Source organism: Festucalex cinctus, chromosome 9, assembly GCF_051991245.1.
Source record: "Festucalex cinctus isolate MCC-2025b chromosome 9, RoL_Fcin_1.0, whole genome shotgun sequence".
NCBI classification, from domain to species: domain Eukaryota; kingdom Metazoa; phylum Chordata; class Actinopteri; order Syngnathiformes; family Syngnathidae; genus Festucalex; species Festucalex cinctus.
This window is the reverse complement of record NC_135419.1, coordinates 14,953,986-15,026,074: the sequence shown is the minus strand read 5'-3', so window position 1 is coordinate 15,026,074 and position 72,089 is coordinate 14,953,986. Positions and strand designations below refer to the sequence as shown.

The following is a 72,089-nucleotide window of genomic DNA, read 5'->3' as shown; positions in this document are numbered from 1 at the left end:
AAAATATTGTAGGGGGCACTACGGGCCCATTTTTTTGTACTCGTGTATGACGAGTTTAAATTATCAAGTTGTTTCACCAGGCCCAATGTGTGATGTGAGTTTTCGTTCATGTTTAGACCCTCAAAAAAGTGATTCATTACGGAGAAGCTGAATAACTAGAGCTGCGAGCAGCTGCAAAGGGCCAGTTTGGGGTACTTGCACATTGTCGTACTGGCAAATAGGACAAGAATCCTCTAATATATAAATGTTTTTGCCTGGCCTAACGTGTTTCCAAAGTATGCATATTTTTTTTTTTGTAAACAGCGCATCGCCACGGCAAGAGCATGCGATGAAACAAAGAGCTTTCAATAGCTTTCCTCTTAAATGACTTTAGATAAAACACCCTAACGAATACGTGAACACTGAATTAAACACACTATTTCAACAACTGACATACGGATTTCTAGTATGGTTTTCTAGCTGTACTAAAGCCGGGCAGCAGTCCCTCCAGAAGTTGGTGAAAACAGCAGGGAGAATCATCGGGACTAGCCTCCCGGAGATTAACACCATCTACACCACCCGCTGTCTGAGGCGAGTACATAACACCCTGCATGATCGGCACCACCCTGCACATCACCTCTTCTGCCTCTGCTGGGTTTCTGGAAGGAGATATAGGGACATCCGTGTCAGGACTACCAGACTGGCCCATCGTCTCTACCCTCAGGCAGTGAGGCTGCTAAATGAACAAACCCCTCCCTCTCTGTTACCCATACATCTTTATAGTACACCACTGTAATAACTATGGTTAGGTCTTGCATTGCTGCAGCTCCAACACAACTTTCCACTCTCTTTTGTATATTTCCCCATTTTCCTTTTCATACACTGGCCTATTGCACTCCAGTTCTCTTGCACAGGCAATGATGAATGACTGTCAATATCTACTTGTTTTCTTGTGTGTGTGCTTTGCTATGCTTGTGTGATCCCTGATTTTTGCATATTACTCTGCTGGGTTTCTATAGACATTCTATATGCACATCTGCACTTTATTGACATATTATGCCAGTATTTGTTGCTCATAACGATATCTCGTTGTTGTTTATAACCATGTTATTTGCACAATGACAAATGAATAGATATATTGAATATTTGATGATGATATGCACCAGTACTGTCCTGGTTCCCACATGATCGGCAGTGGCATGGAATATTATAATGTGGAAAAAGCATACTTTAAACTTAATGGGATGGTGACTGAGGAAATATAAAGTTATCTTGGCAACTACCAGTTATTATGTACAGATGGACCATCCACCATGCCATGCGCTGTGCTCTGCACATACTTCCTCTACATTTAGAATGCAGTCAAATCAATTTAGAATGCAGTCAAATCAATACGTCTGGTTCATTATTGTCTTAGTCTGGTTAATGTAAGAGAGGTTAAGCAAAGGATGACTGCAAAGTAAAAACACAGGATGCTCTCCAACTTCATTTTTGGCCTCATGTTGGGTCAATTTTCTTTGAAGCAGGACAAATATTATTTCGTATGAATTATTGAACATTCTCTTCAGTTCACTGCAGATAATGTTTGCACGTCGAATGGTTCGTGCTCTCATTCCTTGTGGTAATATCTTCCTCACCCCGCACTCCATATCAGCTGCCAAACAATAATATAGGATCTTATAAGAAGTCAGATAATGAGCTGAACAGACAGAGGTCACACCTTTGATAGTCAGATTGGATACTTCTGTGAGTTTCTCGCCAGGTTCCAGAAGTGAAAAGTAGACAGTTGAGTTTCACAGTGAGAGTAATGACAGTGCATTGCCTCCCCAAGAGAGTCACCACTAATAGTCTGGGTTTACTTATATTTGGGTTAAGGTCAAAATTCCGGTTTGTGAAACATTCAGGAAAACCCCTTTACATGCTTGAGCAAAAAAATGGTAGTCCCATATAATTTGCATGTGGTCATTGTGCTCAAACCGAATACCCCTTTCGAAAGCTTGATGGAGGGACATCACGACACAAATAAGACATTTATGTTAACTCACCACACTAACTAAAGAGGTCCGTTTCCTCCTCGCTCCAAAAGTGTGCATGTTTCTTTACCTCTGCTTGATTATTTTCGGTGGGTTGCATGCCAGAAGCAACAACCTTTATAATTATATACAATAATAATGTGAAAACACCACAGAGAATATCAATGTATTAGCGAGAGGGGAGCACAGCGCCATTCATAAATCATTCTTGAAGTGAAAAGACCAAGATTCCTTGTTAATAGAAACAAGTGAAGAAGAAGAAGAAGAAGAAGAAAAGAATAGAGCATGTGATCAGGGCAAACCTATGCCCCATTCAATTGAGGAGTCCAAATATGTTTATACGAACAAGAATTCCGGTTAAGAAAGGGGTAACCCAGTGGTCATATTTGAGTTTTTGAAAACCCAATTAAGAACATATTTGTCACGAAAGTGGGGTGTTGGTGGCAGGACCCAAATGCAGGAGGCAACCAAAAAACAGGGCAAGGCAGGGATGCAGGTAAAAAAAAGGGGATTTAATTAACAAAAACTATAAACAAGGTACTATGAAAAATTAACAAGATCAAAAAACAAACACAAGGCATGACATGGCATGGAACACAGGGACAACAACAACAGGCACAACAGATACTATGACTCCACAAGAACCGAACGGAAAACAGGGGACTAAATACACACAGGCTAATGACAATGACTAGACACAGCTGGGCAAGACACAAGTGGCAGGGGAAGCTGATTGGTGGATACACTGGGAAGGGAAGAAACACTCAGGTGGACGTGGTTTGACATAACGGGACAAGGGAAGAAACAAGGAACACATGACAAACGACCAAAAAACAAAAACCCACCCCCACCAAACCAAAACATGACATAACCCCCCCCTCAAGGGACGGCTCCCAGACGTCCAACATAAAAAGTCCAAAAACAAGGGCGGGCGGAAGGGGGCACGGAGGAGGGCACACGGCCCACCCATCCGTCCCAGACAAAAAGCACTTCAGGAGGGCGTCCTCGACGCCCGACAAGAGAGTCCCAGCGGGGCCAGTCAGGAGGGCGTCCTCGACGCCCGACAAGGAGCAGAGGTGGCGGCGGGGTCTTCGCCGCCAGATGAGGAGCAGGAGACGGCCGCTGGCCGGGCGCCGCCGGAACTGGTGCAGGCGATGGCGGCCGCTGGCCGAGCGCCGCCGGAACTGGTGCAGGCGGTGGCGGCCGCATTCCATGCGCCGCCTGACGAGGAACAGGAGGTGGCAGCCCAGGCGAAGCGGCCAGGGGCTGCGGCGGCGGCGGCCCAGGCGAAGCGGGCAGGGACTGCGGCGGCGGCGGCCCAGGCGAAGCGGCCAGGGGCTGCGGCGGCGGCGGCCCAGGCGAAGCGGCCAGGGGCTGCGGCGGCAGCGGCCCAGGCGAAGCGGCCAGGGGCTGCGGCGGCAGCGGCCCAGGCGAAGCGGCCAGGGGCTGCGGCGGCAGCGGCCCAGGCGAAGCGGCCAGGGGCTGCGGCGGCAGCGGCCCAGGCGAAGCGGCCAGGGGCTGCGGCGGCAGCGGCCCAGGCGAAGCGGCCAGGGGCTGCGGCGGCAGCGGCCCAGGCGAAGCGGCCAGGGACTGCGGCGGCAGCGGCCCAGGCGAAGCGGCCAGGGACTGCGGCGGCAGCGGCCCAGGCGAAGCGGCCAGGGGCTGCGGCGGCAGCGGCCCAGGCGACGCGGCCAGGGGCTGCGGCGGCAGCAGACAAGGTTCCGGAGCGAGAGGTTGCAGCAGACAAGGTTCAGGAGCGAGAGGCTCCAGCAGACAAGGTTCAGGAGCGAGAGGCTCCAGCAGACAAGGTTCAGGAGCGAGAGGCTCCAGCAGACAAGGTTCAGGAGCGAGAGGCTCCAGCAGACAAGGTTCAGGAGCGAGAGGCTCCAGCAGACAAGGTTCAGGAGCGAGAGGCTCCAGCAGACGAGGTTCAGGAGCGAGAGGCTGCAGCAGACGAGGTTCAGGAGCGAGAGGCTCCAGCAGACGAGGTTCAGGGACTTGAGGCCTGTCTGACCCGTCACTCCCGACGCCACGGAGCAAAGCCAGTACCTCCTTTAGCCCGGCAATGGCTCGGTCGCAGGCTTCAAGCCCCTCCTTCTGCCCGGCAATGGCTCGGTCGCAGGCCTCAAGCCCCTTCTTCGCCCAGGGCTCCCATTCCGCCATTGCCCCCGCTGGGTCCAGTTCTGGTGGAGTCATTCTGTCACGAAAGTGGGGTGTTGGTGGCAGGACCCAAATGCAGGAGGCAACCAAAAAACAGGGCAAGGCAGGGATGCAGGTAAAAAAAAGGGGATTTAATTAACAAAAACTATAAACAAGGTACTATGAAAAATTAACAAGATCAAAAAACAAACACAAGGCATGACATGGCATGGCATGGAACACAGGGACAACAACAACAGGCACAACAGATACTATGACTCCACAAGAACCGAACGGAAAACAGGGGACTAAATACACACAGGCTAATGACAATGACTAGACACAGCTGGGCAAGACACAAGTGGCAGGGGAAGCTGATTGGTGGATACACTGGGAAGGGAAGAAACACTCAGGTGGACGTGGTTTGACATAACGGGACAAGGGAAGAAACAAGGAACACATGACAAACGACCAAAAAACAAAAACCCACCCCCACCAAACCAAAACATGACAATATTCAAGTATTTGCGTGTGTTCACATGGCCTTTCAAAACCCAAACATTGCCAATATTCGGGTTTTAAAGTGGTTGACTGCATGTAAACAAACAATTATGTTTCTGTTAAGTTCGAGAACATGTACATAGCCTACCAAGAACACACAGTCAAAACAGACGAAAAGACTTTTCTTTTTTTTGTATTAAAACACTGAATTTACCGACATGGGCAAAATTACGTCGGTTATTGTAGTAAATTTCGGTAGCGGTAAATTTTCGGTTAATCGCCCAGCCCTAGTATGTGCTCAATATTAGCACATAAGAAGGCCAAAATGGTAGAAGAGACAGAGCTGATCCCAAATCTGAATATACCCCCCACCAAAGAGTATCACACAGGATACGGGGTTATGGTAATGGAATGGCTGATTGAAATTTCAGTACATTAATTGGGCCCCGGGAGAGGGCCGAGCTAAGTAGATGCTGAGACAGTGAGCTCAGCAAGAGACAGGCGTGTGGGTTGGAAGCTGAGGGTGATGAGTGGGTCGGTGCACGAAACAAAAAAAACAAAAAAAGAGGCTAAAATGAGCAAGAATGTGCTGGGTACGGATGAGGGAGGTGGCAGGGGGTTGGCGGGCTTGGTGAAAGTGAATATGTGAGGGCAGGAGGCAGCGACAGTGAGGATTTGATGCTGGAGTTCATCCAAGTGGAAAGAAATCTAGCACTAGAAAAAGAGGGGCATGCTAGGTTGAAGCAAGTTTTATCCTACCGTAAGATGAGACATCCATAAAGTATTAAAAGAATTTTAAATTGTCTTAATTATATTAAAATACATTACTTTAAAACCAAGCCCCAATGTGCCTTTTTTTCTAAAAAATCCATGGTCGAAAGCACATCACTTTCTAAAATGCGTCAGTCGCTGCACGGAGAGGAGATGCAGACAGAAAGATAAGTGTGGGTGAAGTTCAAACCGAGGGAAGATAGAATCTGCTCAGGTCTCTAAGGAAATGTCATACTCTCACTTCCCCATAATGACCTGTGAATCACCAACAACTCAGTCCAGAGTATGATAAACAGCCTGCTGACTAAATCATCTGCAGGCAGGTTGGCCTGTGGCTATGGCACCAGAAAGCTTTGAGATCAAAAAGTGAGTATGTCTGAGGGAAGAAACTGTGATGGAGTTGTCCTAGAGAAAGAAGGACATGCTTCATTTTCTTCGAGGTGGCATTGACGTCACTATTACCAGAGACGGGCATTCCGTCAGTACTGACGGACTAAGCACTTAACGGGGGTAGGTTTTCGTTCGTCAGTGTAATCGTCACTAACTGGGTCAATTACAGACGGACATTAGTCTGTCACTGACGGATGCCTGTTTTGTTGACGATTGATGTACTTACATTCCCTAAGTGCACACCTCTGTCTGTCGGTCCTAAAATAGTGGTGACGAAGTGATGATGGAAGTGTGGTTAAATTAAAGTAAAATGAGGGACTGGCGATTACAGTTTGATTTGGCTTGGAAAAAATGACGATGATGGAAGAGTGCCCAGTGTGCATGGTTGGGGAATCCAGGTCAACAAAGTCAAAATCGCAAAGCAGATTGGCTTTAGCCACATGTGCTTCTACTTAACAGGTGGAGACGAGTTTGTTTACCTGCAAGTTGAGTAGAAACACCCGTGGCTAATGTGGCTTAAGCCAATCTTTGGCAGGGTTTGGACCTGGATTCCCCAACCTTGCCAGACCTTCTGAAGAATGACGGAACAGCAAAATTGTGTAAATTGCATATTAGTAGTATCATGATAAAAATGAAATAAAGCAGGGGGAAAAAAAAGTCAGATACAAAAAAAAACAAAAAAAAACACCTTTGTATACAATCTTGAAATTCTACTATAGACAGTAGAATGAATTGGTGTTGACTCCAATTGAGTTGCGAATTGACCATTAAAAATGAACAATGAATCTGAATTTTTCGGATTCAAGGTCATAGCATATTGTTGTCAAAAGGAATGTTGGGAAGGCACTCGTCTTTGTACATGTAACATATTCTATCTATATTGGAGAGTACAGACGCAGTTGCGTGTATGCCTCTCACGGCATGCTAGCAACAAACGAAACGGAGTTTGGATGCCGGATCTGAGTGACAAACTAGTTTAGCGCTAGCTAAGACGATGCTAGTACAACACAACGGTGATGGATTTAAAATAGCACCAAAGAGAATCAAATATTCTGGGTTCTGCCATTGGTCAAGGTATAGAGTGGGATCAAAGTAAGTTATTTTAAACTAAAAAGGAAAACCTTTCCATTGGTTGCTACTAGGGGTGTTAAAAAAAATCGATTCGGCAATATATCGCAATACTACAGCATGCAATTCTCGAATCGATTCAATAGGCAGCCAAATCGAATTTTTTACATTCATTTTTGATGGAAACATATTTAAAAAAATGTCTAACTTTCACACCTTAAGCATGGAAGAATGTTATATTAATGGAACATTAAACCTTAATATTTTATTTCAATGCTGTTCTAACATGAAAAAAGGTTACAACCTATTTGTTAAATACAGTGTCTCACAGTTATAAAACTGAAGTTTCAGATCAATAAATAATACATTTTCATACAAATATTACAGTGTACGTTAGTTGTGTACATAAATGGAAATATATATATACGGTATATGTTTTGTGTTTTTTTTTAAAACTAAGACCCCCCCCCCCACACACACACACACACACACACACACACACACACACACACACACAAGTGTCTGCTTTTATAAGTCAGTGCTCTTTAACCAGCAACTTCAATGTTGACACATTGATTGTACATTGGTTGGCTGACTCTGATTTAGCTCTTGGAGAACTCATCAGCCGAAGGCAGGGGTTACCAACCTTTTAGAAAGCTGAGAGCTACTTCTTGGCTACTGATTATTGCGAAGCACTAGCAGATTGGTATACGCTTGTGAAATAATTTTATTCAAGCTACCTTCAATTATATAACATATATAACACATTCACTGCCAGTCCAGCAAAAAAAATTGACATTGCCGTCTTTTTCCGTCAATGGCAGTGAATGAGTTAATAATCAATGATATTCATCTATATGAAGATCATTTTAATGATTTCTCCCAATAATTCTTAACATGGATTTAACAAACCTCGTGTTTTTAAATGATCCCTTCGAACAACATTTCTAGGAAACCATGTCGTATCACTGATGAGCCATTTTTAGAATAGGTCTGCGGGCTATTCATGTGGTCCTTGGGGGCTACCTGATGTCTGCCTGCCAGCCTGGCCTCGGGTTTCACATACTTTTCCCAATTCAGCAATTAGAATATTTACAAAAACTCCAGGTTCATGTGCTAAAATATCAATAGTTCCTCTGCCATGCATTATAAAACTATAATTTATTAAGAATAAATTACATGAAACACTTCTTATCACCTGTGTTTACGATTAATCTGTCATTTATACAAAGCATTGTTTTTCCGTAAAACCATGATTTGTTTTTTTTCTTACAAGTACTATTTGTACTTTTGGAAAATGGTCAAATGATGCTATAAATCAAATGTTCTCAACCTTCACTACAGAGAAGTGCAGCAGCAGACTGTACTATATTTCTCCCGTAACTGCACTTAACCCTTTCTTGATTCAGGGCAGCAGCTCAGCAACATTTTCCAACTGAGGTTGCAGAGGATTTGGTTTGTTTTTAGTGAAAATAAAATTTCTTTTTGACGTAAGTCGAAAGCACAGACATATATAAACCCCCCCACCCCCCCCACCCCCACCCAACCCCCCCCCCGACACACACACACATACACACAGTATAGCCATCGATACCAATGAAATGCTGAAAATGTTCACACGGCAAACATTTTCGTTTTCTGTATTGGAAATCCACCTTGTGAAGTACAAGGGGGTGGTCATGTAACTCCATTATGAAAAAGAATGTTACGTAACAACAGCTGGATAGGTCAAGTACACTTTCAAAAACTCACATGCATCCACTCTCAAAGAATAGAATAGTTAGAGGAGGAAAGCTGAGGAACATTTACAAAGGTTGAAGCATGAGCGGTGCAATGGTTACCGACAAACACAATGTCAGGGCATGAGTATAAGCCACCAATGTAACTTAAGTGGCCACAATATAATTTAGGGGTGTAACAAGAAACCGATTAGTTATGAAAAACAATTTTTAAAAGATGCAAGTATATCGAATTTGTTCCACTTTGAAATATATCGAGATACGTATCGAACGATCTTTTATTGGAAATATGCTTTTATTGCTATATCTTACAAGGAAATGGCACATTTGTAGTAGTGACAAGTTCATTCAAATACGTAAAATGACAACAAAAGAGTCATTGCATTATAACCTCTCGAAATGAGCCGTACCATATGGAATCGAATCGTAATCGTAATCGAGTCATCCCGAATCGAATTGTTCCACTTCCAAATCAAACCGTCCTCCAATCGTTTCACACCCTATGTATCGATTCGTCTTTTGTGGAGAGATGCAAGCCCCTATTTAAAAAATGCTTACTTTGCTTGGGAAACAACTAAAAACATTTTTTTTCTTCATTGAATGCTTTTTTTTTTTAATTCACTTGACTTTATATACACATAGAATAACCTCTTTTGTCATATAAATGAGCAGGCAGCCATGTTGTTGCTTCATTGCTAATCTAATTTTTAAATTGAATCGCAAATGTCCTTGAGCTTGCCAAATAATTTAAGGTTTTCCGTATACATTTGAATTTGTTTCTCTACAGCCAGTTACCTTGACCATTTGCAACCCATTGCTTATCTGGGATAAATAAAAGAACATATTTCGATTTACATTTGACATGTAAAGCAATAAATAAAGTACCTTTATGAGAAAACAAAGTAGAGTGAATGATGTTGAACAAAACTAAAATCCTTTACAATTCAGACTGAAGGCTATATTTACGGCAGCCACGGCAATCACATTTTAGGTGAAAGGTGCTACACTTTGAAATATTGATTTAACCTTCAAGTCAATAAAATGTGCACATTTTCAGTGTAAATGTAAAGCTGGTATAAACAATCCATGTGATCGTCATATCAGTAAATTATGACGCTTTGCACATTCCTATCATTTGTGCATGTCTGTTTACTTCTTTTGTTCTGCTGCTGATAAACTGTTTGCGATCTTCATAGTGTCTCGGGGCATGATTGTGATTCAATATTTTACACAAAAATTTATTACATTCTTTCCTTCCAGTAAGCACAAGCTCTATTATGTATGAGCCATTGATCAGCAAACCTTCTACACAGCGGGGACTCACCAAGTGTAATTCAGGGGATGAGTCAGAGAGAAACTCCCGAGTTGACTATGATATGATCAATTGTGGAGGAAGCAGATGGAACATTATGGTGATTACATCTCTTTTCGTGGCACAGTATGGCCGCAATGCAATTAAAATAGGCTCATTCTATGAGGGATTAGACTCCTCAAAGTTCTTATTTTTGGTTTAGAGATGCTCATGCATATTACGTGACTAAGACCAGAGAAATTACATGTGTGGATTGTGTTTTAAGGCAATCTTTTTAATATGGAGTCCTCAAATCTTTGGCATGCGTCTAAATATTCCATATGGATAGAGGGTTATAACCATATGTTCTGTATATGATTGTGAGTCATATGAAGACGTCAATGAAGGATGCGTTGTACATCATTTCCGTTGACGACGAGCCAACTCGGAATAAATAAATGGGTCTTCATTCATTATTGTAAGCAGTTGAATGAAAACAGAATTACTGGCTTATTTCAATCACATAAATGATCAATACTCACCAAGTATTCATAAGCAGTTTTATAGTTTAATGAGGTGATATATATATATATTTTTTTAGATATCATGGGCATCATATAGATAAAGTATAATTAAAAGCCTCCATTTATTTACCCCATTGTGTCATACCTTCTCAAACGCCTCAACCAATGGATTTGAGTGCTTTCGCACGAACGAAACAGCTGCAGAAAGACGACACTGCTGACTCGGATCTGATCACTGCTTCAGTTTCTTGAACTTGAGTGGGAGCCATTAGGCCATCTGCCCACTTGCTGATCTTGAGTCCTCTGAATGTTAATTTGTCTCAAATGTCAAGTATTTTAGTGTTTGTCAAACCATACTAACTGGTACTAACGGGCCTAAATGTACAAATATTTAGATACCGAGGCTGTTTGAAACCCCATTCTTTTTTTGCCAGATTGCATAGCAGAGATGATAAATAGTCTCTACACATTGAGATACAGTTGTAGTTCCTTCTGGCACCTTTACAGTGGCAGCCATTAATCGTCCATTGTCTGCTGACTAAGAGGCTCAGCAGAGTAGTATCACTATATTAATTAGGATGTACAATGCCTGCTTAGAATGCAAATTGAGTCAATTAGTTTCCATATTCACCACAGCCTAGTGCCTTAAATCCAAATGCCCTTTTGAATTAAAGGAGTGGACATATTTGATTTCACACAACTCTCCGTTATCTCCTTTCCCACACTCATTTTGTCCCCTCTGGTGTTTGATGAGAACGATTTAGATTTCTGGTTTAAGGGCGTTAACTAAACCGTCACCTCTTGCAGACACGAAACGACTGGTCATGAATATGTTTTTTACAATCGATTATTCGATTGAATAAGCGGATAAAATCAGATTCAGACTTACAGCTGAGAGGCTAATTGATTTGGCATTGGCACCTACCCGGAAAAACAAGGCAATTTGGTACCACTACATTCTTTTTCCAACCCTGTAAAAAGCCTTTTTACCTTTTTTTTTGCCTCAGATTCCACCTCTTTTCTCCTTTAATTTTCCAACTTCAAACCTCTTTTGATTACAGTTTCTCTTTTGAACGGTATCACCTCAGCTCAAGGATGCCCTGGATTTGCAGCATTGCCATGGGGACTGCTACCAAGGAGAGAGTAAGCGAGAGTGATGGCAAGACAGACGGGTGAGACGGTAGTGGAGGCGGACTCGTCTGGGCTTTCAGCTGGCCATCTTTGGCTCGATAAGGACAACAGTGTGGGAAAGTTACGTGGACAAATAAGGTTGATGGATTGACCCGTCGGTAAAGAGCCGTCGACAGATGAAAGGGAATGATCGAACATGGAATGAAAGTGAGGAAACAGGCGAGAGGGAAAGGAAGGGGAATGTTTTGACAAAAGAAAGAGTTAATGGAGAACGAGTGGGGTAGGCAGGTAATGAAGCCAGAGCGTTGTTTCAAAGCCTTGATGATATAAGAGAACTGAAAGACGTGATTACAGGCTGATGAGAGAAACATATGAGAGGGGATAAAAGGAAGTTGAGGACGACTAAGATACTATGATAAGGGGAGCAGAAATGGCAAAAGATGAAAAGGAAATGAAAGACAAGCATAATTAGAAGAGAAAAGAAGGAGCGGAGAGGTTCACCGAATCACATCTAAGGTGTTAATAACGACTCCTACAAAGACTCAAACAATTTATAAGGCCAGATTCTGATGGGACTCTGATATGAAGCGAAATAACCAACATGCATGGTGTTAAAAAACCAAAAACAAAAAGGCAATGTACACTAGAGAATTCTGGGAATAATTGAACAAACAAGGTAAATATTGCTTTGAGGAACATGAGTACCAGTGGTAACTGAGCTTCCATAAAGGTAGTGGAATCTTCCACAAAGGGGGCTATTATTGTAATAAAAATGAGGTGGAAAAATGGACTAAATTCACTAGTGAAAGACGTGATTGGCTGCACTTTATGATCGAACTGAGAAGCTGAGCTCCCCAGTGTCTGGACTTCTCTATTTTCCCCCTCAACTGATATGACAAATAACCATGACATGCTCGTACCAGTCCACAAAATGTTGACGTGGGCTCCGGCTTGTTCAGCTCACAGCAGCTTTACGAGCATTAAGGAGACGTATAAGCGGCCTGACAGGGTCAGGGATTGTTTGCTAGCTTTTCCTCCAGCCTATTTGACTTAGTGGTTAATTGTTTACAGAAAAGAACCTTTAAAGGGCAAGTCAACCCATTTTTTTTTATTTTTTTTTGTTTAACAATAATATGTTCTATGCAGCCCCACTAGTCTAAATATGGTATTCTGTTTAATATTGAGTTAGTGAAATATGAGTTAAGCAGCAAAAGCCAGCTGTTTTTATCCATCTCAGTGGTTGGACTAAAGATGACATCGATGTTGCTCAGGTCCCAGGTAACAGCCAATCACAGCGCAGCTTCAGAAAACAGGTGAGCTGTGATTGGTCTTTGCCTGAGCAACTGTGATGTTGTCTTCAGTCGCCAAGAGGCAAAATGGCCACTCCCTGAGATGGATAAAAACGGCTGGATTTTGCTTCATAACTCATATTCCAGAACTGTAATATTAATCAGAATGTCATGATCTGACAGTCATCCACATAAGAGTGGAAGGAAATACAAAAGTTGGTTGGATAGAACCAAGGGGCAGCAGATTCAATGAAAACAGCAGAGGCCCCAGCATTGAACCCTGGGGAACACCATAGGATAGTTGAGGGAGGGGATGGAAAAAGGTGCACTTACGTACCTCTTTTTATCTTATTTTATTTGATATTCATCCTCAAATATGGAAAACTTTAGATACAATAACTGCACCCAAAAAATATACATTTAAGACACATAAATAGAAACATTTCACAAAATATTTCAATTTTATGTTCAGACTGGGTGAATATGAGGATGGCTGTCTGCTCTCTGTTCCACTCATTCACTGATTCCTCCTTTCAACAGTTGACAACTGCTGAATAGTCTTGTTGGCCTGATAAGCACCCACTAAAAGCAGTTTTACAGCAAGATTAAATGTACTTGAGCTCAATGTAGACGGGACTGTGAAAAAACAAAAAAAAGAGGATGAGTGATGTCAAGGTCATGCCAGTCGGGATGGCGGGAAGGAGAGATAAGTAAGACGGCTGATCTGCAATATGTGAAAACTAACATGTAACAGGCCAGCAATCCACAGCTCTCTGTGACTTTGGAAAATAATATAAGTATATAATTTACATCTTGTTTTTATCAGTTTGTAGAATAATGTGTTGTGTTCCAGAAACACAAGTATAGTCTTGAAGAGAAAATGTTGGAATATAAATTTAATCTAGCGTGAAAATCCACATTTAGAATGAAATACACATAGTGGACACTTTGATAAATATTTCAGCGTTCAGGTGAGCTTGGCTGTTGGCATTACTGCATGGGGGACGGAACATCTGTGTGACTCCTGTGGGAGGCAGGTGTTTTGTTTTGATACTGAGTGTGAATATTAACAAATGTGACTCACTTTCACAGATGGCATATGGCCTCTTAAAAAATATTTTCCTCTTTTCCATTACAAAAGCAGATTGAAAACTTTTGTGTGTCAAATGAAGGTCTGGTGAATTTCTGATGAAACAAAACGATGACTCATACAAAGTTTAAATGAGTGCACAACATTTATATACAGTGCAGTATGACATGTCTTGTCACCCACTGGCATATTCCATGCTTCCACACTCTAAATGATTGTTATGTTTATGATTAGAGAGGAAATGGATCTTAGGCTGTGTGTCTCTGTCACCGCTCCATCTATATGCATTCGTTCATTGTCGTTGTTTGATGAAAACTGTCTGTCACATACTACACTGTTGCACCGATATTGAATTTAAAATATTTAATAAAAGTGCACCACAATTGACTGGCATTATCCAGCTTTAACACCAGGAACATTCTTATTTTCATAGCCATCAGTGAGCGCTGTATATTTGCGAAATATTCAAATGTTTGTCTGTGACAGTGCTTTCCTATGAGTTATCTCAAAACAAGCTAGCAAGCTATGTTTCCCAAATGTTCACATCATCAAAATATTTCAATATTTGATTTTGAAATAAATTAATTGGTTCAGTGAAAATATGACATGTATTCTCAATTACATTATATTAGTTTAGCAAATCAGACTGAATCTTTCTCATAATCTGAATTAATTTGAGGATGGGTGATATGAAGCAGTTTCTTAGAATTTGCACTGGAATGCAGCTGACTCCCGGACAATTGAAGCGGCTCTACTCATTCCCACTAAAATCAGGGCACTGGAAGTGCACTAATGCTTGCAATGATTCAGAGGGTTTGTCCCACACTGTTGTCATATTTATGAATGAAATATGATGGCATCCACCACACCTGTCCCCAGAGTGCTGAATCTGTCTGCCTGTGCCTTGATCAAATTTGCCAAATTCACGTTTACGCCATTGTTTACGTCACCAATTTGCAAGATTCCGCGTCTTCGGAACACCTGGAGGAAATAGGCTATGCACCCATTTTTACGCTGGGCACACTTAAGTTGCATCAGTCTATGAAAAAAGGGCCCAACATGTCGAAGCTAGGCTTCTTTATCTATAGTGGCACCATAATGTGCTTAAAACTCTTAGGTACCATATCATTTTCCAAACTGTTTGTTGCATATTGAGCCAAAGATGTAAACACCTCTTTGAATGTGTGGGGTAGAAGTTGATCATATTGAGCTCCAGAAGGTTTTTTATGAGCAATAATTTCTCCTACAATTGGCAAACTGACCACATCAAACTGGTCGTATCAAAAGCAGCAGAGGATGTAATTAAAAATGATTGGTTGTACATAGGAGGGCTAATTAGGGGCCTAATGGTCTCAACCTAACTTAAAATAAATAAATAAATAAATAAATAAAAATCACCCAATTCATCGCCATCCTCCAGGGAAGCCGGTTATGGGTCATTAAGGACCTGACACACTGCACTAAACAAAACACAGGCGTTGTTGCACTTTGACGTAATTTTATCAGAAAAATGCTTCACTTTAGCAGCTCTCCCTGTTCTGATTAAAAAAAAACACACACACACACACACCAACCGGCTGTTATGTGAAAAGACACCTGTATTGCCTGTTTTTTTTGCTGCCTCCCATGGAACAGAAGAGCTGTTTATCTCAAAGTTGGGATAGTATAAAACCCAAAAAGCCACGGGAAAGAACACCAAGCAGGCCTTGAGCCTAACCATCATTCCACTGTGTTTCCCACGGTGTCTGCACTCTCTATGTAAAGGTAGAGCTAACACAAAGAGCAGCTAAGCCAGTGTCTGTCTATCATGTTGAAACTTAACCACTTTCTGAAGAGCTTTCCCAAATTTAGTATTATTTGGTGATCATACGCCAGCAGAGGATTCACGAGTGAGAGTGAAAATCGACCGAAACGGCAGACAGACAATCAAAACTTGGGGAGACAAATGCCCGACCACACACACACAAGTGCCATCAGCCTCAAGCTGTCTTGTGGAAGATATGACTCAAAGTGAATAGGAATCTATCTCTGATAGATAATAGAAAAAAAGCCTTTACCGTTTAAAGTCGCAGGAGAAAAACACAAAGCAAGACAAAAATCTGCTTTGCAGGGAATGCAATAATGATTCATCAAATGCATTTTATTTTGCTTTTGATTACACTACAAGTCATCAAGCAGCAGGATGGATTCAATTCTTCTAGTTCCAACAGAAGAATTGAAGACAGAGGTAACAGAGGACGACTTAAGACAAGCACAGAGAGCGAGCTGGGGAGCAATAAATCAAAGTAGAATCCAATTTAGAAGCCAACTAAATGGGGTTACATTTATTTTAGGCTATCCTTCTCACGTGACCCGCATTGTAACACAAAAATATTTGCTCTAATTTCAGAGATTCCATGCGCAGGTTCCAGGTTCATCCCCAATGTTTACCTGTGTGTGTGCGTGTGCGCACGCTGTACTTCTGGGGTGACAGAATGAGGACAAATAGCACATTGGGTTTCTTGGTGTGCACACTCACACACACAAAAGGTGCCATTCTGACACATTCTTAACATGCAGTTTCCTTTTGTGATGTTTCTTTGGAATTTAAACTACATTTTTCTTTATAATAAACTGTCACGTTTTAAATGTCAGCATTTTCCAAATTTCACTCATTTGAACCCAACACACGACCTCAACACTTGCAACTTACTGTATGTCATATATGCACTCCTGTTGCAAAGCTGAATATTATGCATCAAAATCAACATGAATTATAGCATGTATTTAACTTTAAACTTACAAGGTCAAACTGAAGTATTTGTGTCACGTGAAGTGCAGAATTAGGACCCAAATGCAAACGCAGAATGTTTATAACCAAAAATACAAAGTAACAACAGAGTGCAGGGCTAGATTCTGATGGCCACAAAGAAAACACTTGACGGAAAAACTTTGATTAAGAACTTTGAGCGGGCTGGATGCAAAACTAAAAAGTATTGTATACTTGCATATATGTTGATATGACGGAATAAAGGCCTATATGATAAAATAATAGTGACTAGACAACCATAGTTCTTTCGGATGTGAATGTTGCAAATGAGTTGATGTGATTGATGTAAGCTGTAATGTGTCCGAAAGGAAAAAATGAATAAACCAAACCAAACCAATAGTAAGTGCATAGCAACTACAAATATCACAAGGGACATAGGAACTGACATCAACATCATAGCAACACAATCACCGAACCTAAAACACAATCAACAATTTGCATCAAAAGGCCTCAATGCATTTTTACAACTCAAATTATTGTATGTAGGAACAAAAAAAACAAAAACATTTTGGATAAAAGTGTCATTTTGTCATACAGAATACAGCCGACTACCCTATTTTGTGACGTGACCTTTTTACTCCCTTAAATACAAAGTACACACACTGACGCACACACATTTACGAACCAAAATATTAGAAACACCCTTAGTAAATGCTGTGTTGTGTTACAGCAGATGCTACAACTTCAAAAATACAAAAAAATAAAAAATAAAATAAAACAAATACCGAGAAACAAATAACATCAGAAGGTGTGGGTATATCTAAAATTCTGGTCGGTCACTATATCGCCAAACTAGAACTCCATGATTGTATACGGTGTTTTCCCAGGTGAAAAGGTGAAGCATTAAAAAGTCATGCCAACACGAAAAGTTCAAATCACAAACAGTGAAGTAAAAACTAACAGTTGGTTTTATAGCTGAAACTCTTCGGACAGCTTTCTCTGGCTGTCCAGATGTTCCAATCCAAATAAGAAGTGCTGACTTGATCAAAAATCACAATAGTCTGTCCAAGATTGCCTTTAGTTATTACTTTGGGCTCAGAGCAATAACACATTTTATGAGCAACATCGAGTAGTTTTGCTCTCTTCTTCACCTGTCAGGTTACAGTCGACACTGCTTTATTGGTGGAGGTCACTGACGCGTGGGGAAGAATGAGTCTGGAATAAAAAAAAAAGGCAAACATACTCAGTTTTGCTTTTTTAATAACTGAAGCCAGAGTGTTTGGAAGTAATAACGTACCTATGAATTGCTAGGTGTTTAGACTACTTTAGATTTACTTCTGTCCTAGCAATAATTTCAACAGATGACATTCTGTCACCCATCAATAAAGCAATAAAATAAATTAATGAATAAAGCAGCAAAATCAAGCTGCGGGGGCGGCCATTTTGCCACTTCGACTGAAAATGACATCACAGTTGCTCAGGGCTCAGGAAACGACCAATCACGACTCAGCTTGCAAACATTACATGACCAAAAACTGAGCATCACATGACCAAAATCAGAAAAAATGTGATTGGTCATTACCTGAGCCCTGAGCAACTGTGATGTCATTTACAGACATAATCAATAGCAAGTGGCAAAATGGCCGCCCCCTGAGATGCATTTAAAAAAAAAGTGTGCATTTTGCTGCTTTATAAATATTACACAAACACAATATTAATCACTTAATTAAACTAGTCGGGCTGCATAGAACATATCATTGTTTTGTGATTACATAAAGATCGTCTCTGATTTGAGTCTGATACATTTATCCTAACTTAGCTTGTAGCTAAGTTTGACTTGTGGCCTACCTGATTTACAGTTGTCCGCTGGAGGATGCCGACTGGAATGCAGTGCAGTAGTCTGTGCTCTTATGATGGTACGATGGAAGTATTTTTTCCATGGCAATGGTAAACGAACACTCTCACCGTGCGGATCCAGTAAACGCCTACGACTGTGCTGCCGCCCTTGAGCAAGATGCTAAAACCCTGATTTTTTCCCTATATCCCACCCTTTAAATCCTGACTTGAGCAGGCTTTGTCTTCCCCGCCACACACACACACACACACACACACACACACACACACACACACACACACACCCCCGCACACACACCAAAGTTATGACAAGAATCCATCCATCCATTTTCAATACTGCTAACAAAGTGAGCTCGAGCCTCAACTCCGCTAGCCAGTTCAGGGTTTTCAAAGAGCCTAACATGGATGTTTTTGGAATGTGGGAGAAAGCCAGAAGACCCAAGAAAACAATCACAGGCAGGAAAAAAATGCTACTGAATTTGCCATGAATTACTTTCAAGAAAAATCCATACCCAATAATGAGAACAGGCTGTACAAACACTTTAGTGAGAGAGAAATCTTAGCTTAGACATTGGGAGTACAGTATTTTATGTCTTTCAGAAAAGATGTTAAATCAACTTTCAACTCTTTGCTTTCAATTGAACAGAAACCATCAGAAACCAAATGGAAGGATAGCCATATTGCCTTGCCTTAATACATCCTTTTATTTCTGGGAATTCTACATCATATTCTACAAAGCTGAAAGTCATGTACTTCCTTATCACTCTCCATGTTAGATCACACATTTGACACACATCAAGCTTTGTGTCTTCGGGGACCTCTAAAGCTTCTGGGATGCTGCCCAGTTGCTAATCCAACTATTGCTCATAAAATCTTCCTTTGTTCTAAAACAGACCCTTGTTTTAAATGCTAGTTTACTGCATCCGCTCTCATTTAGTACGGGGGCTGCGATAATTTGTCTCATCACATGGGAAAATTACGATAATGCGCCGTCATAAAACAGAACAGGAGGGTAGGTTACGGTTAAGATCGTAAACTGAACAAGGAATTTAAGGCTGCTTCCCAATGGCCTTGGCTTCATTTCAGAACTTCATTACTTGGAGAATAAAGTGCCCTGAGGTAAAATACAATAGGAATTTGTCACTGCTTGCCAGTGATAAGAAAGTTTAAATAACTAATGTTTACAGTTTGCTGCCAATGCCAAAAGCTCCTTTATTGCATACTGTTTTGTTTTTGTTTTGTTTTTAATTTCATCTCAATACACTGAACTGAACTTTTAGAAGAGTTGCACTACCAACAGCGGCTACACTTTCTCAGAGTCCTCAGGAAGCACAACCCGGACTCCAACCTGCTGCTTACCTACCGCTCATCCACCAAGAGCCTAATAACATACCGCATAACAGTATGGTGCGGCAGCTGGACCATAGCGGACAGGGAGAGTCCACAGAGAGTTGTAAAAGCAGCATAGAAAATCATCACCGGCTGCCCCTCCCCTTCTTTGAAGGACATTTACACCTTACGCTGCCTCAGCACAGCAAACATGATCAAGGACAGCTCTTATTCTGGCAATTATGTTGACCTGTTGCGCTCAGGCGGGCTCTACAGGTGTACCAGAGCAAGGATAAAAATGGCTCAAGAATATATATATTTTTTTCTTCCCAACAGCCATTAACATTTAACCCTGGGCCCCGTGCATCCTTTAACCACCTACTGTGCAATATTAAATGTGTCTGAGCAATAATCCATATAATACTGTCGCTTAGTCCACAATTCCATTCATGTTGTTCATGATCGTTTTTTTATTTACTTTGTTTCAATGAGATTTAACTGCATCTCATGCCCCTTTTTTCATGTCAAGTTTAGATTCATCTTCACACAAAATCGTTAGTATTAGATCAGGGGTGGCAAACTGCGGTCCTCGAGGGCCGGAGTCCTGCAGGTTTTATAGATTTCCCTACTCGAAGTGCAGCTGATTCCAATTAACAGGCTCGTTATCAGGATTCTGCAGAGCTTGCTGATGAGCTGATCATGAATCAGCTGTGTTGAAGAAGGGAAATATCCAAAACCAGCAGGAATGCGGCCCTCGAGGACCGGATCTCGCCACCCCTGCATTAGATTAACACTGAGGGGCCTATTCACTAAAGGTTTGCGTGACGCAAATAATGGTTTTGGAAAGGAGCTCCCGGGCTGATCGGCAATGGCGGGGAGGCATTTTACGATCATTTTTACGTGCCAGATGCATACTGTACGCCCACGCCAACCTCTGAAAATATATTTTTTTTAAAACGATCGCAACAATAATTTGTACTTTATGAATGAACGACGTCGTTGTCGTCCTCTCTGCTCTGTACAGCTTAATGGCGCAAAATGAGGAAAAAGCTTACTCTCGGTCCAACCTCGCTTTCTGATAATGTCATCTTTCTCGCAACTGTTACTCTAACAACCATGTTCTTGCCGCAAATCCATTGCCATGTGTGGTAAATCAGGTGCAAATTTGCTCCAAGCTGTCAGTTTTGTGGGCGTGTTTGCGCCCATATGATTAAAGCAATATGCTTAGTGAATAGGTGGGTAACTGGGCAGTTGTGGTGCAATATTTCGTGCTATTACCGGACGCAGCGCATTCTTAGTGAAAATACCATTGAGTAGTGTTGAAAGTACGCTACACTAGTGTGAGTGTTAAAAATTTAACTCAAACTAACACCACTCTGGTGAAAGGTACTTAATTTATTCTTCCTCCTTACAAGGCCCTCAAAGAGCTTTTGACTACTGACGACACGGCATCAGGAGCAACTTAGGGGTTCAGTATGTTGCTCAAGGATGCTTTGACATAGTTACACCGGCCTGGGATCGAACCCACACCCTCAGGCTGTAGTAGTAATTAGAGTAGCTGTTAATTTGGGAGGGAAAAAACTATGGAGATTATTGACAAGGGATAAAATAAGGGGAATAATAAGGGATTTTTGTAACGTAGATGATGTAGGTGTCTCATCTGCACAAGGAAGGCAATTGCATAGATGACCCTGGAGTAAATGAACCAGAACCACAGTATCTGGGCTGGGGAGTTGGCAGCAAAACGAGACATGTCTTTCGGGGGAATTCTTGCTCAATTTGTCATTAACATGAAGCAAGCCACGGAGGTTGGCTCGTGTCACTTCCCTGTGGTCTCTACTTGCACAGTGGAGAAATGTGTGCTAACCCCAATACTGCGAGAGGTACCAAGTGGCAAAAAGCTGGCAAGCTTTGTGACATTTGAAACATGAACTGAACAACAAAAATATGCCTTAAATTTCTCACAAAGTTCGTTACTTTTATTTGTCATTATGTGTGTAATTATGTACCGTATTTTCCGCACTATAAGGCGCACCTAAAAGCCTTCAATTTTTTCAAAAGCTGATCATGCGCCTTATAATCCAGTGCGCCTTATATATGGATCAACATTGAGCCGCAACAGGTCTTGCTGTCAAGACGCTATCATTGACCCTGCACTATCGATGACGCGCATGCGCAGAAGATCCCGCCATCTTGGATCGCTAGCTAATACTAATACTTTACCTCAGAGAAAATAATAAAACAGCTGTTTATTCATTTTGGGAGTGAATGGAGTTGTCGGAAAGCTGGTTTGTAATCTATTAATAAAGTTTGACTGACCTATCTGACTGTTTTGTTGACATTCCCTTTAGCGCAGCACCATCTAATGGATGCATAACGTAACCCCAGCCTCTACTGTAGCGCCTTATATATGAAAAAGGTTTTAAAATATGTCATTCATTGAAGGTGCGCCTTATAATGAGGTGTGCCTTATAGTGCGGAAAATATGGTAAATGTGATTGAAAGGTTGTTTGTCTGTATGTACCTACTGATTGGCTAGCAACTAGTTCAGGTTGCACAGTCACCTAATGAAGACAAACGGTATAGTGAATGGTTGGATGGAATTTTAACGGGACTCTTATTTTTATGACAGGTGTAGATTCCTGCGCAGTGTGTGGCATAACTGTGTGGATGCGGGTTAGACCTGATATTAGTAATTTCACAGATGAGCACATGCAGATCTGCAGGAGGGCTGACTTCATTTATGGCCAATCAAATATGCGCGGTTCATTCTCTTTAAATGTAGTGTGAAACGTTGGTAGGAAAAAAAAGTAATAGTGCTTTAACATGTATTAGCGTTAATTTTATTTTGTACTTAACCACCTTTCATTCAAAGGCTCCAGGTAACTACTGAGGACAAGCAGTATGGAAATTGGACGGGCAGATGGATTTTTAAATGAAATCAAGAGTCACTAGTCGCTCTCCAATTTAAGAATCACAAATACTTGAAACAAAACGGCGGGAAATGCCACCAGAAGATGAAAAAAAAAGTGTGCAGCATGCACTCATGCAGTCAGTGCCAGATCTCATTCTTTTTAAAGTCCCTCATTCATTTTTAAGTGGACACTGACTGCTGGCAGCAACATATGACTGAACAAATTTAACAAAGAGGATCACTGCCATTCTAAACATCGCTCTACAATGTCGAAGACACTTTCAGTGACAGAGATATATTTTTTTTCTGCCAGAAACATGACAAAAGTAGTGTTTCCAAATATATGAAATAGTGTGCATTACCCCCAGACGTTATCCTTTGGAGATTTCAATACATGTCAAAAATAAAAATCCTTTGAATCAATTAAAACACAAAAACAAAATATGAACAACAATATAACTCTTAGTGAAAATATTTACGTGCGCAATACTGCATGGTAAACATTTCAAGCATCTGCCATTGCCATAGTAACACTGGGTCATCATGAAGGTGGTATCATGATGAGTGATGGCTCCCCTTACTGAGCCTTTGAAATGTGGAAATAAATAAATAAAGTGATTCAAAAACTGGTCACGTAACCACACAATCATATTTATGGCATTCTGGTCGACCGTTTCTTTCAATGGAGTAGAACTCATAAAATAAAATAAAAATTACATAATTCATAGGATTCATAAATACACACATGATTAGGGTATAATTCAGCAGGTTTCTTGGAACACTTATTTTTGCCGACAGCTGTACTTTCTTTTAAGAACAGACCGGGAGGCTCACTGACATTGAAAATGAATCACATGAATAAGGTACGTGATAATATTCCTTAGTTTTAGAAGCTTCACCCATAACTAAGCCAGAACTACTCAAAATATAAAGTAAAGAAGAAGCGTGTTTATTATAGCATCAACGGCTGGGTATAATAAGAGTGAAATCCTTCAAAGAGAACCAAATATATCTGCGACAAGAACAAGTGTCTGGGCCTTGAGATGTTCGAGTGGCTCTTATTTTATTTTAGATGTGACTAATGTCACCCTGTGGGCCAACAGTGACTTAAGTACTGTACTTTAGAATGAAAGTCGGTTAATGGTGCCCAAATGTGGACCGTACCACTTCACTGCTGTAAATTAAATGTCGCCATGACCACATGAATTGTCATTACTTTCGCCCCGTTATGGCATCAATGAATTTCCATGCTGAAGAGGGTAAGACATTGGTAATCATGCATTGTCATGAAATTCACCAGACATTTTTCCTCATATGTCACTCAGTCAAAAGGTCATGTGAAATGTCATTTGGTGCAGCCGTAGCCTAAGGCGATGATCCCATTGCGGCCATTGAAGAGAACTTCTGGAGTCATGAAATAGACGACTTCAAAATAAGGTTTAAAACTAGGGGTGTCAGGCGATTAAAATTCTTAATTGCAATTAATAGCATGACTTCAATTGCTAACTCACGATTAATCACAAATTTTATGTTCTAAATGTACAATAAAATGTATAATAAAATATGTTCTCATACTCAAACATAAAAGTGGGAAAAATGTTAAACAAATATGGCTCCATCTTTTAGTCATTGATATAATAATTTCATAATAATTCTTAAAATGTAGTTAAAATTAAAACGATGTACTGTCCTGTAAAAACGAGTGTAATATTGATTTGTGTTGGTCATTCTTATGCCACTAGATGGCATAATTGCATTTGTAAGACATTGGTGACAGTTCAGTGCAATCTTCTTTTCATATTAAGAGCTGTCTAATCATGAAGCATGAAGTAACTTGTGAAATTCTGCACATTTTTAAAATTGTAAAATACAACTTGACCCCAGTCTCCACAAATATATACATTATTATTAAATTAATTACTGCTAAATTTTGATATGGATGTGTCTGCTGCATTGCAACTGGAATTCCCCAAGTACAGGTCATTGATCGCAAAAAAATAATTGTGGCGTAACAGGAACTTCAACTCAAAATTAACACACTAATTTTGACACCCCTATTTTTAAAACACATTCTCTCTCCGTGATATCACCCCCCCCACCTCCCAGTCCATAAAACCTAGTGACACCCCTGGGCGGTAGTAATAATTCAACCATGATTGTGAAATGCGTCAATGATGTGACATCATCGAGTAATGTCTCATTTTTCCAAATATTCATCCCTCCTTTGTTCTTCTCATCTCCTCAACGGATCTCTGGTGGGATGAGCTAACGTAAACAGTTGAGTGGGAATCAAAGGTTGCAAATAAAGAAATGAGATTTGGCCATAGAAACGATGAGAACATTCAGCATATGGCACAAAATGGCTGGCGGGGCACTTTTCTTTTGCCGTAAAAACCTTGGGCCGTTTTTTTTCTTGTTTAAGTTTATTGTTATATATTTCGTTGTGAACCTAGACGTTTAGGAATAATGTTTCTTGCGTTCAGTCAACTGTATTTGATATGAATAAATGCAATGGACTGATTCTTTTGCGTCACTGAATGAAACTTCGACAGTTTATATTGTTTGAGCCTGTTGCAATCGCTTTAAAATTGACCAGAAATCTCTGGCCTTTGCTTTTACGATGTGTGTTTACAGGTAAAGGTCAAACTGCTTATGCATCAATGTCACTTGATCTAAGCATGGATTTGGTTGAAGTCAAAACTGTTGTGCTGAGAGCTTACGAGTTAGCGCCTGAGGCATATCGGCAAAGGTTTTGTGAGTTACGGAAAAAAAGATTTTGATGCGAAAGATGATTCAGTTTGTTTTTATCATGAAGCGCCTACATAAAATCAACAGTTGTTTTGTCTTAAGTGTAAAGAATGTCTTCCAAAGCTGTTAACTTACTGAAAACGGAACCCAACAGAGAAAAATGCCCATTCCACGCATGTCAGTTAAATGAAAAATGATATATATGATATATATATATATATATATATATATATATATATATATATATATATATATATATATATATATATATATATATATATATATATGTATATATATGTTCCTTTTTTTTTCTTTTTTTTTTTTTTGTCCATGTCAGATGCTGATCCCAAAGCGCCTGTAAGATGTGCAAGGTTATTGCAATGGAATCAAATTATCACTCCGATATCGTTGTTACACAATCTCAAGTTGTGGATGATCTGTATTAATGAGTCTTTGTGGACTATGTGGGACCTTTCCAGAAAGCAAAGGCTGGGAATACGTTCTTTATGACCATTTTGTTGATTTACTTTTATAGCATTGAAGTCAGGCGTATTATTAAAGGGCGTAACAATGTCTTGGCCGATACGTTGTCGCTGATGATGTCACGTGAGGTGAAAAATACAAAACTTGAACCTTGAGCTGGGTGAAGGGATAGGATACCTTGATGTGCTGAGAGAAACCTCAACGTACTGACAAAAGTGTCGCTCAGTAACTCCTGCTAGGGAAAGACACAATTCAATGTGACTGAATAAAGGCCTATATAACAAAATAAGAGTGATTAGACAAACTAAGAGCGGCTAATACAGCATCAGCAGAAGGGACATAGCAACCGCATAGCAACTGACGTCAACATCTTAAACAACACAATGACCCCATGACCTAACCCAAAAACAGTTAAGATGGACCCCATTGTGCGTGAGCCAAATGAGAACAAGCAGTATAAAAAATGAATTACAAACAATGTGATTGTGTAATCATTGCTCTGAAGATAACGCTACTTCAGTCATTTGCAAGTATTCAATAGGGGAGGGGCACTGATGGCAAAGATGTATTACCTGTGGATCTTCCTTGGTGAAAATAAAACCTGAAAAGAAATATAAAAAAAAGAAAAGAAATTCAGCTGGGGGAAATCTGTGTTTATCTAATTAAAGGACACTGGCAGTTGGGCTTTTGAGACTTTATGTAAGAAATCAATTCCAATATTTGAGGTCCAGTATTAAACTGGAGAAATATTGCTCCATTGGAAAACAAATGAAGCAGAGTTGTGTAGGTGTGTTAGCAAGGGCCAGATATTACTTTGAAATCGTCCTGGGACCATCGCAACAGCCGAATGATGAAAACTATCAATGATCCGGAATCTGTTGCCTTCAGTGTTGGAGGATGAAACTTCAAAATATGTCCACAGTGCGGAAAGTCCTCACAATAATATCAGACTCCACATTGTCACCCACGTTGTAATAATATAACACTGTGTGCTCTGGGAATCTGTTCTACTACAAAGACTACAAAAGCAAATCAGGGCACCATATTAAACACAATACAACAGTAGGTTTTACAGGTGATTTTGAGAGGCGCATTTTACATGGGTACATGGGAATTTTACGGTTGGTCTTTCTTGTGAAATCTTACATTACTAAGTAAGACACTGTGTTAGTATGCACAATAAAATACCCTTCCATCCGTCCATTTTATACACCACCTGCTGTCATTAGGCTCTCAGCTAATCTACACCGGGTGATGCTGGGGGAAAGGCAGTTTAAACCCAGGACTGCTTGCCAGCCAATTGCAGAGCCTAAACAGACACTCACACTCACATTGATGCCAAAAGGCAACTTACAGTCTTTAATGAACTATCAGGCTTTTTTTTTTTAATATGGGAGGAAACTGGAATACCCGGGAAAACAACAGGCAAGCACAGTGAGGATGCACACTCACACAAGAGGTTCTGAACCTACATTGCGAAGCAGACATGCTAAATTCTAATCCACTGTGCCACCTAGCTGCCTCCTTCATAATTACTTTTGTAAAATAAAGATGAAAATATATTTAGAAATTTTAAGTACTGGCTGTCAGGGCATGTGAGGTGATGCTGCAAACTTGGGTCTGTCATAAAGTGTCATTAACTAGACTGATTGTGTAGTGTGGCAGTAAAAGTTGGAGCTTCTCTTTGTAATACCCTTTGCCTACTCGTGTGTTAAAGCAATGGATTTGAAACAGACAATGGCCTCTAAATGAATGAAGAATTCTCAGGTTGCAAGCCAGTTTTTACATCTCAAATACATGGAACTTACCATGTGTTTTCGAAGCTTTTCGAATGAATACATTAACCTTTTTTCCCCCATGACTTAATTGTCACTTCATTTCCGTTTCCTATCTAAAAAATATTTAAATTGCTTTTGCAAGAACGTTCAAGTGCATCATTCGTGTATAAATGTCCATAAAACTGACTGCTGAATGATTTTAGTGGATTAAGTACAACATAATGAAGCATGTCATTAATGCTGGTTTCACTTCAAGCTGGCATCTGAACACTAATTAGCAGTAGGAAAAAAAAACCCAAAAAACACAAGTACGTGAAAAAGCACCTTTGATTTCTGGATTCCTCTTAAAAATTGTTCATGTTCCGTTGGTCGTTGTTGAAAGGGCTTTTCCTCCCAATTTCCGATAATTAATGTTGATAGTGTAAAAGTGCAACTTGCATGGAACTCTTTGTATAAACTCAAACTGAAATCATCAAAGTGATAACTGTGATGTAATTCTCCTGAAATCTCAATGCGGATTTATTTCTTTTATTAACAAGGCAAACCAACCTTCAAAACTGTGTTGCAGTGAAACCAAAGCTTTATTTACATTGCAGGTTCAAGAGCATATTGATTTTTGTGGACTATACATTCAAGTAAATTAATTCATGAAACAACCTGCCACCTGATACAGTATTCCTAAATGACACATAAATAGCATAGAAAGCACTATATAAGCTCAGTCCATTTCAAATAACTCCCAAACAGCCAAAACCGGGCAGTTTGTTGAAAATGATTATACGTAACCTCTGTAATCCTGCTTTTCACGCCTACAGCAAGTGAGTTCTTTTTAGAATGAACATGTTTGGGCATAATTATTGATATATATTGTAAGATAAGTCTGTTAGTTCGGGAAAAAAATTGGATTTAAAAAAAAATATTAAAAAAAAATATTCAATTTAGCTTAGTTTTTGTTTTAGTATAATTAAAAAAAAATATATTAAGTATTAGTTGAATCCAAGAAAAAAACAGCTCACTAAGTACTTATTATGTAATAAAAAAAAAAAAAAACTACAATTCTCAAACAATTTGACCATCATTCCCTTGATATAATTCTGAATATAAGCAATACCAAAATACATTTAAAAATGAACCTCAAAAACTCATGTATGGAATAAATTGACAAAGATGAAAACGAAGAACTTTTTCGCAATAATTAGTTAATTTTAATTCATTTTTAATGTAATTTCCGTTTTCTTTTTGGTGTTGTTTCTTTCAAAGCATTTTCATTTATTTTGTATTTCGTTAATGAAAATGCTTTTGCAAATTATTTTTTGTTATTTAGATAGTTTTCATTAACATTAATATACTTGCTTTGAGTTTGAGCAGTGAGATTTTTGTGTTATCCATTGTTCTTGCTCTCTCACAGTATTTTTTATGCGTTTGCTTTAAAATATGCAGGGGTTTTGCTGTATACAGTAGTAGTATTAGACTTTGTTCAGCATTTGGGAGATGCCTGATTCCAATCTGAAGATATCACACCCCCATCCCGCATTTCTTATGCTGTCATGGAGCGTGCACTAATTGTCCCTTTGATGCCAAAATCGGAATTGTGCCACTTGAAACTTGGAGTGTAAATCCAGCATGAGAAACAAGTACCTGTAACACCCCGTACCTGATTTGTTTCTGTGGATTTTGGAACAAAGCTGTCATCCCCTGGCTCACCCCTGCCGCGACTGCTGCCGTCACTCGTTGTGACAATACACGATGTTTCACCGCGACAACACGCATTTGTGGTTTGAAAGTCCCACGGGAGGTGCCCACTGGGGACAAACTCATATTATCACCGCACTCCAATCCTTGTTCTGCTGAGCTCAATGCGTTTCAAGGTCAGAGCCCTCGTGCTTTGAGATTCAGTGGTTTTCTGAATGTGAAATGAAGAGCAGAACAGCAGAAAAGCTCTGGCTTATCTCTTTCCACTGACAAAAAAAAGTGCGGCGTGCAGACGATGGGGAAGCGATTTAAAGTTAACCTCGGGATTCTACATTCAAAGCCATATTTGCAATTTTCTTCACTCTTCTCTCTTTTTTTTCTGGACATATCAAATTGTCTTGACTGTCACACTTTGGCGCACACCTACAAAAAAACAAAACAAAAACAAAAACACTCTGGCTCTTGGTCTCGTATCAACCTCAGTTTCTATGCCATAGTTTCCTCCTTTGTATGTTTCTTAAAATAGTATTGGGATGTAGAGCCTTGTCAGATCCAAGATGAATTGGATTTACTTGATGGAATTTTCACATCTCTCGTTATCACCACTCAACTTCCATACCTTCATTCAGATATTCTCCTTCATTATTTGCCTTGCGTTTACCTTTTCTTCTCAATCTCTCAATCTGTTTCTCACACATGCTCCATACATACAATTCATTCCACCACTCCCCACGGATCAAGCAGAAAGCTTGCAGAATAAAAAGGAACACGGCTTTAAACAGACTGCGTACAATTGGTTTGAAATGAGCCTTACGCGCAACTTGATTCTAGCCCATAGCATTCGCGATAATCAGTTCTCTGCGATAGCTAAATCGAGATAGAGGAGGATCGAACTCTGCTAGGTAAAATGTTTTATTTGACATTCTGCATCATTTGCAGGGAACTGTGACTTTAGTGATGTAAAATTAAGTCATTTTAACTCAAGAGTCAATCCCTCTTCTAGTGTGTCACCCGACTCAGGCTCAACTTAAAATTTCATTGGGAATACATTTAGAACCTGTTTTTTGCGACAACAAAAAAACTGTTCGAAATTGTAAACAAATTTGCTACCTTTTACAAACCTTTGAAACCCGGAAGTTTGCTCGTTCACATAAGCATTCACAAGTATTAGCTGCTCAGTCAGATACCAGTTAAAGCACAGGCCAACTGATAAGAATATTGAGGTGGAGGCTTTCAGAGATTGTTCAATATTTTGTTCATAATGACTTTTTTTTGTCTTTCTATCATGTTTTTTATGCATTCATCCAACATTACATTCACAAACGCTTAACTTTAAACTGGTCTGAAACCTGGCTGCAGTTAACATACATTTTAGCAGCTTACTGTCTCGCGGGGTCACTTCTGCTCTCTTTCTCATCAACATATTTTCCTTTTATTCTCCTTTCGCCGCACATTCAACTCTCTTTCACGCTGTTCCACTCTACACTGATGCCAGAAATAATAAATATATAATTCAAAATGACTTCCGACAGGCTATCTCAATATGCTTTGGGCCTCACACTTTACTGTCTCTGTTAGCTACTGATATGCAATTCACATGCAGATTGGAGGCGCGGGGGTAATATGAGAAAGATGAGTGGCAAAGGCAGCGCGGCGAGCGGAAAAGAGAGAATTTGCTCACCGAACAAAATGAATCACCACTTTGAATTTCTGCACAGACTTTTCTTTCGAGGTTTTCACGAAAACTGGCTTCAAGGCTTGTGAATAATGCGATCCGGTCCGTTTTCTGCTGCCATTATAAATCCCAAAGTAACACTACAGAGTAGGGGTGACCGTATTTAATCCCGCAAATTGGTGACATCTGAATCATAGCTGATAATATACTGTTTGGTATTAGCTAAGGAAAGTGTTCATGACGAAATGTTTACCACATTACAAAAATGAAGATTGGATTTGTCAGCCTGAGTGCATACGAATGCCTCTTGAAAAAGAGATGACAACATTTCTCATTGAAATGTGAAATTATGACATAAGAAAAGAGAAGAACCAAGTCAGGCAACAAAGTTGGATGGTAAACAGGAATCGATGCTAGTATTAGCATGAAGTGAAAAGACTACTGTACGTTTTCTGCTAATGATTAATTCTCCTAAATTGTTATTGCTTGCATACAAATTGGGACTTTAAATGTATCTCACATCAAGTGGTTAACTTGGTTACTGTTGTGTTTAACAATGTGTCAAATACATGCACCCTGTCAACACATCGGCACACTAATTGACAGTAGTTTTGTGGCTTGGTCATGAAGCGCTGCACCCATCAGTAAAAAATATATACTGTGCATAATACAACAGATACTTAAGCGTTGAGTTGAGTTGAGTTGAGTAAAAAGTTAATATTTTGTCAAGAATTATCTCAATTAACTTCATTATTTTTCAAGTAGTACCTTTAAAAACAGAATTTTCCACTTGCTGTCGACTGAAGATGACATCACTCACGTGTGCTGAGGAAATGGGTAACGACCAATCACGACTCACCTGTTTTCTGGGTTTGGTCAGCAAACTGAGCCATGATTGGTCGTTACCCGTTTCCTGAGCATGGGTGATGTCATCTTCAATCGACAGCAAGTGACAAAATGAGTTTTTAAAGGTATTAACTGTTCGTGAAAAATATTGATGTTCTCAAATTAATTTGGAACAAAATATCTTCTTACTGCTGAAAATGGCTCAATGAGTCAAGTATCCCTTTAAATACTGTATGACGAGTCCTTCACCTTTGTTATTCTTCTTTGTACTGCATAATTCACAAACTTCCAGCTCAATCCATCCTTTTATAAGTACTAATCCATTGTTTGTTTTTGATTAAGATGAATGAATGATTGTGACAGTGCCTGTAAATATAACAATGTTATTGAAGTTGGCATTGAAGCTCCTGCTGTTACAATTGAGAATTGATGGCGACCTCTCTGACGTAATGCTCTGTTGGAACTGTTCATTACTGTAGTAAAAGCAGTCGTAGTAAAAAAATATTGTCCATGTCTATTTTCTATTCTCATTGCTATGAAACGTACTTAATGAATGCAAAAGTTCAATGACCATTATCCACTGAGTTAAGTTCATAGCATAGTTTCCAAATGAAGATGAATGAGTTGTGCCGTTGTGTGTTGAAGGTTGTTACCTCGTAATCCAGTTCATCCATTCTCCTGATAATCACAATCTCCTCTTGTGGCCTGTTTAAGTTTATGAATATTTCATAGCTGGCCGTCAATGTGTTCATTATTTTCCCCTGCTTTCTCAGAAACTGCGTTTTTTTTTTTGTTTTTGTTTTTTTTGCCGTCTCGGCATTGCATTTAGTTAGTGAATGTTCATAAAGATTTCATTTTGTTGATTTTAGTTTTCTCTCGCGTTTTAAGAGGGCAACATTGTGCTTTCTGTTAACAAACTTTATAATGATGGGTAGCTTGTCAGTGGCACGTTTCCTGGGCAGGCCAGTTAAATGCCTTTTGACTGCAGGAAAGCAGGCACTTGTTACTCTTGTTTCCTGTGCACGGAACTTGAGCGACTTTTTAATATCATCGATCTCCACCCTTTTTGCCTACTTTTCATAAATAGGTTATTTTTAATTTTCACGACAAATGTGGCGCAAAGTTCAATTTGTTCAAAACAAAATGGGTATGCGTATGGGCTAAAGACTCAATAACAGCTACAGAGCCAATAACCCATTTGTATTGATTGGATTTGTAAAACGTTAATGATTCCGACCCCAAAAGGTCTTACAAAGAGTTTCATTGTGCCACAGGGAGATGGTTTCATTTTTTTTCCTCCTCTTTGTCTCAGCCACATAATATCGATGGAAACACAGGTCTAATCACTTAGTGGAAAAAGCTGGGCAGATGACTAAATCATTGTCAAATAATGAGAAACCAGTGTTTTCCTTCATTTATATGAAACACTCTGATTACTGGGGAACACAATTTTTGTTGAGTTATGTCTGACTGTTGTTTTTAACTAATTTTTGAGAGCGGAATCCAACACAGATCTCAGTTTTCCTTTATCATGTCAAGTTTTTAAGCTATAGAATCCCATTTTCTTTAAAAAAAAAAAAAAATGAAATAAATCTTTATTTATGTTAATAAAACACTAACATGGAATAGTTATGAGCTTTGAAAACAGCATAAAATGATATAGAATTTACATTGGTATGCCCATAGTTACAAGGTTAAGAAAAAAGACAGCTCTAATCCTTCTACTGTATGCTAGCTTTCTGTTTGCAGATATTGATAGTATTGACCTATTGTGTCCTTTGCACACAAAAATGAAAAATTTCCAATTGTATAATCTTACTACAGTTAATCAGTGCGACATAACTGAGATGGAGAGTACGCTGGTGAGAAAAAAAAAACAAAAAAACTTGACACGCTTAAAAAAAAGAGAGAGAGAGAGAGAGAGAGAGAGAGAGAGAGAGAGAGAGAGAGAGAGAGAGAGAGACTGCAATTTTGGTAACAATATTGCCATTTTAGTTGTCATAATCAATTTTCCCCTCAGTTAAGTTCATAACATAAGTTACACTTGTGATTATCCCTGGTAGTTAACCATGGATAAAAATAAAATCTACAGAAAACAGCAAGGCAGATGAAAAAAAAAATAGCAAAAAGTTAATACTAGTCATGTTTTTTTTTCCCCCCTCAGTAAATTCCTATAGATTTATTGAGTCTGTGGAGTTTTAAATTGCACATCTTAAACATCTAAAATACATTCTTTCTTTCACTGTTGTGGTCAAAGTTTGTACAATGTACTGCAGATTGTGTAATGATGACAGCAGTGAAAAGCCCACAGAGGACTGGACTTTGTGTTATCATCGCACTTGTGAGACCCTCTCAGTAATGTTGCCTATCAATTGCATCAGTGGCCCTTCCTCCCATTTTGCTGTGCCACCATTTTCCCTTGTGATTCTCTCTCTCTCTCTCTCTCTCTCTCTCTCTCTCTCTCTCTCTCAAAACCCCCCCACCCCCCCTCTCATCCTAATGAATGTGATGTGGTTGAATTCTTTCGCACACTTATCCTGTAATTCCTTATTGGCAGGTAATGATTTTAAAGCACGTGTTTGTTGGGGGTGTGCTGTGCAGTGGAGAAATGTATGGATGGTGTATGTGTGTGTGTAGATACACCTGAAAAGGCTTATGCCTCTTTGCAATTAGTAGCACTAGCCAATTAGCGAATGTGCCCTAAGGATCACTGAGGTGCAGATGAAAGAGAAGGGGGACTGTTGGTCTAGCAAGGCTGAGCTAGAAAACTAATATATCCAACACAGGAAAATCAATAAATGATTACCAATGTTTGCCAATCTTTGCCAACATGGCAACTAAATTAGAAGGCATTTGTGTGAATAGTTGAACAATCTGGTGAGGTGTGTACATGAGTGGCGACCTTTTTATGTACAGGGCCTAGCACATAGTGCAGTCTGTCTCCATGCAGGAGATCGGCACACGCAAAGTATATTTATATCGAACAGCAAGATGTCTACTCTTGGATGATGTAAAGTTGGCACACGACACCTTGCTTTATGAGATGAATTTGTTTCTGTGACCAAGTTTGTAACTCATTTAAACATTTAAAGGATGTTACCCACTGAAATTAATTGAAATGTCATTACTTGCATAGCATAAACATAAGTAGAGAGGGTATAGCATAAGATGCAAGGCTGGGAAGGCCAACATGAAATTTGACTAAAAGAGATGGGTCTGAATAACTGGGACCAAGTTTTAAGGCTTTATGAGGAAACACGATACTTTGCCAAAGTGATGACTAAGCTAAAACCCAGACAGAAAAGAGCTTCTCCCAAACAAACAAGCTCATCTGTGAAACACTTTGGAGATAAATATTCATTATCATTGCAGCTCAATATTATAAAGCTACAACTAAATAATAAAATAATATCGTACAGCGGCACACAAGGCTGGCCCATTTTCAGAACATAGGACTCACAACAAAAAGAAGGAAAAATGAGTGTGTCCTAATTTTCGAGTACAGGACCGTTCATGGTTTATTACAATACTTTTGACAGAAACAACATCATTTACTAAATAGGATAAATTATATATTGCTTTCTCACACAGTAACTGGACAGATGGAGGAAAAAAAAAATGGATGTCAGTGGAGGCACTAGAAATACTTGTTCACATATACACCAACATGCAGTATTGCTCAAGGACGTAAGTGAATGCTTACAAACTCATGCCAATTGTGTGAAAAGTCCACAACAACCACTTTGAAACTCATTCAAGGCAAAAGGCAACATCCTCCGCATTGTAACTATGAAACATTTTCTCATTTCTGTACCAATTATCAGTGGTAGGTTCCTGGTCAAACCACGACTAATTTAGGAGCCACTCCATAACGTATTTAGCTGCACTAGCTAGCGAGATGAAGCTCACTGCTAACTAGCTGGTGTGGCTTAAGTAGCACAGAGCTCGCCTTGATAGTACCCGAACAGCGGAAAGCAGATGGATAATTCAGGTAATTCATTACAGTTACAGAGTTCAGGTACTTCAATGTGTCTGACTCAGTTGTCTGCACTGTTAATAGCAAAGCTAACTTCAAAAACGCATCAAATCTAGTGTATAACTAATAAATTTTTACCTAAAAAAAAACATCCTGCTTTCATATAACAGATAGCAGTTGATTACAAATTTTAGTTGATTGACAGCATTTCGCATGTGTACTATTTTGTATTAAAGACTGAAGAAGCATTAGCCTATGGAGAATTTACTATTCAGCTTTTTCCCATCCTTGGCCTCACAAAATGCAATCTTGTTGCCTAGCAACCTTAACTGCTGCAGTTTACAGGCAAAGCCGCAACAGATTTCTTGCTTTGCGCATCCATCATTTCACATCTCACTTATTTTATTTATGTAAAGAGAGACACACATTAAATGTTATTTAGTCTGTAATGCAGTAACAATTCAAGTATGAAGATGCCGTAAAATAAAAAATAAACTTAACCGGCTTGGCTTTTCAATGGCCATGAATTCAGATCACATTTACTATAAGTATTATATCAAGGATGCCTTGAAACTGTTTTGTAGAAAAAACATTGCATTTTGGGTATTTGTGAAAAAAACTGAACTGTCTGGAGGGATTCACGGGGAGAAGTTTGAAGACAATCCGCAACTTGATGGGATGCCAGTGAATGTGCATGAGGTTGGGGTGACTTGCTGCCAGGTCTTTGACCAGGTGGCAACTCTGGCAGTGGACTTCCGGACATACTGAAGCCTCTCCAGGATGTTGCTAGGCGCCCCGTTGCACTAGTACAGCTGAGAAATTATTAGCGCTTTGATGGGGGTTAGTGAGTGATGGGCAAAGTCTGAAAAGTTTTGGGAGAATTGAGTAGCGAGGTGGTTGTCTTTGCTTCAATGAGCAATCTCTGTTGCAACTGCCATCCATTTTCTATACAGCTTGTCCTCATTAGGGCTGTGGGAAGCTGTTGCTTTATTTTATGTTCCTGTTTTTCTTGACATTCACAAAACTGCTGAGTGTGACTCATCAGGGATGAAATTGACTGAGAAGCCCCTTTGCTGCAGCTTCCTACTTTCTACTTTATCGCAATAAGAACACAAGGTCATGCTTTATATGTGGATTAAGAACAATTAAACAGGGAGTATAACCAGCACACTGGATTAATCATGTTAAGAATTTGTGGTTAATCATCTCATAGTATCATTCTGAAACAAGTGATATTAAACAGTGGAAAAAAATCTTTCAGCAATTGTTTTAATTCCTTCAGATTGAATGGTTGCATAAAGTATACCCAAGTTATTTCATAAAATGGAATATTTTCTGTACGTCACAAATCATGACACTTTGATTGTTTTCACCTCGCAGCTCATCATAGATTTTTTTTCTTTTTTTTTTTTTAACCAAACATTATTGCCTGTGAAAGCAACACTGACCACTTGAGCTGTAGATTGATTTGCAGTACGCCTGTGGGACAGTAAAGGCAACACAAGACAGATGACTCAATCTCCCTAATGGCAAGGCCGAGTTTAATTTGGTCTCAGTTCAATCAGTTTCTTCATTTCGGCGTAAATGTCTTTTTCTTTAAAAATCCAAAACACCTTTACGGGTGAGGAGGTTGTCAGATTCAAATCAATTATTTGCTAACTATGAATGAATGATGCACTTAAAGATAGTGAATTTGAAAGTCAAATAAAATCATCATTCTTAATTTACTTGCAAAATTCTTCTCAGTTGGAAAAAATAAAGTACAGTGGTACCTTGCGATACGAGTGATCTGACTTTTGACTTGCTCTAGATATGAGTTTTTCTGTTTATTTCCTCACCCTCCGCTACCTTAATGCTAACATACAATTGAAAACTCAATAGGCAACACAAGCTAACAACTAGCATTTCTGTGGTGGTAGTGTCTCTCTTTAAGCAATGACTATTTGAACACAAACAGCAGCATATGTAGACAGATAATGGAACAATACCCACACGCATATATTCTTTATCCTCTAACGACTACTATTACTACTGTACTGAGAAGCTGAAAGAAGAGTTGAGTCTACATTACTGTATATCCATATGTCTGTCTTGTAGCCCCACGTACACCAGAATGAGTAGCAAAATGTGAAGTAGAAAATGATTAATTCTATTTAATTATATAATTATTGTATGTTTTTATAAAGAGCAACAGTATAGAATACTATTTTTCATATTAAAAAGCACATTAAGGTTTTTCTTAGAGGAAAAAAAGAAAAAGAGTTTGCAAACACGGACGCTGACGAAACTTGACGAAACAAACTCCGCAATTCCATTGGCTAGGGTAGCATTCGCCAGTAGCATTATCAAGTACGGAGTTACAATAGCCAGTACTCGTGACGTTTATGGATTTAAAATAGGATGGAAGCAAAGAAAAACACCAGGGTGATGGTGCCGAATCCTGGAGCAAAAAGTAAGTTAATTGGCGAAAAAAATAAAAAATAAATAAAAATCGTACGGTTGTTATAACTTAATATGTTTGAACGAGGGCGGCACAGTGGATGACTGGCTAACACGTCCGTCTCACAGTTCTGAGGACTCGGGTTCGAGTCCAGGCTCCGGCCTTCCTGGGTGGAGTTTGCATGTTCTCCCCGTGCCTGCGTGGGTCTTCTCCGGGTACTCCGGTCTCCTCCCACATTCCAAAGACATGCATGGCAGGTTAATTGGGCGCTCCAGATTGTCCCTAGATGTGCGTGTGAGTCTCTGTGTGCCCTGCAATTGGCTGGCAAACAGTCCACAGGGTGTCCCCCGCCTACTGCCCAGAGCCAGCTGAGATAGGCGCCAGCAGCCCCCGCGACCCTTGTGAGGAAAAAGTGGTCAAGAAAATGGATGGATGGATGGATGGATGTTTGAACGAGACAAGCGAATATATCAGGCTTAGTAAACATATGATAGAGAGAAAGTGCTATTTAAGTGCGCTCCATTTAACATTTAGTATTTTGATCAAATTGGATTTTTCGTAAGTTGGACTATGAAGTGATTTTCAGGAAAAGTACAATAAGTAAGTCATTCAATTTCATTTAGGGCTAATGCTAATCGCGATTGTTAATCGTTTAGCACACGCTAATTTTGTTGGTGTTTGTGCAATATGTGCATATGTGTGCAGAAGATGGGGAACAGTGAGTACTTATATCGACTAAATTCAACTCACGTTCAACCTTAGTGGACTTATAAATAATAATAGTAAAAAAAAAATAAATGAACAAAATGTTTGAATTTTTTGGATTTTCAGCAGTGACAACACGAACACAATTACAAAAAGAATGTTAGAACATAAGCGGAAACATGGAGAAACGAACAGCAAAATATAATGCCATCAAATAAAAGGAGTGCAAAGGTTTTGCTGCAGTAGATCAAGTACTTAAAAAAGGTGATTACTCTTCAATCACTTCCTTCTGGTTTGACCTGGGTGATGATGTCAGACATTGACCCATTTTGCACTAGTCCAGCAGAATGGCAGCCATTTTCACATCTGAACATGTTCTGTATATTTGCAAAAAGCTGGTACTGATGTTTAGTAATACAATTGGAAATATTTACATAATTGCATTTATTAAAATAAAAATGGGTCAATACACTTGGACATGGAATTATTGGGCTGACAAATATCAGGTGCCCTTCCCCCTGTATTCTCTTTACGGTGGATTTGAATATTGATGGAAGGACACAGTCAGCATGGAACAATTACTTACATCGATCACAGTGACCTTCAGGGCCGAACCACTGAACCCAAAAGAAAAAAGCAGGCGTGCCCATTTCTCATTTGGAGCTGGAAAGAGTCCTGACTTTAGGTCCCGGGTCATACTACAGAAGTTAAGTGGGGCAGAGCATACTGGCTGATCATGACTGTGCCTTTCAAACCTCTGAACTATTGATTTTTGTAAAGCCTGGGGAACAGAGGAGACTGTAATGAAAGATCTCCGAATAAATCATGTCTTTCTATTAGCTATCCCTGATGGGTCAAAGAGAACAGAAAGACACAGTCCAATATAGTACTTAATTAACTTCCGTGATGAAAATAAACCAAATGTATTTTCCCTGCTGTTTTTTCGCTCTCAAAGAACAGCATTAAGTGGTACAATGCATCATTGTCTTACAAATGTCTCGACTTAATATTTGGTTATGACGCAACCCTCATGTAGTATTAATAAATGTCTTGTGATGTCTGTGCTGTAAATACAAATGGCATGCAAACATTTGTCCATGTGTTTACAAACCAACATGATGTATTAAGATGCCGTTTGACAATGAAGGTAAGAAATAGGGCCGTGGTTTAAAAACAATAGTATTTTCCTTTGACTTGTGTATTTTCTTCGGTATACATATTGCTCAACAAACACCTCTCCTATGATACCAGATAAAGCTCCCAAATGCCTTTCCAGATTTTCCACATTAACCCCAGACCAACCCTCCGCTGCTTGCAATCACTTTCCACACCGAGAAGAAGACACAGGCCAGCCAATAGGCTCTTGCTTGCTCTCCCTTGTATTATGAAAGGACAGAGCCCCAGTGCTAATTGGTTTTCATTTTGATCTTAGGCAGCCTTTGAATACGTCTCCCTCCCCAGGGTGTAATAGAATGGCCCTGACCACTATAATTACCGACCACTGTAGAGAGAGAGGGAACCGAGAGACAGAGCTCGAGAGAGAGATGAGCTAGAGAGTGAGAGAGGTTGAGCGATGGACTGGAGAGAGAAGAGTGCTGAGTGATGGGAGAAAAAGTAGCCGGGGGCAGACTGAGAATCCGAGAGAGACGGAGAAATCTATGGGAATTGGCGCAGAACATGTCTGACTTTAAAAGCACTTCATCCAGCGTGTTGGTGATACGGTTACAATGTTTTTAATAATGTCAAGAAAGGCAGAAAGGGATATTTAACCAATTTGTTCCGCATTCTTCCAATGTCTATATTTTGGCTCTGGTAGAAAGCTGGTAGACGTATTGATAATTGTTAAAGAACACTACTGATATACAACACTTTCATGTTGGATTAATGTGTCAACAAGAAATAGGTCAGGGAAACAAGCTGACCGCATAGCACGGGTGTGACAAAATACCAATGTCCCAATATACTGCATCGTTACTATTTTTTGGAATAGATACTTAAGATATAAATATACTGTACAGTATAACTGTATGCAAAATACATTGATTCTTGTTTCAGTCACTAACGCACATATTTTATATTAAACGGACAATGTATTATAATTACAGATGTGAACAATTCAAATGTATCAAATTTTGCTTTTGTTTGTTTTTGAACATGTTCGATTGGTAATTGCTATGACAGCAGTAAAATGTCCTTTCAATAACATCAAATGTATTTTCAATAACATCGTGCATTGTTGCTCTCTTGTCTTTTCAAATCTGCCATCTCATTCACTAGCCTTTCTTACATAATTCTTGCCTTCACTATTAGTGTTTACTTTCCATCTCACCCTTCTTTTAAGCTCCTCTCACAATTTCCTCTGCCCCCTCTCTAGTGTGTCCTATTTGTCGAGGTCCGCTGGATTAAACTACCTCTGCAGCATCAAGGCTTCTTCTGTGTGTGCGTCAAAGGAGTGTCTTTAGCTCCAAGTGAAAGTGGGGAAAAATATCTGCAAGGCTCATGACCTTAGAATATCCTTGCATTTGAAGCAGGTACACACTTGCACACAAACACACAAATTCTCCCCCTCTATCAAACATAGTCACATCCTGTTTTCATGTATGTGCATTTACTCTTCACTCTAATTTTTTGTGTGCTGCATTTGTTTATGCCACCAGCATTTTCACTGAAATAGTCCTGGTGCGCGTGTATGCACATGTATGAGTCTGTATCTTTTTCTTTTTGTTCATGTGATATTTTTGCATGTGATTCTGAATTGTGTGTTATATTTGCGCAAATGACCAAAATGTATTTTCAACATTTGATCATAAAGATTCTACATGGCATCATCAAATTGTGATATACGGACAAAATGTGGAACAGCGGTGTCCAAACCACGGCCCGGGAGCCATTTGTGGCCCACCGACAATTTTCTAGAAGCCCTCAGCATATACTTGTATATATTAAAAATAACTTTTGACAACCCTGTTGTGTGATGGTGTTGAACAAGTCTGTAAATGTGTGGAAACTACTATTACTACTATGAATTAAGATAATTCAGTTTAAGATGGAAAAGTGCTTTTCTCCACTTTCTGGAGAAAAGTGTGTCAAGGTTAATTTGTGAATATATTACAGGATTAACTAGATTATCACTAATTAATTAATGATTAATTAAAATGCTAATATTAAAAAAAATACACAAATAATAATAATTAAAATTATCAAGTAGCATTGATGTTTACCATTTAATCCAATAATAAATGCACATATTTTGAAGTAATAATTATGTAGGCAATATAACCAGCATTACCATTGACTCTGAAAGACAAACTATCATATTTAGCGTCCTATTCCATTTGACTGAACAACTACCAATCAACAACAATCACATTTGGATCCATCAATTAATTACCATCCACCTCTCCATTTTCTACAGCTCACCCCATACAGGGTCATTGCACCTACTGCAGCTGATTTTGGGACAAGAGCAGAGAGTCTGTTGTTTCTTCGTATGTGCCCTGACATCGGGTTGCGACCGGTCTATTGTTTGTCTATATGTGCCTTGATATTGACCGTAGAGGGGGCCGATAAATCCTACGCGGCAAGTTGTGCATTTTAACTCCAAGTTTGTTGGGCTCTCTGGCCTCTACCAAACTACTGGATGATGTTTTCAATCCACGTGTGTTACATGTAGCAGATCCTGCCGATTTCCTAAATGAAAACCCCACAATAGCTATAGTTTTGGTGTCACAAACATTTCATGGTTAAGTAACATCTAGTTAGCACATTTCATTTATAAAGTCAACTCTTTGTCTGTAAATGAACCCCCACCCCCTTGAGACAATGTCTTGTCATTGGGAAACTTGTTCTGAGTCACAAGTGCTGTTCAATACATTGCAGCTCTATGAAGGCAGGATGAGGGGGAAACCACATTTGTGTTAGTGTCTACAATGGGAGGGCCTGGAAATAAAATAAGCACACATATTTTCTTGGTTCCACTCAGGCAACACTTGTCACCTCGAGCTCAGTCCCCCGCCGAGTTATAATCGTTTCGGAGTTTTCATTATTGTTAGTTTTTATAAGTATTATTTTTATTTAGTTAGTTTTAATTAGTTCTGAGAGCAGGTTTGTTAATTTTTAATAGTTTTATTTTTATCTTTCCAAAATGCTTTGCTTTAATTGAGTTTTTCTAAGTTTTAATATTCATTATTTATTTATTTTGTGTATTTCTTGTGTGCAAGATTAAAAACCATAAGTATTGAAAAACAAAAACACAAGTATTGTGTATTAAAAATTCAACAAAAATATAATTTTTAAATAACCATCCACAAATCAAATGCAGGTACTGTATAACAGTGCACACTTTGAATTGCAATAAGTGCAGTGCATGATACTGCTCCTCAATTTAGATACATCGCAACCGTAATTTATTTCCTTAATTTTCGTTAAGTAAAATAACCTTAGTCCACCTCTGTCCTTAAACAAAATAAGCACAGTGACAGGCTTGAATCTGGTGCGCGATTTCCGATTTTGAGTGTGCATGCGGACACCTTGTGTGTATCAGTGAGGACACCGCTTACCATTTTACTTTAACTGTATCTCACGCTAAATTGTGTTGAATATTTCCATAAGAGCTACAAATGTAACCGTATGCAATTATTTATTCCTATACAAAAAGTGAAGAAGGCAATATTAAGCTGTTGAAAACAAATAATTCCTCCAACTACCGGCAGATATTTCTCAATGCAGGTTAGGGTTATCCATCCACCCATGCATATTCTTAACCACTTAGTCCTCACAAGAGCCACGGGGGTGCTGGAACCTATCCCAGCTGGCTACGGGCAGTAGGCGGGGTACACCCTAAACTGGTTGCCATCTAATTGCAGGGGTAAGGCTTATTTACTTTATATGTATTTACTTCTTGTCTTACATATATCAATAGTTACAAAAGGAAATGGATACAATCATTTTTTCCCATTTAAAAAGTAAAGAAGACAACATTGCTTTTAAATAGGCTACAAGTGAAGAGTTAATACAAAAGCAATGTTCGTTCAACTTGTTTAACCAATTTGATGATGATACAGAGCGATTCCATTGCCCTTGATTTTGAAATAAATGGAATAAATGACCCCACTGTCTCACATACCGCCTTCATTACTGACCACACAGGAGTATTGGCTTAGTCTAGACAGCACTATTCAATCACTGTGAATGGCAGATACACTTGATTATTGCTGGTCTGAAGGAAAGGGCAGATGCTATCTTGATTTTGACCATGTGTGAAGTTAACGGAGAGCTGCCGATATCTCACTCAGCTTGCGCTCAGGACAGGCGAATGGATGACTTGTCTTTGTCTCTTTTTGTGCATTGTCTCGATACAGCACACGTACAACAGGTGAAATTGATTAATGATCGAATCACTTTCTGTTTCATTGTGAGTTTTCATTTCCTGCATCAATGAGTTATTCTGTCTTCCTTCACATTGACAGCCCATGTTATTATGTTACCCATTAACTTCTCTATTATTTCCAACAAGCTTGCCGCCCCCACACCCTCACACACTTTCACTGTTATTAAATGGAAATCTTTCTGCGACGATAAACCTGTCGCACTGTAAAGTAAATATATAGTGGTGCCTTGACTTTAATTCATTCCGTGACCATACTTGTATCTCCAGAGCTGCCAACTGTTACGGCTTGTCCGCATTTTGTTGCTCAATCCTACCTCGATATGGTAACCCTGTCTGTTTTGGATATTTAAAAAATAAATAACATAAAAATCATAGATTGATCCCGTTGCTTAAGCCATTCAAAAGGTTGAAAATGAGCAAAAATACCTGGTATACAATTGCGATCTACTGTGTTTGACACCGGTGCCTCTGGTGATGTAACGCTCACGCCACGCCACTGCAGTGCCAGCTAGCAGTCGGACGTCAGCCAATAGCTACTTGAAGCTAACCGCTATCGGAGGTGAGGATCAAGGGCAGCGGCACAAAATGAAGTTTCATCATCATATTATGTTCAACAATGCATGGAGAACAACAACTTTGTTTATCATAGAATAAACACGGTGACACTGCACTGCGTCATTGCTGTCATACCCAATACTAGTCAGGGGTGTGGTAATATTCGGAAATTTTGGGCTAATCCCGAATGGCCAGTGTATTCCAGGTCGAAATTGTGACGCAGCTCTGTATCTCAAAACACTTGTAGCTCAAATTATTTCTCACGACTGAATTGAAGGGAAATGCAATTAATCTACCTTTTTCACTGAATTGGAAAGTCTAACATTTCATTCGTATCAGATTTCCACCAATCTTTTGTGGGTTTCCGGGTGGGCAATATCAACACTCTTCCATTACAGAAAGCAGCCTCTTCCAGAAGAGCGGTGTCTTGTCACAGCTGAAGACATGGATGGAACCTTCAGCGACTATCATTTCACCAAATGTTTTGATATAATCCTCTGCTGATTTTAAATCTGCGCTCATTGCCTCACCATGCCTGACGATGGAGTGAATGCCGGTCCTCCTTTTAAAACTCTCAAACCAGCCTTTAAACAACTCGACCGGTACCTCGTCTATTGAAGTGCCTGGGGTCCGCCGCAGCAAATCAGTGTAAATGGCTCGTGCCTTCTCACAGATTAGACTCTATGTCACCGCATCTCCAGCGAGCTGCTTCTCTGTCTTTTCATGGACCTGTCTGCAGCTCAGAAATTATTTTAACACCCTTGGCTGGCGTTAGTCTTTATCGACTCATTCTGTTTCAGAATAGTGCATATTGCATAAGTGCTGCTCTCATACTGCTTTGCTAAATCAACTACATACACACCTCAGTCATGTTGTGAAGACCTTGTAAAGGGAATTCAGATATTAGTTTCTAAATACGTTGTTTGAAGATAACTGCTGCAAACATGCTAAGACGAAGAACATTCTAGTACTCAATCGTGGCGATACAATGTAAAACTGTTTTTCGCAAGTTCAGTTGTCTTGATTTTTTTGTGCCATATTATATTTTATATTTTATATATATATATATATATATATATAAATTAAAACTTAAAAGTAAATCATTTATTAACAAAATTTAGACAAATGTATCGTTGCATTATGCACAGATACGCAGGTCCTTACTGTCACAGCCATGCCTGCTCATCCGCACTTCATGTCAAAGGCTTGAGAAGATTAAATAGGCCTTCACTTTGCAGCTTCAATCTGTCTCCACATATATATATATACATATATATATATATATATATATATATATATATATATACATATACATATATATATATACATATATATATATATATATATATGTATATATATATATATATATATATATATATATATATATGGCGATATATATATATATATATATATATATATATATATATGGCGGAGGAGTGGTTAGCACGTCTGCCTCCCAGTACTGAGGACGCAAGATCGAGTCCAGGCTCCGGCCTTACTGGGTGGAGGTTTTGCATCTTCTCCCCGTGCCTGCATGGGTCTTCTCCGAGTACTCCGGTCTCCTCCCACATTCCAAAGATATGCGTGGCAGGTTAATTGGGCGGTCCTAAGGTGTGCTTGTGTGTGGATGGTTGTTTGTTTCCGTGTGCACTGCAATTGGCTGGCAACCAGTTCAGGGTGTGGCCCGCCTACTGCCTGAAGCCGGCTGGGATAGGCTCCAGCACCACCACGACTCTAGTGAGGAAAAGCGGTTAAAAAAAATGGATGGATTATATTAGGGGTGTTAAAAATAATCGATTCGGCGATATATCGCGATACTACATCGCGCGATTCTCGAATCGATTCAATAATCGTCAGAATCGATTTTTTTTTTTTTTTTTTTTTTTTTTTTTTTTTTTTTTTTTTTTTTTTTTTTTTAGGATTCACACCTTGAGCATGGAAGAATGTTATATGAACGGCACATTAAGCCTTAATATTTTTATTTTAATGCTGTTCAAATGTGAAACAGATTGCAAACTGTTTGTGTACAGTGGCTCACGGTTATAAGCCTCAAGTTTTAGATAAATATATTCATACAAATCTTACAGTGTACATGTACAAATTTACTGATAGTATTTTCTAAATTTGAATGGAAAAAAATCGCAACAATCGACTTATAAATTCGTATCGGGATTAATCGGTATCGAATCGTGACCATTCGTATCGGGATTAATCGGTATCGAATCGAATCGTGACCTGTGAATCGTGATACGAATCGAATCGTCAGGTACTAGGCAATTCACACCCCTAGATTATATATATATACACATATATATATATATATATATATATATATATATATATATATATATATATATATATATATATATATATATATATTTTATAATATTGCAGATTTCTTTGTTAGAAATGTGTTTATGTATTTATTTTGCTTCAAACGCTGGATTATGTGGAAGTAGGTTGGATCCCTCCTAATGTAAAATCTATGTTCCTACATACAATAGAGGGCTGTAATTATGTGCTTGTTTCATACATTAATGCAATCTAACATAATGATCCCACAATCTAATCTACAAAAAGATTGTTTTGTCTTTGAAACTCCATGCATCTAAAACTGCTTGATGGAAACGTTTAAAAGAATCAAACTCAGTTAACTAAATATTCTTCTTAATTCGTTTCATGCCTTAATAGCCAAGGGCAACAGCAGCAAAGTTTGTGATCAAGTTGAATCATGTTATGCTTAAAATGGCTTCCTTGAAACAATCTAATAAAAGCTCAGCTTTTTTTTACGACTTGAGACAAAATTAAATTCATTGTGTTTGTAAAAGACTTCAGTTGTATTTACTATTTACCATTGGTAATGTTATGCACTCAAATAGATATTCTACAGCCTTGCCCTAGCAAACCCACCCCCAATTTACGACTGTCTCTTCTTCTTATGACATTAGATTTTAACTATTTTATGAGTCTATTCTGATTTATGTACAAAAAAAGTATCTTTAAACTATGCAAACACTGTAGTGAAGTCATGGGCGAGGCGAATGTAGGATCAAAGTTTTAGGGGTGCTGACAGTTTTGGCGGGTGTTTGGAGTTCGCAGTCGGTATTACATTAGCACACATTAGCATGCCAAAAGTCTGTTTCTCTCATTGTGATTCAAAAAAGGACAACAGCGCTTTCTGACCAACTGTAACTTTTCCTAGCTAGAAAAAATGTCAGTCAACTTCTACACACAAGATAAACAGTGACCTATTGTTAAATGCAGCAGAAACGATGCCTAGTAATGATAATAATATGTTATTAAGTGGTAGAAGTGAATCCATTTGACACATATACAAATAAGGTCAGGTTACTCACTCAAATTACTCAATATGACTCAGTGAGCAGATTTGAGACGGACGGGTCCACTGAATCAAACACTGTACTGTACTTCTGTTGGCAACATGTTTCTACCATGTACTGAATTACTTTAACACTTCTCCAGGTTGATATAAGGAACAAAGCAAATAAAATCTTAAGACCTTTCAAATGCTGTGCTAGGATATACTTTAGTGATGCTTGAGGACTCCCAAAATTGGGCTAGACATTACAAATATCTTAATTTAACAGCCCTTCAAAGTCATACGCAAATATAAATCAAGTGATTTTAACAAATAAGAGAGCTATGCGTTGGCTGTGCAAACTAGTTCACTGAACGCAGGTGGTCGATATCCGAGCACCCACCATATATGCTTGTGCCACACTCTCCAACTCTTGGTGCCACAGTCCCCAATATGATTTACACTTTACCCATCTGTTCATTTATTGTCAACACCTCCCCTGTCTATGTCTCATCGATCACAGTTTGTGAACCTCTGCTCGCCTTCCTCTCAGCAGACAGTTCAGTCAAGTTGTCGCAATTCTCTTTGCTGCTGAAACAGTCCTCTGATGTGATTCTCCATCTGCTTGTTGTTAAAATCACTTTTTCCCATTTGTAGATCGTCTGTCATCTACGCTGCCACCGCCTTTGAACCGATGATTTCTCTCTGAATGTTAAAACTTAACTCAACTTAGTTATCGCCAGTTTGGTTTATGTCTGAGGGCATATTACTTTACTTGCTTACAGTTTTATATATCAAGATTCCATATCAGTAGAAAGAGGATATATTTCAGAGAACACCTAAATAAAATGAATGTGTTAGCGTAGGGATTTGAAAAACGGTTTTGCAATTGAGAGGCCAGTTTGTTTGAGAAGCTGCTAACATACTCTAATTGCAAAGCAAGCAGTCACTGGAACATCATGCAAAAGTGTAAATAGCCGTTATGGCTGATAGGGCTTTTATCACGATACCATTATTTATTCTCATACTTGTCATTTTGTGAGCTTTCCAAGGTGAAGAACGTGTTTAGCTAAAAGCATCAAATTATCTAAATCACCCTTCTTGCTTTTACATTATAGAGCAGTAGACCTCTATCTTTATCGCTCCATAAATATTTATATCTTCCACCACTGTTGGTAAATCTTTAGGTTCGTAATATTCCCGCGAAAGGCGCTTGTTCTCAAGAAGGCACCGTTCATATCAACCAGTGATGGATATGCCCTGACATGCGGGAAGCTTAATGATTTAAAGTTGTTGCGTATGAATAATGACTACCTCAAAAAAACCTCGACATTCTGCCCTCCTCCGTATTCTGATATAATGGATAATGATACTGACATGCTGCTAGATGTCTGCTCACTTGCATTCAAGCTTGCAGTAAGGCTGCTGTTGTACACAAATAAATGATAGATACTGCTGTTCTCTGATTCGCAACATTCCCTAAGGCATTTATGTTTTTGATGGAAATGCTGCCCTGACAGCACTTTATTTGTTGCTACTTAATAAAGATTTATAGTCATGCATGGCTGCCGGGGTCCGTCTCTTTTTTCAAATGTATTCATTTACCATCTAAATAGATACAGTGAGGTGGGCTGTTATTTTAGAACCACTGGGGGTTCTAAAACGAATGTCTTGGTGGCAATACATGGTGACTCAATTTCAATGGCTTGTACCAAGCCAGCAGGAAAAATAAAGTTCTATTTACGGTTCCTCCAAAAACACATCTCATCATACGGTATTCGTATATAATATTCCGATTCATGTGACTCCCTCCTAAGATGTGCTAAGGTCTCATGTCATTTCAAGAATGAAGGTTGTTCAACCTCTGCATGTACAATATTGTGTCTGGAGGGAAAACATGTTGAACAAGTTAAAGCATTATCAGCACAGACCTGTAAGGTCCATGTCTTCAGGTCACAGGAGGAAAGGGCAGAGGATTACAAACGTTATAGATTTTCTTCAGCTGTCACCTCACTCAGTGTCAGCTGGGGAAGTTTCAGGCTACCCGTGACCCTGTACAGGTCAAACATCACAGATGAATTGGGTACATCCTCTAGGGAGCAAGGCTATTTCTATTGACAGATGGTTATAGGATAACCACAGGGGTTCGTTCAAGAACAACAGTTCACTCCTGTAATTTTTTTTAGGGCTCTTATATAAATCCTACTGTCGTCCTTCAGGGTCATCAAGATTATCCTTCTCAATGACTTTATATGAACATTATGTCAGATTACATATATAAGTCTTAGCTTTTTTTTTTTTTTTTTGCAGATTCTGACCCATAGCTACCAAGAAAAATTGGCTGTAGAACCATTCGCAAAACAGCCCTGTGAAATACATCATTTACATGCCAAATGGGGGGGTGGGGGGGGGATTGTCGGGGGGACAGAACCAAAGCAAACGTGTCGTGCAAGTGTCCTATTAGAGTGGGTATGCGAGTTAGAACAGATGACTGGATTTGAGATGTTCATGTTTTGAAGGAATCTGTTTGTATATAGAGCTAAGAGCTTACCGTATGTAAAAGATACATGAAAATTGTACACCCATTGACTACGGCAGTGATATACATATATACATATATATATATATATATATATATATATATATATATATATATATGTATACCTATATATTGCTTGAAAAACGAAATCATATTCTAGTCACAGTCTAATGTGTCAGCATTGTTTACAGTTATTACGATTTAATATATATATATATATATATATATATATATATATATATATATATATATATATATATATATATATACATATATATATATATATTTTATTTTTATTTTTTTAAGAACGTCATCCTGGAAAACAGGGGAAACACTTAAATACTTCCTGGCAGGATGTGTGTTTTAACTTGCACATTTACATGTTTCCAGCCAAATACACACATCTCGAGTGCCACATGGTGGTTCTACCCCTTAAGGGAAATGTTCACAACAAGGAGGATTTTCCATTTCCATAGACCATGTTTTTTCCATTCCTCTTTCAACATACTCATAAATTCACACAGAGACGGTTGTGACACTTTAAAACACGTTTTAGTACTCACCTGAAGCAAGCCTGGCATGTTCACGTGGTGTTACAACACACACTAAACATATTGTCAGCGCAAAAGCAAGCACGTAATGCTCATTCAAACAGGAGCCAATTTGCATACTTCTAAACTGCACACAAACTCTACCTAACACAGCATGCCTTATGTATTAAACATGATTTTCCAGCCACCAGAAGCAAATCTCTGAGGACACTTTCTGAAAATTCCCTTCTTTGTAATGTTTGTTTGGAGAAAACAAGACACGGCTTCATTTCTCATGATATATGAAATGAAGACCACCGTTATAACGCAGAGTTCAAACAGCACCAAATGCCTCTGAAGGTCTAAACACTTACAGAATTGATTTGAAGTGTTCAGTATATGTGATATGTTGGGGAAAAAAACGATATTAAACGTGAAACAAATATCCGCATCAAAACTGCATACAGTATTTGTAAGGCAGCATAAGAGGCTCTGAACATTGCTGTTGATGCAATACAGTGACAATACATTACAATCCAAACACATGCTCACAGAAATCTCCCGTTGTCTGCCAAAGTAGCACATAAGCATAGCCACCCTCGGGCCAGCGGGGTAACAGGATGCTTCATGAGCATTTTTCCTCTCAGCTCCTTCCTGAATGAGAAAGTGCCAGGAGAGAGTTTGCAGCTCTTCATGATGATGACGATGATGATTGCACATATCATACACGATAATAACCATGGGGAAGTCACAGTAGATCCATTATGACCATCCTAGAGGAACTATGAGGCCAAACAAAGGCATGCATTTTGTTTTCAATGTGAGCATCTGTAATAATTGACAAATCGTATTTTGAAATAATTTGCCAAAACATAAATAATTCAATTACAATTTTTATTTTATTTATTTCCATTTTATATATTTAAATCCTGATAAGGTTCTCAGTGTATAAACAGGCGCATCTTAATTTCCGTACGGGTGCAAGTCTAGTTTAGTGTGTTTGTGAATTTGTGGGCCTGTCTCTCTGCAGAATTTAAATGGATTTATGAAGGCGAGCCTCTTCGATTGGCCAGGAGTCGGCTGCATTCCCTCCCACACTGGCGTAGAATGCACTCTTCTATCTGCGTTAGTCTAGAAAACGCCACCAAACGTTAGACTGTGCTTTGTGCTAGACTTGAGCAGCACATGAAAATAGGGACCAAAAGATCAATTAAAAAATTATAAAAACTTGGGAAAAAAATGAAATATAGCCTCAAAAACACGTACTGAAATAGCATCTTGACACCTTTTAAAATAGCCCTCATCATATCATTGAAAGTAGCTGAGGGTTTGCCACGAAACTATTCTACTATCTGATGAATTGGTGTCCCTGAGGCAAATTCCAGGTGTGTAGCTTGAGACTCCCTCCAGATATGCAAAATGGGCTTCACTTTTCAATTTCACATCACAGCAAGAGGATGTTAGCTCAAATAGATGATATTCATCTATGTGCTGCTGATATGTTTTTTTTAAACCATTATTTTGTGCAAAAGCATCTAAATCAGAGTTTAGGTTACAAGGGACCCGACAGGTGCCTGAGCTCCCACGAAGACAATACTTTCATCCATCTATGGAGCACTTCGTCAAATTGACTGGAAGCCAAATTTAAGACTTTTAAGATCCACTTCAGGGCCGCTTTAACTCTTTCACTGTCAGTCAGTTAAAATAGATTTTTAACGTATATAGTCATCAATGGCAATGAATGAGTTAATCAAATTTAAGCTTTTGTGTTAACCAAAAGTGGGCGTTTCATCAAATATAATAGTGGGCCTGTCTGTGTTGACATGGGTGATAATCAGTTTCAAATAATGGGCAAAATGCAGTTTTGAGATGGTGGGTAATTGATCTTTTAAGGTCTTGGCATTTCAGAGTCTGGGAACACTTTTGAAAATGCCTCTGACTCCTTTTTGTCTGTTATTTTGTTACACATGCACGTTATTTCTGCCTGAAGATGAATCTTGCGATGCTTGGCCGAATTATTTTCCTCCTGTTAGAAACAAAACTTAAAAAGAAGGAATTGGACTGCCCTTGAGACAAAACAAGGGTAACAACACAACACTACATCATGAATAAGTCATGCAAGCAATGTAGCAGTATTGGCTAGGAAGAGCTTGTTCACGATTCAATATCAATTTTTTATTTTTTTTTTAAACCCAGCCCTAGTATATAATGTACTATATATGTGTGAGTGTATGCACGGGTATTTGGGGTAATGCTTCGTGTAAACTGTTTACCAATATCCGAGAAAAGCAACATTCATGGCACCTTTGAGGATTTAGATCATGGGGTGTGAAACGTCTTATCTTGGAACATTTTTAATGGGTGGCTGACATTGTTCTCCGTTTTCTTCTCGGCGCAGTGGTTCAGAGCAAGTCAGTCAGTGGGTAACATGCGGCTAAGGGAAATCTTCAAAATAATCCCGCTGTGGCGATGGGACACGCGGTTTTCTCTGTGAGCCGCTGCCATGCTCAGCGCGCCCCGACAGAAACACCTGCCTGACTGATTCTGCCTCAGGGCCTTTTAATTATGCTCACAGCTATTGTATCATTGTCTGTTTGTGCAAGTGTGTACGTGCATGTGTGTTCTTGTTGGGAGATTGATGGAGCATAGGGGGATTGAGAATCACTGTTGGATTTCAAATTGTCCCTGTTGTCTCTTCTTGCCTCTCACACTTCACAAGTGAATAGTCAGTAATTAGAATGCCCACACTTTGGAGCATCTTCTATTTTTATCCTCTTTCCAGCCTTGAGGTACCAATTCCCCTTCTTTGTATTAAACTTTTTAATACATTGTGTAAAAGGAAAAATAAGGAATGGCGGTTTTCTTATGTGCTGCAGGGCTCTCTGAACAGATGTGAAATCTAATTTAACATGGAAGCACCTATAGGAAGAACAAATTGACAAGAGTAAATTTTATTTGTTGTCCTTAAAATGAAGCGGGGGGAAAAAATGCTGCTCTTAGTTTGATGTTTTTTTTTTGTGTTCCTTGTTTTAACCTCATAAGTTCCTTGCTCTACTCCTTCATCCTTTAGTCTCGCTTTGTTTGTATATGCTAGCACTTTGTTGATGAGGTTTTTCTTTTGTACTTTTGTACTTTGTATGAACTGGAATTATTTCCCCTACTCATCAATAGAACTTTGTTTATATTTCAAAAATAATTGTCCCTACTTGTTAGTAGCACTTTATGTTTTCCAGTTCTTCACTGGAATAAAGACTTTGGGCCCTATTTTCGTACATACACCTGTGCGCACGGTGTAAAAATTGTGCCATGGCCAGTCTAGTTTAGCATGTGTGAGAATTTAGTAGATGCACTTGATGATTTTAGATTTGCAATGACTTTAATGGGAATGAGGGGAGCCGCTTCGATTGGCTGGTAGTCGGCTGAGTCCCATCCCACAACGACGCAAAAACCTACCAAAACAAAACAAAAACAAAAAACACAAAGAGAGAAAACTCCACCAATTCACACAGTAGACTTGCGCTTGGCCCAAAAATAGGGCCCTTTGAGTTACTTCTATGCTCATTGAGGTCTACCCGGTCACGTTATCGTTGCAAACCCTTCATCCATCCATCCATTTTCGTAACCGCTTATTCCCCACAAGGGTCACGGGGTGCTGGAGCCTATCCCAGCCGGCTTCGGGCAGTAGGCGGGGTCCACCCTTGACTGATTGCCAGCCAATTGCAGCATTGCAAACCCCATAATTTTAAAGGTAGAATTAAAATATCTTTCAACATGACAAGGTCCATCTCTATTACTGGTATTGTTCTTCCATCTTCTCCATGTCCTAACCCTCCTGCCCTCAATATTCCATTTTTTTTTTTTTTTTTTGCTTTTTCTCATTAGTGAGCTGCAGTGTTCTGCTTGTTGCAAGAGCCGTGTAATTTATCAACACATGGGAAATTACTGACCATTGTTGTTTAGGAATGAACAGGGGTGGCGGTGTAAAATAGGTTTAAGCATGTAAATGAATCATCAAGCCAAGCCTTCTAAATCTTCCTTTCCCTGGATTTCGATTTCCTTTTGTGTCTCGGTGTGTTGCTCTGGTTGTGTGTCTCGCTTGCTAATGTTGAGTTGCTTTTCAAATCTGATGTCTGCAAGGAATGGAACAGGGGAAGACTTAAACAGGAACGCAGCAGCTTTGACCTTCATAGTCATTTCTATTGTTGGTTGTCATGTTGGAAATATAGGATATAAAGATTGCCATAATTCTATTGTGACCTCAACTGCAGAGTAGAAAAAAAATAAATGGCTTGCATCCTCATTGTATATGTGTAATCATCTCTATATGTCTAATCTGTCCAGATTGAATTTTATATTGTCTTCTGTTAAATTAAACCTCCAGCAAAGTGCCTTATCCATTTGCTGACATTCTGCAACTTTTACAACTTTACTGAGAAAATAGAGTCATACCTAGGCTGTCAACAAAACCCGGTCATAAAATTGTTTATTCCACTTCTTATAAATTGCTATGCTGCTCATGCTTATGATGGTGACAGTTTGACCCTGGAATTAATTATTTCAATTTAATTTGGACTGTAATTGATCTTAATGACAGAAAAAATATGAAACGGCACAGAATTACAGACTGGCTGGTGCTGTTTTTGATTGACGTGTTCACTTTATTTGGCAAGCCAACATAGACTGACCCTTTATTATCATGCATTTATTATTGTTACTGTCTGTTTTCATCCATATTGCAAATGTAGCATGGAAAGAAATGACTAAGGGGTTGCATAGATTATTACAGTATATGTTATTCTTTGAATACATTGTTTTTTTGAGGATTTATTCCACCGTTTCATTGAAATTGATCACAGCCTTAGCAGAGTCAAAGCCAGAATTAAACATGCTTCATTTATATTTATTTCATTCTGCCTTTTGTGTCACTGCCTCCAGGGTCTATTTACAATTCAATGTAAAATTAAAATGTGCCCGAACAATATAATATGTATGCTGTATGCTGCAAGAGATGCTGAAATGGAGAAACATCAGTTGCATTAGGAGAACACTAAAATAGTCTCTTTTCAGAGGGATCATCATTTTTTTTTTTTTCTATTTTGTCACACTTTCATATTTGTTGAATATCGTTTGGACTTTCTAAACCATGGTAAAAGGGAGGATGAAGCAGTATGAATGTTTCAGTCTCCATTTGAAGGATGTGGAAGAAACACTGAGGAAAAAATGTAAAATGCATTTCTAAACATGCACAGAAAAAAAAATCCCCCTCCCCAGTTCTATTCTGAACATCAAAATCTGCCCCAGGAGTGGGGCTGCCCAATGTGGTCTGCAGGTCTTTATGTCTGTGATAAGTAGTTCCAAGCTGGGATCATGAGTGAAGAGCATGTTGAAACAATATGTTAGCCGTCTCTTTCTCGACATCACGTCTATCCTTTGTCTCTATCCATAACCCCACCCCCCACCCCCCGCCTCTCACTCACTTCCAATAGCTCCTACCGACGATCTTTATCAGAGGAGACAGATTGAAGCTGCAAAGTGAAGGCCTATTTAATCTTCTCAAGCCTTTGACATGAAGTGCGGATGAGCAGGCATGGCTGTGACAGTAAGGACCTGCGTATCTGTGCATAATACAACGATACATTTGTCTAAATTTTGTTAATAAATGATTTACTTTTAAGTTGTAATTATATATATATATATATATATATATATATATATATATATATATATATATATATATATATATATATATATATATATATATATACATATATATATTAGAGGCCAAGTTACTCCACTAATGTGGTTTTACTCAGACAACAGAGTGCACTGCCACAGTGAGTTCAGTACACTAGTAGAGACTCTAAATTACTTGAGTGTGAACTTGAGTTGCTGTCTCTTTCCATTAGGATTTTTCCACTCTTCGATTTGGAGTAGCTGCATTATGCAATGATTTTTGTTTCAATTGACCATTTAAACATGCCCTAATGTGCTTTACCAGAATGGGGCCACACTTGTGTTTGCCCAAGGCAGAGTTCAGAGATGTGTCTACTGTATGTCATTTCATTAGAAGGTTATCACATAAACTCTGTAATATGAGGTTATTTTGTCCAGAAATTTGCTGTCATAATTTTCCTACAAAAGCAACGTCAACATTTTTTGTTTCTTTCTCACCTTTTGTAGAGCTCGTTGGGTTTTTCAAACAAAGACGCGAATGGTTGTTGATAATCTTGAATCGTTCGGCACCATGAAAACTAGAGATTAAACAAAAAAAAAAAGTACAATATTTCCATTGTAGTTTCAAAAATAAACCACCACACAATCATGTTTAGTTTGTTTACGTAACCAAATACATAGAGTATGCATGAATACAAGGGTTAATGAAGAAATATACAACAAAAATGTCTGACAATATTCTGACAAGTCACCAGTGTCGCAATTTTTTCTTCAAATGAAACTATGAATTAATACACTGCTAATATCCATACAACAAAAATATTTCTTCATTCTAATAACATGGAGTTTTTCTCATAAACAAAAAGAAAGACATTCTCTATTTTAAACATATTATCTAAATAATAACAACAGACTTCACATTTCCCTAGCTCATTCCACTGGTTAAAGAGTTCCATTGTGAGGTTTGCTTGCCTTCACTTAGCATACACATCTCAGTTCGGAGCTACGTACAATACAAAAATAATTAGGTGAATCACACTGTCAAATCTATTCAATTAGAGGATAAATAATGAATATTATGTATATTTAGTGGGCTTTTATAAAGTTTTTACCGTTTCTCTGGCGACACACGGGAACACTACCCGAAGAGACGAAAACCCGGAAGTCAAACATTACAGATTCAGAACAGACGAAGAAGACGATAAAGTGCGCACATTTCAACAAACGCCGAAGCGCCACCAGGTGGCACTGCAGGACAACAACATCTTGTCCACGCCAAATATATCAATACTGGAGAAAATAAAATGCACTTTAACGGGCATTGACATTTGACATATTTCTTCCCCACTTCAGTACATATTCACACAATAAATAAGTGTTGCTAACATGTCAAACTTAATACTAATTCTAAACATGTCTGTTCAGTCAGCAGTACTGTTACACCGTAGCGGTTTTCAATCGATGTAGGAACAAATCAAAACCAACTACAGTTTATTCAATTTGTTTAACAGGGTGCACATCGAGCCAAATTTGATAACTTACATAGTAAGTTTGTGCTGTTTTTGATAAATATGCCACAGTCAATTTAGGGAGGGAATGAACCTTCATGTCTAGTTTAACAAAGGGGGAAAAAAAATGTATAATTTGCAGATTGTTGCCTCATAGTTACAGGCGGATATAAAGCTAAGGGGGTGGGGGAACAAATAGAGTTTGCCCTTGTGTTTGAATGAAGGGGTGAGAAATGAAAATATATTGCTGCCGCAAGCGGTGACTAGCTAGTGGGAGGGAAATTAAAATGACTGCAGGTAAACAGTGTGCTTCTGACTGTGACTGTGATGTGTGTATTTTTGTGTGTGTTGGCTGATAGGTGTGGGTGTGTGCTCACCCCCTCACTCACTGGTTACTCAGCCCCTCCAGATTAAAAAAGTAATTAGTATTTTGGGTACCAGAACAGTTATTTCACGACAAGAACACACATTCCAGCATAAATCTTTCCAGCTTAGTAAAACATTATCAGGATTGAGGATTAATTGAAGCAGGGCTAAAAATACGGGCATAAGAAAATGTGCTATATATTTTTTTTTCTGTGTTCTTTGTTCCTTGCTAATCGTATTTTGCTATGGTGTGTTCATTTGACTGAAAGACAACTAGAGTGCACAAAAAGGTAGGGCTAAGCAGCGCTGCGGCAGTAACGCTTTCTGCGTGGGTGGCACATAAGAGAGCCGCAACATGGCACCAGTCACGCACTGGCAACGGGGACATCTGATAATAGGCAATCAGATGCTGTTAGCACTTTGAACCGCAACAGCCTCTTTAAGATCTTAGTACTCAGTTCAGACACCTTGCACTAAATATACAACTTTAAATGGAAGTAAATACAACCAGCAATTATTGTTATGTTAGCTATACTGTAAAATCCTGAGTTCAACACACGCCATGTATAATTTGACCCCCCCAAAAAACATCCTTAAAGGAGAAGTCAACCTTAAACTTTGACAATAATGTTATACATGACCTCACTAGTCTAAACATGACATTGTGATTAACATTACATTTGTGGAATATGAGTTATTAAAAAGCAAAATCCATTGACTCAAGATGACATCACAGTTACACAGCTCAGGCAACGACCAATCACAGCTCACCTGTTTTCTGAAGTTGAGCTGCGATTGGTCGTTACCCGAGACGTCATTTTAACTCGACAGTACGTGGCAAAATGGCCACCTTTTGATATGGATAAAAACTGCCCGATTTTGCTGCTTAACTCATATTTCACTAACACAATATTAATTCGAATATCGTATTTAGTCTAGTGGAGCTGCATAGAATATATTATTGTCAAGAATTCTTTACTTTCAGGGAGGGGGCGGGGGTGGGGGGGTGTGATACTTCCTCTTTAAGATGCAGGTTTTGAAAACTCTGCTTTTCCCCCCATGATTAAGGTCTTTAAAAGTATTTTTAAAATCATGTTTCCAAAAATGTAGTTTTTGCATTATACACTCTTGATTTAGTTTTAAGATTAAGATTAAACTTTTGATTATGCTATTTTCAGTAAGTTTTTTTTTTTTTTTTTAACATTTCTTCACTTTGCTTTTAAATCTCTTTATCTCTGTTTGTACAGTAACTGCTTTTAAATGTACTATTAATCATAGTATGTGAAGAATATTGACGTACGTTGTGTATGAAATGTGCTATGAATCAGTGATTATAGATAAACTGTATTTATTTATTTATTTATTTATTTATTTTTTAACAACCTCTAGGTACTGAGTAGGCCCTGATAAACATCTAAAGAAAGTGATTTATTCCCCCCCGTTTCTTATTAAGCACTCTGTAATATCGCCCACCCCCACCACACTGTATTTGAAACTTTTTTTTTTTTTTTTTTATCTTTTGTGTGTGTGTGTGTGTGTGTGTGTGTTAAAGGTACTGTATTAATAACAGGATTTTACTTTTTTTTTTTTAAGGCAAATGTGACATATTTAATATTTAATTGTCATGATGTGATTTCACATTTGTATATTTCTGAACCGCTTGCTCCTCACATGGGTCGTGGGGGGTGCTGGAGCCTATCCCAGCTGGCTTTGGGCAGTAGGCAGGGTACAACCCTGAACTGGTTGCCAGCCAATCGCAGTATATTGTGGATTTAAAACACAATTCAATGTTCATCATTGCGATCAATTTGATTCACCAAAAATGTTTTGAAAAATCTCAAATGTTCTCATCCTACTAAACTTTCTGCACTTTGCGTGTCCTCTGTGTTTTTCGCGGGGCAAGAAAATAAAAGATTAAATTGTATTTGAGATCAGTCTAGGTTGTGAGAATTCCTGTGACACACAATTAACCAGATAACGCGGGCGACTGACAGGTTTTCTCACAAAGCAAATGTGTGAGTGTTACTTTTGATTTGAAAGTGTTTCAAAACAAATAGAATGCATCACTCATTGTATCAAGGGACACAGCAGTCTGTATTCTGGTAAAATCTAATATACAGGGGCTGTTTTGTTAAAAATATGTTTTGCTTAAGAAACCAAAGTATGTTGTACATTCTAGTAGCAGATCATCTTCTCTTAATGCTGAAAATAAATGCAGAAAATATGAGATTAAAATTAGACTTGGTGTGTTCTTCAAACCCCGAGGGAGTGTTGGCATAATACTGTGTAGAGAGCAATGTGGAACAAGGGCAAATGGACTTAGCACAGTGAATCTCCATAAAATATGCTAAATGATAAAAGCCATTTATCATTATGATACACACACTGATTTTTGGCACAGCAAGCAACCTGAACATCCAAAAAGTGCTCGATAATTGTGTGTCTGATCCTTATGTGATTCACTTCTTGCAGCGACAATCGTCATCTATATTTAAGGCATGTGTCATGTGTGGAGGTGTAATTAAACGGTATCTCTTTTCTTTAGAGCCCAGTCAAAACTTTGAGTAATGGGTTAAGATATGACATTAGTGGCTTTTAAATTCAGGTATTTTCTTGGAAGGATATGATTTAGGCATCCATTTTTTTTCCTGTGAATGCTCATCCTGTTGTGGGTGTCAGGAAACCTTTCCCAGCTGTTTTTTTGGTGAAAGGTGTCACTCTCATTTCTAGGGGTGTTAAAAAAAAATCGATTCGGCAATATATCGCGATATTAAATCGCGCAATTCTCGAATCGATTCAATAGGCGGCTGAATCGATTTTTAAACTTGCATTTTTAATGTAAAAATATTCAACAAAACGTCTTACTTCGGGTTAGGGTTCACACCTTAAGTATGTTAGAATGTTATATTAATGGAACATTAAAACTTAATATTTTATTTCAATGATGTTCAAACATGAAACAGATTACAACCTGTATAAGACTTAAGTTTCAGATAAATAAAGAATAAATTTTCCATACAAATTTTACACTGGACAAGTTTACTGATTAGTATTTTTTAAATTTGAAGTAAAAAAAAAAAAAAATTGCAACAATCGACTTGTAAATTCGTATCGGGATTAATCGGTATCGAATCGAATCGTGACCTGTGAATCGTGATACGAATCGAATCATCACTTACTAGGCAATTCACACCCCTACTCATTTCTGCCTTGATGTTTTAGACGAGGTTTTTGGTCTACTGCCAATACATAAAATGTTCAATCAATGCTTCCATGACAATGAGAGTGAGAGCCACAAAGCTTGAGTAAACCTTATTTTCCCAGCTTGGCGTCACTTTGCTCCTCTTTGTTCCTGTTCTTGTCTCTTCCTCTAATTATGGTGTCTTTTATTGGCCTGATTAATGAGTAGAGAGCCCCATTCGAGCCTATTAAAAATGTTTAATAACACTTGGACTGTAAATAGCTTACAGTGTCCAGACCTACTTCTCAAGGTAGCACTGACCTATTAGGAGAGTATTCTGACATATTGTCTCATGCCTGGTTGCCATTTCTGTAACTTGGCCCTCTTTCCTTTTCCTAACCTCGCTCATCGTTTCCTACCCTGAACCAGCAGATCTGTGTAGCCCCAGTTAAGTCCTTACAGTATTTTATTTGATATTAAAAATATATGTAAAAATGATATTTTCCCCTTTAGCTCTGGGCGTCAGCATTGCATCTCTGCTTTTTGCAGATGAGATGATGTGGTGCTGTTGGCTTCATCCAGCCATGATCTCCAACTCTTGCTGGAGCGGTTCGCAGCTGAGTGTGAAGCGGTTGGGATGAAGATCAGCACCCCCAAATCCGAGACCATGGTCCTCAGTCGGAAAAGGGTGGAGTACCCTCTCCGGGTTGGGGATGAGATCCTGCCCCAAGTGGAGGAGTTCAAGTATCTTGGGGTCTTGTTCACGAGTGAGGGCAGATTGGGGCGAGAGATCGACAGGCGGATCGGTGCATTGTCTGCAGTGATGAGGACTCTGTATCGGTCCGTCGTGGTGAAGAAACAGCTGAGCCAAAAGGCAAAACTCTCGATTTACCGGTCGATCTACGTTCCAACCCTCACCTATGGTCACAAGCTGTGGGTCGTGACCGAAAGAACAAGATCCCGGATACAAGCGGCCGAAGTGAGTTTTTTCCGCAGGATGTCCGGGCGCTCCCTTAGAGATGGGGTGAGAAGCTCGGTCATCCGGGAGGGACTCAGAGTCGAGCCGCTGCTCCTCCCCGTTGAGAGGAGCCAGCTGAGGTGGCTCGGGCATCTGATTGGGATGCCTCCCTGGGGAGGTGTTCCGGGCATGTCCCACCGGCGGGAGGCCCCGGGGTCGACCCAGGACATGCTGGAGAGACTATGTCTCCCGGCTGGCCTGGGAACGCCTTGGGATCCCGCCGGAGGAGCTGGTTGAAGTGGCTGGGGAAAGAGAAGTCTGGGTTTCCCTCCTAAAGCTGCTGCCCCCGCGACCCGACCTCAGATAAGCGGTAGAAGATGGATGAATGGATAGCTCTGGGAGAGAAAAAGTCCTTGAGCCGTCCCTGTACGACACCACATATTTCACACAAACAATGCAGTTCTTTCAAACATTCCCAAGAAATTCAATGATTTCGCCTCCGACAGCAAAACACACAACCTCACATGACTGCAGTCGTAAATCCCTAACGTTTTACAGTTGAATGGAATAATAATGAGAGAGTTTCAACCCAACACTTTGACCAAACATGCCATGACATCTTATGCTGCATTCGAGGATGGTCGGAAGTCGGACTTTTATAAGTTCAAACCTGGAAGTGTGTACGGGAACGCCCCCTTGAACTCGGAAATTGGACCTCTTAAGTCGGGAAAAAAAAAGGACCCCGACTTCACGACGAACTGCAAGTGACGTCACTCTACAATGGCGACCCCTTTGGAAACACTGGTTAAAAAAAAAAAGAATGGTAAAACACTTTATACCCAAGTATAAAACTAGATAGCTTTCTTCATTAATAAATATCCGACATAACTTCACGTAATGCAACATACGTGACAGTATGCCGCTATCTCCCTGCATGAAATTCTACAGTGAACTATATGGAATGCTTATGAAAGAAGATTAAAAACAATAAATGAAGCAACATTATGAGAAGGTAAGTTTGCTGGAGGTCATAATGAATTTTAAGAACCAAAATAAAAAACAATTTACCACTATCCGCCATTTTGGTTGTTTACTTATGCCTCAAACGCTTTCAGGTCGGAACTGGGAAAAACAAACTCGGATATATCCGACTTCCGACCATCCTCAAATGCAGCATTAATGAAGTACAGCATCTCAAATGAATGATGCTATTTCCGCGCGTGGGGCGTGCCTCCAACCTGGGTTTTTCACACCAATTCAGGCTGGTCTGTCCCAACCGATGAAGCTTTTCGGATTTGAGGTGATACGTCCCCTAAAAAGAACAGAACAGTCCAATTGCGATCAATTCATTGGCCAAATTTGTAAAGCCTCCAAAACATTTTTAAAAAGAGACCAGTGATGGTCAAAAATGACTATTCAGCCATTTGCATTCATCTTGTCTCCAAAAGACCAAAGTTTTCGTTTACCTTGACTAGTTTCGGCGTCGACTGCCGCCTTCCTTTGAGGAAGCTAGTCAAGGTAAAGCCGTAAACCGTAAACCGGTAAACTGTTTGTCTTGTTTACAAAAAATATTGGATCCATGTTGACTTAACTTGTTTGCGGAGATCCTCAAAAAAGGCATCGGTACAGGTTATTAGAATTAGAAATCGTTTTGGTAATACTGGAAGTGACTTTTTTTTCCCCCCCAATTCTTACTATTGTACATTGTTGATAATTACGCACATCATCATGATTATGTTGTGCATGCCACATTAAACATGTTGATAGTAACAAATAGCATCTGGATAGCTTTTTTTTAGTATTTTATATATAAATGCTGCTTTAAAGCTTTAACTTTGACAGCACTAATATATATTAAACTGAATTTAAATTATTCCGCCATTTGTATTCATCTTTTTCTCTTTTTGTAATACTGAACTGTGGCCCCAAGACATGTTTCTCTAAAAACAGGAAGATGCAACTGTTGTTGGCTTTTGTTTCCCCTCCCGCTTGCAGCCGAGAGGAGCAGTCAGGAAGCTGTTTTAACGTTTCTCTACCACAAGCTGACACATCCTCGTCCTCTGGCTGTGCAAACTCAATGGGAGACAAGAAACAGAGGGAAAAGCCTGAACCCAAGGCCACAGGGATAAAACAGTAGGATAAAAAGAACTTCTTTGAATATAGCAGTTATTTTTGATGCATATCACGGAAAAAGAATGCATTACGAACTGACAGAAAAGGAAACATGGGCGAAATAAATGAGGTGGAAAAGTCTGGAAAGAGCCAAACGCAGTAAACGTAGCCGAAATCTTTTGACATTAAGTGAAAACAAAAAGAGTGGAATTCCTTGTTTTGCAATGACATGTAATCTCACTTTTGAGACGGTCTGATTCGGGGAAATTTGAGGTATAGAAAAAGTGACAACCTGACAGTAGCCTGGGGTGAACTACACTTTGTCACAGTTCTTTTCACATCAGACAAAAGCGGACCTGCAAACCTGTCATATAGTCGAGTGGCACGCAATGAAAGTCTGAAAGAAAATGCACTGGCCAGAAAAAAGAGCAAACAAGAGGAGCCAAAATTGAGCATAACTGGACAGAAAAACTGCTGAGTAGAATTCATCTGCTCACTTCTCATCCTTGAAAGGTTAATGTTGTCAACTTCTGTATACACATTTGATACACTAGGGATGGGCGCATACCGATACCAGGTATCGGTATCAGGCCGATACCAGCCTTTTTTCAAGTACTCGAGTACTCGTGACGCAGACGAGTACAAGCGACCGATGGCAGAGGGGGAAGACGTTAAGTGAGTCCTCCTTGCCTGTAAGTGGCGCTAGCTTGCAGCAGTTTTTCACCAAAACTTCACCGGTTTGGAAATACTTCAAAATTGTGAATCTTAAACTAAAAAAGCATTTTTGTGTTTTATTTTGAGCGTTAAGACTATTGAAGAGTGACTGTGCTGTTTTTTTTTTTTTTTTTTGTCAAAATTAAAGGAAATATATTTGTTTAAAAATATCTTTTAGTGATTTTTTTTATTTGTCAAAATGTACTACTGGTATCGGCAGTTGGTATCGGTATCGGTGAGTAATGAGGGTCTGAGTATCGGTATCAGTATCGGTCCGAAAAAAAAGTGGTATCGAACATCCCTACACTTAGCACTGTTATTTCTAGAGATGTTATTACAACTGTCTACGTTTGCAGACATACAATGCTCATTATAACATCACCGTCCTGTAACTTGATGTGCTGTTGTATTTTTATGTCTTTGTGTTTATACCATTCAATGACTCAACACTGACAATGTCTATTCTATTCTAACCAGGGTTATGCAGGATTTTATACATTCCAAACGAAGACTTCCACTAATTTATAAAACCTCCGAGTCACATATTTATACAGGTGATTGCACATCTAAAAGTGCAAGCACTTGTGAGTCAGTGCATGCTTCTGCTGTTTGCTTCGTATGCTTCAATTAATTTCTTACACATTCCAGACAGCAGCCTTTTGCATTCAGGCCATCGTCGTTTGGTGGGATCATGCTCGCGAAAGTGATCCAATTAACGGATGACATTTCAACACAGTAGATGGCTGATTGGATTATTCTTGTATGAGTCAAGCTTTTCCATTTGGGGAAGTGCTAAAGCCTTACAATTATAATACCAGTCTGTCTCTAAACTGAGTAATTGACAGCATATCCTTATTCTCAACCCTTTAAAGAGAAGGCTTGAATTGTGGTCAAACGTACGAGAGCTACTTCCTGGGTGGAGTTTGCATGTTCTCCCCTTAGCTGCGCGGGTCTTCTCTGGGTACTCGGTTCTCCTCCCACATTCCAAAGACATGCTTGGCAGGTTAATTGGGCGCTCCGGATTGTCCCTAGGTGTGCTTTGTGTGTGTGGATGGTTGTTCGTCTCTGTGTGCCCTGCGATTGGCTGGCAACCAGTCCAGGGTGTCCCCCGCCTAATGCCCGAAGCCAGCTGGGATAGGCTGACCTTGTAACACTAACAAGTCACATATGTCACTAGAGAGTGAAAATATAGCTGTGCTCAATTGGACATTTTCACCAAGGGGTGTACTCACTTTTGTTGCCGGGTTTAGCTATTAATGTCTTTATTTTGCATTATTTTTGAGGGAACTATAAATTTACACTGTTCTTCAGTGTTCTGTGAAATTATATAATTAAACGCCTACAGAAGTGTGAGGGGTGTACACACTTTTGTGAGATATTGTAAATTTTCTTGATCAACTGCAATACTGGAAATGCTGGTCTGTCCTTGAGACTTGGGGGGGAAGCTAATTTTATGTTGCGCGTAACATTTGACAATTAGGCATCGCTAACTGGAGGACATGCTTGATACTTTGAATTAGACGAGTAAAAAATAATTTAGATTTGACAGAGCCTGACCGCATGTGTCCCAGTTACTGCGTATTTTCTTTTCATTATTTTTAATTGAAAAGATAGAATTGGCCGACTTTCTAATTGTAGCAATTCAATTACCATTGGTAGAATGTGTGTGTGCTTGCGTGCGTGTGCGTGTCCTAGTCAAGACCCCTAATATAAACAGCATTTTTTTTTTTTTTGAAATTAGCTTATTTACCCATTTAATTCAACATTCGTTAGTTGAACCATGCAAAAACTGGGTTAAATGGGAAACACGTCACAATGCCCAACTTTATTCATGGTTGATGAAACGGTCAATTATAAATTAAGCCTCTCAAGCCCCATAAAACCTTTGAGTTTACATTACTGTCATCATAACTTGCAAGGCTTATATTGTATGCCATGTTGTATTTTCTTTGGCTTTTTGTAGCTTTTACTTCCAAATGAAGACCAGCAACCAGCACAGTGTTAAGAGAGTAAGATTAATAGGTAAAGAAGGTGTAATTGTTGATCTTTATCACACATTTTTGGATACATAAATCAGTTAGTAAAATCATACCCTAACTTGAGTTCTAATGTTATTATTAAAAATGAAAACAATTGTCAGCAGGTTATGTGTTAATCTAATGTGAAGGAAATGAAGTGTTAATTAAAAGGAATTTTTTATTTTGTTTAAATAAATAAATAAATAAATACATAAAAATAAAAATCCTCAACAACAGCACCTGGAACAGCTCATGTTCGAACTATGAGAGCCAATCGTAGTTTATAGTTGATTAGAGGTAAACTTATTGAATAGAAGCACCTGCACTGTCACTTATGCAGTCGATGCAATCTCCCGTGGTGCAGAAGATAAGAGATCCAAATGTTTAAAGGCCAGCCAATTCTTTAGGCCTATCTTATCTAAAGGATGTAGCTCCTAAAATACATTCAGTCTACCTGAAAACTGTTGCGCTGTGTGCAGACAGTGAGGCGGCCTCGAAGAAAAATATGACTATTTGGAGGAATACAACATATTTTTCATATTCTCTGACTGTCACAATGTGAGACAATTACTGCAGTGGGTTTGTTTTGGTCCAATTTAGCCCTCTTGTTATCTTCAAATTTGCTCACAGTTTACGTGTCAGTTGACTTTAGAAACAGACAATGGAGACCACCTAAAATTCTCACTGATTGTCCTAATCTTCTATTATTTTCAGAGTTTATAACTTAAGCTATCTAAAACATTTGCAATGAAAAATCATTTCTTTCTGCAAAAATAAGAACATGTTCTGTGTTAATTTGACCTGAATAAAACTAAATTTTAGAAGGATGTTTCTGTACTTGTAAAACCGAACATCATCAGAAAAAGTCCAATTGTACCTGCCATGTGTGTTATACTGTAGTTTTTCTGTGATAAAACTGTGATCGCACTAATCAGAAGTGTCTGCCTTATAATCAGACACATTGTCCTTGAGAAGCAATGTGTGACATTTCAGTGGTTCTCACACTATTGCACTTTAGGTTAGGTTAGGCCCTTAAACTTACTAGTGACTCCTCAAATTACAAAATCCATCATGCTTGGGCTTGGTCAGGTGATTAAAAAAAAAAAAAAAACTATGGCAAAAATACCAATTACAACAAAGGAACGAATGTGCCAATGAAACTGGGTTATGATAGTTTTGGAATTTTCATTTTAGTTGCTTTTTTATTTTGTTTTAAGTTTTGTTGTTTTACATTTTGTTAGTTTTAATTAGTTTTCCAGGCGTTCATTAAAAAAAAAAATGTTTTAGTTCTTGAAAAAAATGCTTATGTGTGCAATATTTAATAAACTACACCATGGTAAAATGAAAAAAAGTAACACATTTCTTACCTTGCATTTCAGCTGAGTTAAATGAAAAAGCAGGCAAGGCGAGCCTTTAGGGGGTCAAAATTCAAACACGCAAAATAGTCGCCTAGGAGCGACCTCATCTCAGGTGCTTTTCTATTGGCTACTGCTAGTTGACGTCACTTCTGCGTGACACTTTCAAACGTCCTTGTTCCGGTTAATGTTGAAATAAATATACTTAAAATCACATTTAAAATCAACCCCAGAGGCTCATCTATTAAATTAATTACCAAAGACTAAATTGAAGGACATTTTCGCTATAATTATAGTTTTAGTTATGTAAACATAAAATGCAGTTTCAGTTAGTTTAAATTTATTTATTTTTAATAATTTTTTTTAATTTTATTTTGTTAACGAAAATGTTTTTTGTTGTTGTTTTTTTCATTAATTTTAGTTATTTTGTTAGTTTTGATTCACTAAAATAAACTTGCAATGAAAATTTAACAAAATGTGTTATAAGCAAACAAATTCATTAAAGGGGAAGTCAACACCATTTTTTTTTTTTTTTTGGTCTATTGTATGTTCTATACAGCCCCACTAGACTAAAATATGGAATTCTGGTTGCTATTGTGTTAAGTGGGATATGAGTTAAGCAGCAAAATCCAGCCGTTTTTATCCATCTCAGGGGGTGGCCATTTTGTCACTTGCTGTCGAATCAAGATGACAACAATGTTACTCAGGTGCCAGGTAACAACCAATCACAGCTCAGCTTCAGAAAACAGATGAGCTGTGAATGGTTGTCGCCTGAGCCCTGAGCAACTGTGATGTCATCTTCAGTCGACAGCAAGTGGCAAAATGGCTGCCCCGTGAGATGGATTTTGCTTCACAACTCTTATTCCACAAATGTAATATTAATCAGAATGTCATGTTGAGACGAGTAAGGTCACATATAAAATATTGTCAAGAAATGTGAATTGACTTCCACTTTAAATTGAAGTTTACCTCCAAATTGCATCACTTATTCATATTTGAACCTCTACTTTACTTTTGGACTTGCATTGACTGACTGCAGGCCTTGTGGACGTCGTCCCCCTTACTGAAACCTCACTCTAATAGCATATCCCGGATACAGAGGTCAGCTTACTTTTAATCACCTTGACGACATTTCATCTGACAGTTGTTTGAATTGAGTCTGCATCTTCATTAACAAGAAGATGAACACAAGTCACAACACAGTACAGTTTATGTAATAGAAAGTTGGACATAAAGATGTTGACCAGGGGTGTCAAACTCATGCTAGCTCAGGGGCCGCATGGAGGAAAATAAATTACCAAGTGGGCTGCGTCGGTAAAATAACGGTATGTTACTTAAAAATGATTGCCGTCATTTATACGCAGATTTTCGTGGACTAGGCCTAAATTGCGGAGCTCAACTGTCATCATATTGTTCCGAAAAATAACACAAATGCAAATGCGTATACGTTCCGGACGTGTTAAATCCATCTGTTTTGCATACTGTATATATTGTTCCCAGAATGCATTGCGTGACGCAGTTAATGACGTTAAAAGGACGCTAATCCTTACTAGTAATTGAATTTTTTCGTATTTAACACATTTGTTGGTCTATGATTTAAAAAGATAAATACATAATAATGATAATAATAATAATAATCAACGTAACTTTAACTTGTGTATAAAATGGCATCCAAGACGATTCCCCGTACAAGTTGCATTGCTAACTGAGCACTACTTGTGAAATTAAAAATGTAAATGTTTTGATTGTGGCCGGCTGATTACTGTAATTAGTCCGACATTACAATTTTTAATTTTTTTTTTTTACTTTACAAAATTATATCGTGGGCCGGATTAAAACCCTTTGCGGGCCTGAGCCGGCCCACGGGCCGTATGTTTGACACCACTGATGTTGACTCTAGTTGTGACCGCCATGCCGAGGGATTCAACACTCATCACGCTGGTTCAATGGCTCACTGACACCTCTCGACAATTCAAAGAGGACACAACATGCTACACTGACCCTTACTGCCTCTCAAATTTGATCAACACAAAGACACACCATCATCCTAAGCATGCTAAGGGCACTTCCATGTTGAGTTCTGTTTGTTGTTTTCCTATCAACAAAAGTACACGTTGACAGCAAAACCTGTTTGATTAAACTACTGTGGCTGTAGAGTTGGACTTAGTTTTTTTTCTTCAACAAAGGCTTCTTCTTTCCATTAAGTCCAGCTTCATGACGTGCACAACTAATAATTGTCCTTAAACTGCAGCTGTCTTGTATTTCTACCCTGACTTCGACTGGCCAGCCGTCGCTGTTTGATAATTCAACACAAGCGAGTGACCTGGCCGCGGAGTCACTTTGAAAGTTTGCAGCAGATAAGGGCAGGGAACGCAGCAAGAAGATTTGAGAGCGATAGAGCAGCATTGAAACAAACAGATAAGAGAGGAAAGTGGCAAAAGAAATGAGAAAGTTGAAGAGTTGCATTAGTGGAGATGAAAAGTGATTCCGCAGTTCAGAGGTTGTTGTGGCCTCTTGTGCCAGAGAGGAAACTGATTTATGTCGGTAATAGTGTGAGTGTGTGGGGGTGTGTGTGTGAATGCAGATGTTTGTGTGTATCTATACATATTTATGTGCTGCTTGCTTTCTCTATTTGGATTTATTTGGATGCAGCACTAATGAGGTCTTTGGTGATTTTAAAAATTTTTTTGTGTTTATTTGTAAGACTGGTAGATGGGTGGCTGCAATGTCGCTTTTCT

At 39.0% G+C, this 72,089-nt stretch overlaps 1 long non-coding RNA gene across 1 annotated transcript; it reads right to left on the bottom strand.

The window, feature by feature from the left end:
* Positions 1-26,140: 26,140 nt before the first annotated feature.
* On the bottom strand, positions 26,141-58,310 carry LOC144025929 (uncharacterized). Its single transcript, XR_013284992.1, has 3 exons — positions 58,252-58,310; positions 57,638-57,717; positions 26,141-26,623 (listed from the first exon to the last, which is right to left on the bottom strand). It is a non-coding gene; the product is annotated as an uncharacterized LOC144025929 (long non-coding RNA).
* Positions 58,311-72,089: the final 13,779 nt, after the last annotated feature.